At 41.5% G+C, this 59,758-nt stretch overlaps 1 protein-coding gene across 1 annotated transcript; it reads left to right on the top strand.

Annotated features, from left to right (window-relative positions):
* Window positions 1-11,155: 11,155 nt before the first annotated feature.
* Window positions 11,156-32,674, top strand: LOC120037104 (myelin-associated glycoprotein-like). Its single transcript, XM_038983279.1, has 5 exons — window positions 11,156-11,174; window positions 11,305-11,478; window positions 27,504-27,890; window positions 28,019-28,324; window positions 32,391-32,674. The coding sequence occupies exons 1-5, from the start codon at window positions 11,156-11,158 to the stop codon at window positions 32,672-32,674; spliced, it is 1,170 nt and encodes a 389-aa protein (XP_038839207.1).
* The last annotated feature ends 27,084 nt before the right edge of the window (window positions 32,675-59,758 follow it).

Genomic DNA, 59,758 nt, shown 5'->3' on the forward strand with positions numbered 1-59,758 from the left:
GTGATTTCGGTAGCAGGTTAGGAGCAGGGCTGGACTACAGAACGGCCCCAGATAGCATATGATAGAAAAAGATGTTGAATAGTAGGAAATTAGCTCTAAAACAACAACATTTTCTGTCAGCTTCATGACAACATGTAGAATAGCATTATAAAACTGTAAATATGTATCTCTGCACCATGACAAAATGGGTTGAAATGATCTCCACACCATGGTAAAATGGGTTGAAATGATCTCCACACCATGACAAAATGGGTTGAAATGCTCTCCACACCATGGCAAAATGGGTTGAAATGCTCTCCACACCATGGCAAAATGGGTTGAAATGCTCTCTGCACCATGGCAAAATGGGTTGAAATGCTCTTCACACCATGGCAAAATGGGTTGCAATGCCCTCTGCACCATGGCAAAATGGGTTGAAATGCCCTCCACACAATGGCAAAATGGGTTGAAATGCTCTCTGCACCATGGCAAAATGGGTTGAAATGCTCTCCACACCATGGCAAAATGGGTTGAAATACTCTCTGCACCATGGCAAAATGGGTTGAAATACTCTCTGCATGTCACGTTCCTGACCTGTTTTCTGTTGTTTTGTATGTGTTTAGTTGGTCAGGACGTGAGCTGGGTGGAAATTCTATGTTGTGTGTCTAGTTTGTCTGTTTCTATGTCAGCCTAGTGTGGGTTCTCAATCAGAGGCAGATGGTAATCGTTGTCTCTGATTGAGAATCATATATTGGAGGCTTGTTTTGTGTTGGGATTTTGTGGGTGTTTGTTTCCTGTCTCTGTGATTGTCTGCACCAGATAGGTCTGTGTCGGTTTTTGCACATTTGTTATTTTGTTTTGTTGTTTGTAGTGTTTCACTTGTTCTTTATTAAACATGTTTAACACTAGCCGCGCTGCACTTTGGTCCTCTCCTTCACCCCTGGAAGAAACCGTTACACTGCACCATGGTAAAATGGGTTGAAATGCCCTCTGTACCATGGCAAAATGGGTTGAAATGCTCTCCACACCATGGCAAAATGGGTTGAAATGCCCTCCACACAATGGCAAAATGGGTTGAAATACTCTCTGCACCATGATAAAATGGGTTGAAATGCTCTCTGCACCATGATAAAATGGGTTGAAATACTCTCTGCACATGGCAAAATGGGTTGAAATGCTCTCTGCACCATGGCAAAATGGGTTGAAATGCTCTCTGCACCATGATAAAATGGGTTGAAATGCAGGAAGTAGGAGGGGGGGGGGGGGGGGTGGGGTCGTAACCTATAGCCGTAATTCTCCTAACCTGCTGCATAAATTCTTCTAGCCTGATACGAAAAAGTCAATTCTGTATAGAAGTGGTGTGAAAATGTGTCATCCAGCCCACCAGGGTTTTCTTGGCAAATAGACTTTAAAGAGGAAGTTAAGCAAGAAAAAGAGGAAGTTGGTGTAGGAGAAGTTGAGTGGTGTGTGAGAATCAGTCAGATACAATTACACTTACTCTGTTTCATACCAACTCTGTTTTTCATGTTGAAAAAATGATTTGACAACCCCATGATTTGGCATGGGTCCCAAGATCCTCAAAAGGTTCAACAGCTGCACCATCGAGAGCATCTTGACCGGTTGCATCACCGCCTGGTATGGTAATTGCTCGGCATCTGACCGTAAGGCGCTACAGAGAGTAGTGCGTACGGCCCAGTACATCACTGGGGCCAAGCTTCATCCCATCCAGGACCTATATACTAGGCGGTGTCAGAGGAAAGCCCAAAAAATTGTCAGAGACTCCAGTCACCCAAGTCAAAGACTTTTCTCTCTGCTTCCGCACAGCAGGCAGTACCGGAGCGCCAAGTCTAGGACCAAAAGGCTTGTTAACAGCTTCTACCCCCAAGCCATAAGACTGCTGAACAATTAATCAAATGGCCAACGGACTATTTGCATTGACCCTCCCCACCTTCATTTGTTTTGTACACTGCTGCTACTCGCTGTTTATTATCTATGCTTAGTCACTTCACCCCTACCTACATGTACAAATTACCTCGACTAACCTGTACCCCGCACATTGACTTGGTACACCTTGTATATAGCCTTGTTATTGTTCATTTATTGTGTTTTTTTAAATAATGTTTTACCTTAGTTAATTTAATAAACATTTTCTTAACTCTTTCTTGAGTTGCACTGTTGGTTAAGGGCTTGTCAGTAAGCATTTCACGGTAAGGTCTACACTTGTTCTATTCAACGTTTATGATTTAACTCGATTTATAAAAACATCACACACACATTCCCATTGAAGCCTGGGAGACCATCTTTGGGGGAGGTCGGCTCCCACCTGCTGGGTAAAAAACACCTCAGCTCCTGGGTCTCCTTCTCTCCAGAGGGCCTTCAGGAAGGTTGAGGGTTTTGTCTAGAAGGGATACAGCTTTTGTCAAAATTGAGTTTTCTAGCTAGTTTAGGAGAATCTATGCAGCAGGTTAGGAGAATTAACATAGCAGGTTATGGAAATTAAATTAAAGTACGGAAAAGGGTTAGGATTAGCTAAAATGCTGTAATATTTATACTTTTAACATAATTTTGACAAAAGCTTAATCCCATCTAGACTTGACCACCGAAGAGGGCACCCATGTCCTCCTTGCCGCCCAGGACCTGTAGGTCGCTGGCTCCCTCCTGTGTCACCCGGGACATTCTTTTCACGGCACTTTTCACGTCACTTTAATAAGAAGTGATTCTGGAAGCAGGTTAGCAGCAGGGCTGGATTACTGAACGGCCCCAGATAGCATATGATAGCAAAATGTGTAGAACTGCAGGAAATTAGCTTTAAAACTGAAACCTTTTCTATCAGCCTCATGGCAAAATGTGAACACAAGCATGAGGTGCTATAAAACACCAAAAATATAAAAAATAGTTCTCTGCACCATGGCAGAACGTTTTGAAATACAGGAAAGTAAACTCAGGGTCCCAAATGCGGTCATCCAACCCTGGTTAGGAGAGCATTTTCCCTAAACCTAACTATTTTACCTGACCTTAACCTCAGGCTCTTAACATGCTATGATAATTCTCCTAACCTGCTACATAAATGCTCATAATCATCCTAAAGTCAATTCCGTATCAGAGTGGAGTGAAAAGAGTGTCTCTGTGGCATCCAGCCCACCAGGCAAATAGACTTCAAAGAGGAAGTTGGTGTAGGAGAAGTTGAGTGGTGTGTGAGAATCAGTCAGATACAATTACAGTTACTCTGTTTCATACCAAGTCTGTTTTTCTGTTGAAACATAATGTGACAACCATATGTTTTTTTTTCAAACTCGAATTTAACCAATTTAACTCTTGAATAAATGAATAGTGGATTTTGGTTCATGATTTAACTATATGTTTAAATCCCACACACAATCCCATTCAGGCTGGGAGATAGAGGAGAGGGAGATGGTTATAATGCAGAAAGTTTCATTTGTTTTATTTAACAATGTGTCGGGGGCGGACTTAGCGATTTGGGGGCCCGTTTCAAAATGCTGCTGACCTGTCCTACCCCGAGAAAGGGACATTAAATACTGAAGTATTGTTTGACATAATTTCTCATACACCTATTAGGAAGTACGTCACTGATGAGATGTGAGATATGCTACATGAATTTCAGCACTTTAGTTTGTCAGACCTCACTATGTGTGTGACAGTCTCTGCTGTAGACAGTTTACGTTACCGTCTAAGGCAAGTATCGACTTCTTCAGTATATTTTCTGTAACCTTGAATGTTCAAAATAAATGAAAGGAAATTCATTCTGAGTAATGAGATTCAATATGTTCTAAAGTACTGCTGTTTGTTCATGTATTATCTTCACAACTGAAGGACATAGTGTATTGATATGGAGAAGGTTCAATGCAATGTGTTGTGTGAGTTAAGCTACTCTACCAGTAAGTGTATGTTTGTACTGTTTCAGGTGATCAGTAGTGTGTGAGTTCTCACATGGCTTGTCCTGAGAACATGTTTTTTCTCATTGTCCTCTTTATGTCAGGTGAGTCTTCCACACAACAACAACTAGTTATGAATCAGACATAAAGAATAACCACATGTCATTATATTTTATGGGATGTGCTATATAACTGTGTTGAAAAGTGTACAGTTAATTCCTGATTAGTGTATTTGAATAGTCTGGATTTAAATTTTTTTGCATATTTTTGATACTGAATGTTATCAGATTTACATTCAAAACCGTATATTAGATGAATGGAACCTGTGTGAACAAATAACACAACAATGACGTACTTATTTAATTTATTACTTAAACAAAGTTATGCAACACCCAATGTCCCTGTGTGAAAAAGTATTTGCCCCCTTATACTCAATAACCTGTCTAGGACAGGGGTTCCTCTAGCGCCACTCCTCCCACATTCCACTGAAAAGGCAGAGCGCGAAATTCAAAAAATATATTTTTTAAATATTTAACTTTCACACATTAACAAGTCCAATACAGCTAATGAAAGATAAACATCTTGTGAATCCAGCCAACATGTCCGATTTTTTAAATGTTTTACAGCGAAAACACCACGTATATTTATGTTAGCTCACCACCAAATACAAATATAAAAGCACAGACATTTTTCAGAGACCAAATTGAAATACCTAAATACTCATCATAAAACATTTATGAAAAATACATGGTGTACAGTAAATTAAAGACAAACATCTTGTGAATCCAGCCAATATTTCCGATTCTTTAAGTGTTTTACAGCGAAAACACAATATAGCATTATATTAGCTTACTACAATAGCCAACCACACAACAAATTGATTCGTTAGGCACGTTAGCATAGCGAATAAGCCAGCAAAAGATATTTTTTTTCACTAACCTTCTCAAACTCCATCAGATGACAGTCCTATAACATCATATTACACAATACATATATGGTTTGTCCGAAAATGTGCATATTTAGAGCTGAAATCCATGGTTATACATTGGGAAAACGTAGCATCTTTTTCCCAGAAAGTCCGGATATTTTTATAACACTCACCTATTCTGACCAAATAACTATTCATAAACGTTACTAAAAAATATATGTTGTATAGTAAATGATAGATACACTAGTTCTTAATGCAATCGCCGTGTTAGAATTCTAAAAATAACTTCATTACGACATCCAGCTTACGTTATGGCGAGAGAGTGCCCAAAATCTGGGCGCAAACTAATAGTACACATGTACGACAGATATATGAAATAGCATCATAAAATGGGTCCTACTTTTGATGATCTTCCATCAGAATGTTGTACAAGGGGTCCTTTGTCGGGAACAATTTGTTTGGTTTTAGAATGTCCTCTTCTCCAGTCAATTAGCAAACCTAGCAAAGTGGCGCGAAGCTCTCCTTCGTAACAAACGCAGACAAAGCAACACGCCTAACGTCCCGAAAAAATTCAATAATCTAATAAAACTAAATTGAAAAAACATACTTTACGATAATTGTCACATTTATCAAATAAAATCAAAGCCGGAGATATTAGTCGTCTATAACGACAGCTTTTCAGAAGGCAATACCAGGTCCCTCTCGCGCGCTCCAGAAACAGGAAACTGGTGTCACGTCATGCCAAGAGCTTTCATTCGACCTCAGATCAAGTTATACACTCATTTCTTCTCTCACTGCCTGTTGACATCTAGTGGAAGGCGTATGAAGTGCATGTATACTAATACATATCAAGCACATTTATAGGCAGGCCCTAGAACAGAGCCTCGATTTGAGATTTTTCCTTTCTGACAAGAAGTTTGCTGCAAAATGAGTTCTGTTTTACTCACAGATATAATTCAACGGTTTTAGAAACTTGAGAGTGTTTTCTATCCAATAGTAATAATAATATGCATATTGTACGAGCAAGAATAGGCCGTTTAAATTGGGCACGACTTTTCCCCAAAGTGTAAATAGCGCCCTCTATCCTCAACAGGATAACTGGTTGTGTCTCCTTGCTGAAATGACTCCAACCAAACACTTCCTGTAGTTGTTGATCAGTCTCTCACGTTGCTGTGGAGGAATTTTGTTCCACTTTCCCATGCAGACCTGCTTTAACTCAGCGACATTTGTGGGTTTTCAAGCATGAACTGCTCGTTTCAAGTCCTGCCATAATATCTAATAAATTTTCATGTAGACTTGATTGTGTGTTTTGAAATGGTGGCACAACCAGTCATTGAGAGTAAGGGGGAAATTACTTTTTCACAAGGTGGAATTGGGTGTTGCATAACTTTGTTAATTAAATAAATTAATACCTATAAAAAAGTGTTATTTTGTAACTCATGTTCCCTTTATCTAATAGGTTTTGGTTGAAGATCTGATAACATTCAGTATTAAAAAAGCAAAAATAGAGAACCGGAAAGGGGGGAAATACTGTTTCATGTCACTGTATGTGCATGTGAAAACGACGTCAGTGTGCAGCTAACAGTATAGCTTCCACCACTGTCCCCATCCCCATACCGGGCTCAAACTAGTGGTCCTCTGCTCACTAACACACGTCACCTCACTCCTTGACAACACACCTACCAATTGAAAAATATCCTGACATAGAAATAAGTTCATATTATTATTATTAGGAGAGACTGTAACAGTGATGTGTTTAAAAAATGCTGGACCGCTGATGGTATGTAACGGCCAATGAGAGACTTTAAATCCACCGGTCTCTATATATGGTACTCCCCAGAAGAAGCAGTCCTCCATAAGAATTCATTGAATTTTACAGTGTTTAAATAAAATGTTTCATGGACAAAATTACACGTATTTAAGTATTTTGTTGTAGACAGGACAGAAAGTTAGTACTCTATAAAGAAAATACTTTCAATATCTTTACATGTTTATTTTTTATTTGTTATGTTCAGGTCATATAAAAAGCATGAGCTGAGCACACCCAGAGAAAATACTTATTGTAGAGTGCTGACTAACAGTGAATACACTGTAAGCTATAAAAACAAAGAGAGTTGCACACTCTATATATATAAACTCCCAGTCATTTATTGGGTAAAACACCAACGTTTCGGCATCACTGTGCCTTCTTCAGGGTAAAGTCATGAATGTTTGAACCAGGATATGTAGACAACAGTGCAATTAGTTCAACCAATGACAATCATGAGGGGTGTGTCATAATTATGAGGTTAATTAGAATGAATTGGGTGAAACTGTTAAAAGACTTTAGTTTACAGCATATTGAATATACTAGGCTATTGATATCATTAACATTAGCATAAGATTAGCATCAACATACAATATTGTTTAATTTAATTTCAAATATATTTAATTGTTTCCAATTTCATTAAATGTTATAAAATTGTAACCTTTTGGTACATCCTTAATGCATAATAAGCTTCATGAACAGGGGGAACATATTGGCTGTACGCTGATAAGCTGTAGAAAGAATATATTAATTTATAAGACTTCTTAATAAAACAGTAATTGTTCATAAGAAGGGCCTGAGACCAAAGTCAATATTCTGACCACTAGGGGTCAATGTTTTTCAATAGGAAATCCAGTAGGCCTCCCTCTGTAGTAGTAGGATCTCCATGTTACCTCCTCTCCTTGGTAGAACAACATGCTCAATACCTGTGTTTTTGAGGGAGGAGATGGGATCAACCTGTGTTGCTTCAACAAAGTGAGCTGCTACTGGATAGTCAGTGTACTTACAGCTATGCATTGTTTTAATAGTTTTATGTTTGCATACGTAGGCTTTCCAACATGAACATGTGATGAGATAGATTTCCCCATTTGTCTTGCAAGAGATGATACCCCTAACAGGGATTTTTCCACCTGTATGTGGGTCTCTGTAGAAGGATGTTTTTATAGTGCTATTGCACTGTGAGCATGAGCCACATTTGTAGTTCCCATTTGGAAGGTGTGTCAAGAGTGTCTGAGTGGGCTCAGGAGGCAGGTCAGATCTCACTAAGCTATCCGCAATATTGTGACCATGCTTATAGATCAACAGTGGGGGTTCCTTGAAGAGGTGTGCAATTTTTTCGTCTGATTGTAGAATATCCCAGTGCTTTTTCAGGATTGCTTTCATTTTCTCTGAACACTTGGTGTACTTAGTGCAAAATACTGTTGTGTTGTTTTTCTTCTTTGGTTTAGTTTTTAGCAAATCCTCTCTTGGTTTTTGAGATATTTTCATTGTTGCAGCATCAAGACTTTTTTTCCTGTAGCCTCTGATTTTTAATTTATTTTTAATTTTTCATTGCTGTCAAATTCTGACTGTTGGCAACAGATTAATTTAACCCTGAATAACTGGCAACATGGTAGACCATTTGATGGGAAGGGGATGCATACTATCCCACGTAGCAGGATCTTGAGGTCTGTTGGCTGTGTGTACAAGTCTGTATGTAAAACTTAATTCTCTTTGATGATCCATAAGTCCAGGTAGTTTATTATTCTCTCATCAGTCTACATTGTGAATTTGAGATATTCAGAGCTCTCATTTAGCAGAGTTTGGAATTAGTTAAGTTCCTGCTGACTTCCTTCCCAGAGCACAAAGACATCATCTATGTATCTCTTCCATGATAGGATTTTAGAGAGTAGGGGGGGGGTGTCTTGGTTCTGTATGTTTTAATTACCTTTATTTAACTACACAAGTCAGTTAAGAACATATTCTTATTTTCAGTGCCGGCCAAGAAACAGTGTGTTATCTGCCTCGTTCAGGGTTGGAACGACAGATTTGTATCTTGTCAGCTCGGGGATTCGAACTTGCAACCTTTCGGTTATGAGTCCAATACTCTAACCACAAGGCTACGCTGCCACCCTGCAGTACTTCCTCAAATTGTTCCACATACAGGTTCACATAGTTGAGGTCAAAGGGGGAGGCCATGGCTACACCCCGAATTTGAAGGAAAAAGTCTGACTCAAAGATGAATTAGTGGACAATAGCAGTTCAGTGAGACGCAAGATGCACACATTGGCTGGAGAAAGGGCAGGGTCTCTCTTTTGAAGGAAGTGTTGCAGGTCACAAAATATGTCTGTAATAGAATATACTTGTCAAAAACGAATGTAGACATTAATAAATGCATTTCTATGGCTTCCAACTTCTTCTTTTACAATGGAGGAGGAGATGGCTGTGCAGTTTCTTCCAAACAGCGGCCCCTGTCAGTCATCTAGGGTTAATACATATCATTGGACTGATCTGAAAATATCAGAACCTCCCTGATGTTGTTTTTATGTTGCAGGTGTTTTGGCCTGTTTTGGTCAACGAGATTTGATCACCACAATGCCAGATAGACTGGATGGACTGACTGGTTCCTGTATACAAATCCCATGTTCATTTGATATTCCTGGCCAAAATAAGTATACATTTAACAGTGCAATACTAACCTCTGGAGTCTGGACTAAAGAATCCCCATACTTTGATGTGTGTCCTGACAGGGTGATATTTAACAGTAGTGAGACGGTCAACAGATTTCAAGGGAAGATAACTGGAAACATGTCCCAGAAGAACTGCACCACAGTCTTCTTCAATGTAACCACCAGTTACACTAATAGATACTTCTTCAGGATTGAGAGTCAACCATTCCGTGCAACAGACATTGAAAAGTCTGTTGATATAGTTGTAGAGGTAAGAGACTATTTAACTTTTAACCAACTATTTTTCCAGTTTAGATTCCTTGCATCAAAGATAAGAGTAGAACAAGTGGATAATTTAACTATTAGTGTAAAATATATTTATCTACAATATATTACAGATTTGCCTTCCAGCCCCATCCTTACTGTCTCAGGTGAGGTGAAGGAAGGGACCTCTGTCAGTTTCAACTGCTCTGCTGTCGCTCCCTGTCCTGAACACCCCCCTGAGCTGACATGGACTCTCCCAACACAGTTCACAACTGAGAACCAACTGCAGGAGAATCCAGACCAAACCAAATCAGTTCTCTCCACGGTGACCTTCACGCCGTCATACCTTCATCATGAGAAAATCATCACTTGTACTGCAGTCTACCCAGTAGGGGCAAGCAACAAGACAGCTGAACATAACATGATGCTTAACGTTTCATGTAAGATTTAGTCACCGGTTCCTGAAGAATAGATCATTCTATCATGTTTCACTGATGATTGTAATAGAGTGGTTTTGATGAGACTATTCAATATACCATATCCAGATACATTCTAAATGAACCCCTCTCCCTCAGTCTCTCCTAAGGACACCTTCGGCCTCCATCAGTCCAGCTGATCCAGTATCAGTGGGCAGCTGTGTTAATCTGACCTGCATCAGTACAGCCAACCCTCTTGTGACAACCTTCACCTGGTTCAAGATCAGTGGGGGTAATTTAACACAGGTAGCATCTGGACTGAGTTACACCCTTAATGTGACTGCTGGTGATGGAGGACTGTACTTCTGTGAAGCAAGAAATAGTCAAGGCTGTGGCAAGTCAAAGGAAGTGCAGCTGGCTATTAAAGGTAAAACGGGCATGTCGGGCACAATCGTAGGTTAGATATACACTATATATTCAAAAGTATGTGGACACCCCTTCAAATGCGTGGATGCAGCTATTTAATGACATTGACATTAATGACCATGATTTTGGAATGAGATGTTCGATGAGCAGGTGACCACATAGTTTTGGTTGTGTAGTGTACATTGCATTTCACTCCACCCTTGTACTTTATTTGATGAATTTAAGGTCACTAATTAGTGTGGAACTAACCTGGAACTTTCTCATTCATGTGAGAAATTACCTAATATGTGCTGCATTTTCAGGGCAAGAAAAGACTGTTACCACAATGGTTTTTGGGATTGCAGCAGGAACTTTGGGGGTCCTTTTGCTTATCAGCCTGATCAGTGTTATTGGATGGTAAAAACTATTCCTGGAATCAATACAAAACTATTATTTCTGCTGTGTTTGTGCTTTTGCATATGAAAACCCTCACAGTGCATTCAGAAGGCCTTTCTAAATGTCTTCCAGGAGGAGAAACTTGAGGCTCCACGATGGACTTGAAAGGACGGACAATACACAGGGACAGGTGGCAATAAGGCTACACTTTCAAACCATCTACAAAGTGTATCTAAGGAAGTACTGAATTAATGCTGAAACTATCCAAAGCCATGAGGTTAACATAATTTTAGAGCAAGTTCAGGGGAGATGAACAAACCGAAAGCAATGCCACATCCTGTAAGAATATGGAATGATAACAGAATAGCTGTTGGACTTTGACAGTTTTTTCTTTAGATTGGAGCTCATTTGTTGACAAAATGAAATTCTTTACTCCAGGTCAGTCTAATTTACATTTTCGTTGACATCCACTCAGTATGTGTTGTGTAACCTGCTGACCTTAGAGTTTTACACATGGACTGAGCTTAGAGCTTTACACCTGTTCCTCTCTCTGGTTGTCTCTCCACAGAACTCCCCAGTAATACAGTTTGTGCTAACCAGGCCACAGCCGGAGAGGAACCAGAGGAACGTGCAGAAGACCAGCCTGAAGAGATCCACTACGGTGACATAGACTTCTCCAAACTACTACGACCAAAGACCACCCCAGCTGCAGCCCAGGACAGGGTCAGGGACAGGAGAGTGAGTACGCTGAAGTCAATGTGACCAGGAGAGGGGCCCAGGAACCACCTCTTAACAACCTAGATGGGCTTTATGCACAAGTGAATAAATAGAGGTGCATGTTAACTTTCCAATTGGTATTAAAGTGTTTTATGTACGTATTGTCATTGTGTATCTGTTTTCTATTGGTACTTTGTTACATTGATAATTGTGTGCTCTATGATTATCTGCATATTTGTAGAATTTGCTGGCATGAAAAGTCTTTAACTGTTACTATAGTGTTGATATGATGATGTAGGATACTCTTTATTTCGGACCATTTATTTTGAGTGTTGAGTTCACAGAGCATCTGTTTAATGGGCTCCAGTAGAGAGGAACTGCTGAGTTCACTAGCCAAACTGAAGGCAGTTTAAGTCCATATAAAGTCAATGATGACTGAGGAGAGAAGATACAGTTAGTTGGAGAGACAGTGGTCGATACCAAGACTAGGAAGTTGGTGAAGGAAGTCTACATTACGGCAGAATGGTGTTAACATCTAGTAGTCATTGTTCTCTTAATATTTTGTGCAGTTACCAGACTAACAATATAATCTACTTTCAGTTTATACAGTTGAAGTCGGAAGTTTACATACACTTAGGTTGGAGTCATTAAAACTCATTTTTTCAACCACTCCACTCCACACATCATTTCTTGTTAACAAACTATAGTTTTGGCAAGTCAGTTAGAACAGTTAGGACATCTTCTTTCTGCATGACACAAGTAATTTTTCCAACAAATTGTTTACAGACAGATTATTTCACTTATAATTCACTGTATCACAATTCCAGTGGGGCAGACGTTAACATACACTAAGTTGACTGTGCCTTCTAACAGCTTGGAAAATTCCAGAAAATTATGTCATGCCTTTAGAAGCTTCTGATTAACATCATTTGAGTCAAAATGAGGTGTACCTGTGGATGTATTTCAAGGCCTACCTTCAAACTCAGTGCCTCTTTGCTTGAAATTATGGGAAAGTCAAAATAAATGAGCAAGACCTCAGAAAACAAATATAGGACCTCCACAAGTCTGGTTAAATTTCCAAATGCCTGAAGGTACCACGTTCATCTGTACAAACAATAGTACGGAAGTATAAACACCATGGGACCATGTAGCCGCCATACCGCTCAGGAAGGAGACGCGTTCTATCTCCTAGAGATGAACGTACTTTGGTGCGAAAAGTGCAAATCAATCCCAGAACAACAGCAAAGGACCTTGTGAAGATGCTGGAGGAAACAGGTACAATAGGTATCTATATCCACAGTAAAACGAGTCCTATATTGACATCATCTGAAAGGTCGCTCAGCAAGGAAGAAGCCACTGCTCCAAAACCGCCATAATAAAGCCAGAACTACGGTTTGCAACTGCACATGGGGACAAAGATTGTACTTTTGGAGAAATGTCCTCTGGTCTAATGAAACAAAAATAGAAACTGTTTGGCCATAATGACCATCGTTATGTTTGGAGGAAAAAGGGGGACGCTTGCAAGCCGAAGAACACCATCCCAACCATGAAGCATGGGTTGGCAGCATCATGTTGTGGGGATGCTTTGCTGCAAGAGGGACTGGTCACTTCAAAAAATAGATGCCATCATGAGGGAGGAAATTATGTGGATATATTGAAGCAACATCTCAAGACATCAGTCAGGAAGTTAAAGCTTGGTCTGCAAATGGGTCTTCCAAATGGACAATGACCCCAAGCATACTTCCAAAGTTGTGGCAAAATGGCTTAAGGACACAAAGTCAAGGTATTGGAGTGGCCATCACAAAGCCCTGACCTCAATCCTATAGAACATTTGTGGGCAGAACTGAAAAAGTGTGTGCAAGCAAGGAGGCCTTCAAACCTGAATCAGTTACACCAGCTCTGTCAGGAGGAATGGGCCACAATTCACCCAACTTATTGTGGGAAGCTTGTGGAAGGCTACCCGAAACGTTTGACCCAAGTTAAACAATTTAAAGCTAATGCTAACAAATACTAATTGAGTGTATTGTAAACTTCAGACCACTTGGAATGTTGATGAAATAAATAAAAGCTGAAATAAATCATTCTCTTTACTATTATTCTGACATTTCACATTCTTAAAATAAAGTGGTGATCCTAACTAACCCAAGACTAGGGAATTTTTACTTGGATTAAATGGTCAGGAATTGTGAACAACTGAGTTTAAATTTATTTGAATAAGGTGTATATAAACTTCCGACTTCAACTGTATCTATTTAGAATTATCTTGTCAGTTTTTATATTGAGTGTTAAATGAACAAAACAATTGAGGCTGAATGTATTGGATGTTTATTAATTGCACTGTAATAAAACCTTTACATTCCAATTTCCATTACATCTTTTGGTCTTTTGTGTCCAACATTTTACATATCTCATGAAAATGGATTAAATTTAGATTTGTGTCACTGTCTACACACAATGTGGAATAATGTTTTTAGACATAAAATTGAAGAGATATTAATTGTCTCAAGTCAATATGTATTCAACACCTTTTCTATGGCAAGCTTAAATAAGTTCAGGAGTAAAGATTTGCTTAACTTGTCACATTTTTTATTTTTTATTTTTTTATTTCACCTTTATTTAACCAGGTAGGCTAGTTGAGAACAAGTTCTCATTTGCAACTGCGACCTGGCCAAGATAAAGCATAGCAGTGTGAACAGACAACAACACAGAGTTACACATGGAGTAAACAATAAACAAGTAAATAACATGGTAGAAAAAAAGAGAATCTATATACAATGTGTGCAAAAGGCATGAGGAGGTAGGCAATAAATCGAATAAATACAATTTAGCAGATTAACACTGGAGTGATAAATCATCAGATGATCATGTGCAAGTAGAGATACTGGTGTGCAAAAGAGCAGAAAAGTAAATAAAAAAGCAGTATGGGGGGTGAGGTAGGTAAATTGGGTGGGCTATATCCGATGGACTATGTACAGCTGCAGCGATCGGTTAGCTGCTCGGATAGCAGATGTTTAAAGTTGTTGAGGGAGATAAAAGTGAGTTGCATGGAAACCCTCTGTGTGCAATACTAGCATTTAACATGATTTTGAATGACTACCTCATCTCTGTACCCTACACATACAATTATCTGTAAGTTCCCTCGGTCAAGCAGCGAATTTCAAACAGATACAACCACAAAGACAGGGAGCTTTTCCAATGCCTCACAAAGAAGAGCACCTGTGGTAGATGGGTAAAAATAAAATACATTTGACATATCCCTTTGAGCATGGTGAAGTTATTAATTACACTTTGGACGGTTTATCAATACACCCAATCCCTACAAAGATACAGGCGTCCTTCCTAACTCAGTCGCCGGAGAGGAAAGCAAACGCTCAGGGATTTCACCCACAGGAGGTTAGTGATACCTTAATTGGGGAGAACGGGCTCCTGGTAATTAAACACAAAGCTATTTTGTAAGTGACATCGACATCCACTTTTTCTGGCCACTAAGCTCAGGGTACAAAATGCTGTCTTCGAACCCTAGTTAGGAGAGCATTTTCTTAACAAATACATCCAACAGGTTTTCCATGTGTTTGATTCCATTCCATTTGCTCCGTTCCAGACATTATTATGAGTTGTCTTCCCCTCAGCAGCCTCCACTGATTTCACCATAACGCCAATGGTGACTTTAAAACAGTTACATAGTTTAACAGCTGTGATAGGAGAAACTGAGGATAGATCAACAACATTGAGTTACCCCACAATACTAACCTAAATGACAGAGTGAAAAGAAGGAAACATGTACAGAATAAAAATATTCCAGAAAATGCATTCTGTTTGCAATAAGGCACTAAAGTAAAACTGCAAAACATTTGGCAATGAAATTCACTCTATGTCCAACACAACATATCACTGAGTACCACTCTTCATATTTTCAAGCATGGTGATGGCTGCAATATGTTATGGGTATGCTTGTCATCAAGTGTTTTAGGATGAAAATAAATGGAATAGAGCTAAGCACAGGCAAACTCTAGAGAAAACCTGGTTCAGTCTGATTTTCAAAAGACACTGGGACGCAAATTCACTTTTCAGCAGGACAATAACCTAAAACAAAAAGCCAAATATACACCAGTGTTGCTTACAATGACAATATTGAATGTTCCTAAATGTCCAAGTTACAATTTTGATCGGCTTGAAAATCTATGGCAAAAATTGAAAATGGCTGTCTAGCAATGATCAACAACCAATTTGATAGAGCTTGAAGAATTTTGAAAAGAATAATGTGCAAATAGTGTACATTCCAGGTGTGCAAAGCTCTTCTAGACTTACCCAGAAAGACTGATTCTAATGTAACTAGTTTACTTCCGTCCCTCTCCTCGCCCCTACCTGGGCTCGAACCAGGGACCCTCTGCACAAATCAACAACTGACACCCACGAAGCATCGTTACCCATCGCACCACAAAAGCCACGACCCTTGCAAGATTGAATCCTACTAATATTGAATCCCACTACACCAGCTCCGACGCTCGTCGGATGTGGCACGGCTTGCAAACTATTACGGACTACAAAGGGAAGCCCAGCGGCGAGCTCACACAAGCCTACCGGATGAGCTAAATTACTATGTGCGCTTCGAGGCAAGAACCACAGAAGCATGCATGAGAGCACCAGCTGTTCCGGATGATTGTGTGATCACGCTCGCCCATAGCCGATGTGACTAAGACCTTTAAACAGGTCAACATTCACAAAGCCGCAGGGCCAGATGAATTACCAGGATGTGTAGTCCGAGCATACACTGACCAAATGACAAGTGTCTTCACTGACATTGTCAACCTGTCCCTGGCCGAGTCTGTATTACCTACATGTTTCAAGCAGACCACCATAGTCCCTGTGCCCAAGAACACCAAGGTAATCTGCCAAAATGACTACCGACCCATAGTACTCATGTCTGTAGCCAGGCTGGTCATGGCTCACATCAACACCGTTATCCCAGAAACACTAGATCCACTCCAATTTGCATACTGCCTCAACAGATCCACAGATGATGCAATCTCTATTGCAATCAACAATGCCCTTTCCCACTTGGACAACAGGAACACTTACGTGAGAATGCTGTTCATTGACTACAGCTCAGCGTTCAACATCGTAGTGCCCTCAAAGCTAATCACTAAGCTAAGGACCCTGGGACTAAACACCTCCCTCTGCAACTGGATCCTGGACTTCCTGATGGGCCGCACTCCAGGTGGTAAGGGTAGGCAACAACACATCTGCCTCTCTGATACTCAACATGGGGTCCCTCAGGGGTGCGTGCCTAGTCCGCTCCTGTACTCCCTGTTCACCCATGACCGCGTGGTCAAGCACGACTCCAACACAATCATTAGCTTTGCAGACGACACAACAGGGCCTGATCACCAACAAAAATGAGACAGCCTATAGGAAGGAGGTCAGAAATCTGGCAGGGTGGTTCCAGGACAATAACCTTTCACTCTAAGTGATCAAGACAAAGGAGATGATCGTGGACTACAGGAAAAGGAGGGCCGAGCATGCCCCCATTCTCATCGATGGGGCTGAGGTGGGGCAGGTTGAGAGCTTCAAGCTCCTTGGTGTCCACATCACCAACAAACTATCATTGTCCAAACACACCAAGACAGTCGTGAAGAGGGCATGACAGCACCTATACATCCTTCAGGAGACTGAAAAGATTTGGCGTGGGTCCTCAGATCCTCAAAAAGTTATACAGCTGCACAATCGAGAGCATCCTGACTGGTTGCAACACCGCCTGATATGGCAACTGCTCGGCCTCCGACCGCAAGGCCCTACAGGGGGTAGTGCTTACGGCCCAAGCTTTCAGCCATTAAGGACCTCTATACCAGGGGGTGTCAGAGGAAGGCCCTAAATATTTTTTATTTATAATATTTGTTTCCTTTGTTTCCTATATTTTTTTCTTTTTTCTCCACAATTTCATGCTATCCAATTGGTAGTTACAATCTTGTCACATGACAAGGAGCTGTGCATCCTTCAAAACACAACCCAACCAATGGCCAACAATGCCCGCTTAACCTGGAAGCCAGCCACACCAATGTATCGAAGGAAACACCATACATCTGGCGACCGTGTCAGCATGTATGCACCCAGCCCACCACAGGAGTTGCTAGAGCGCGATGTGACAAGGACATCCCTGCCGGCCAAACCCTCCTCTAACCCGGACGATGCTGGGCCAATTGTGCGCCGCCCAATCGGTCTCCCAGTCACGACCAGGTGCGACAGAGCCTGGACTTGAACCAATAGCACAGCTAGCACTGTGATGCAGTGCCTTAGACCACTGTGCCACTCAGGAGAACACCAAAAGGCTTCTAAACAGCTTCTACCGCCATAAGACTGCTGAATAGCTGATCAATTGGCTAGCCGGACTACTTGCATTGACCCCCCCACCCCCTTTTTTTATTCTGTTGTTTATTATCTACGCATGGTCATTTTACCCCGACCTACATGTACATATTACCTCAATTACCTAGACTAACCTGTACCCCCCGCACATTGACTCGGTACAGGTACCCCTGTTTATAGCCACGTTATTGTTATTTAATTGTTGCTCTTTAATTTGTATACTTTTGTTCAAGCAGAAATTTGCTTCCTGCAACACAAACTCAAAAAAGTTATGGGACACTGTAAAGTCCATGGAGAATAAGAACATCTCCTCCCAGCTGCCCACTGCACTGAAGATAGGAAACCCTGTCACCACCGACAAATCCACTATAATTGAGAGTTTCAATAAGCATTTTTCTACGGCTGGCCATGCTTTCCACCTGGCTACCCCTACCCCGGTCAACAGCACTGCACCCCCCCACAGCTACTCGCCCAAGCCTTCCCCATTTCTCCTTCTCCCAAATCCAGTCAGCTGATGTTCTGAAAGAGCTGCAAAATCTGGACCACTACAAATCAGCCGGGCTAGATAATCTGGACCCTTTCTTTCAAAAAAATTCTGCTGAAATTGTTCCAACCCCTATTACTAGCCTGTTCAACCTCTCTTTCGTGTCGTCTGAGATTCCCAAAGATTGGAAAGCAGCTGCGGTCATCCCCCTCTTCAAAGGGGGGGACACTCTTGACCCAAACTGCTACAGACTTATATCTATCCTACCCTGCCTTTCTAAGGTCTTCGAAAGCCAAGTCAACAAACATTACCGACCATTTCGAATCCCACCATACCTTCTCCGCTATGCAATTTGCTTTCAGAGCTGGTCATGGGTGCACCTTAGCCACGCTCAAGGTCCTAAACGATATCTTAACCGCCATCGATAAGAAACAATACTGTGCAGCCGTATTCATTGACCTGGCCAAGGCTTTCGACTCTGTCAATCACCACATCCTCATCGGCAGACTCGACAGCCTTGGTTTCTCAAATGATTGCCTCGCCTGGTTCACCAACTACTTCTCTGATAGAGTTCAGTGTGTCAAATCGGAGGGTCTGTTGTCCGGGCCTCTGGCAGTCTCTATGGGGGTGCCACAGGGTTCAATTCTTGGACCGACTCTCTTCTCTGTATACATCAATGATGTCGCTCTTGCTGCTGGTGAGTCTCTGAACCACCTCTACGCAGACGACACCATTCTGTATACTTCTGGCCCTTCTTTAGACACTGTGTTAACAACCCTCCAGGCGAGCTTCAATGCCATACAACTCTCCTTCCGTGGCCTCCAATTGCTCTTAAATACAAGTAAAACTAAATGCATGCTCTTCAACCGATCGCTGCCTGCACCTGCCCACCTGTTCAACATCACTACTCTGGACGGCTCTGACTTAGATTATGTGGACAACTACAAATACCTAGGTGTCTGGTTAGACTGTAAACTCTCCTTCCAGACTCACATCAAACATCTCTAATCCAAAGTTAAATCTTGAATTGGCTTCCTATTCCGCAACAAAGCATCCTTCACTCATTCTGCCAAACATACCATTGTAAAACTGACCATCCTACCAATCCTCGACTTCGGTGATGTCATTTACAAAATAGCCTCCAATACCCTACTCAATAAATTGGATGCAGTCTATCACAGTGCCATCCGTTTTGTCACCAAAGCCCGTTATACTACCCACCACTGCGACCTGTACACTCTCGTTGGCTGGCCCTCGCTTCATACTCGTCGCCAAACCCACTGGCTCCAGGTCATCTACAAGACCCTGCTAGGTAAAGTCCCCCCTTATCTCAGCTCGCTGGTCACCATAGCAGCACCCACCTGTAACACGCGCTCCAGCAGGTATATCTCTTTGGCCGCCTCTCCTTCCAGTTCTCTACTGCCAATGACTGGAACGAACTACAAAAATCTCTGAAACTGGAAACACTTATCTCCCTCACTAGCTTTAAGTACCAGCTGTCAGAGCAGCTCATAGATTACTGCACCTGTACATAGCCCATCTATAATTTAGCCCAAACAACTACCTCCTTCCCTACTGTATTTATTTATTTATTTTGCTCCTTTGCACCCCATTATTTCTATCTCTACTTTGCACATTCTTCCACTGCAAATCAACCATTCAAGTGTTTTACTTGCTATATTGTATTTACTTCGCCACCATGGTTTTTTTTTTTTGCCTTCACCTCCCTTATCTCACCTCACTTGCTCACATTGTATAAAGACTTATTTTTCTACTGTATTATTGACTGTATGTTTGTTTTACTCCATGTGTAACTCTGTGTTGTTGTATGTGTCGAACTGCTTTGCTTTATCTTGGGCAGGTCGCAATTGTAAATGAGAACGTGTTCTCAACTTGCCTACCTGGTTAAATAAAGGTGAAATAAAAAAATTAATTGTTTTTTTTTGTAAATATTTGTATTAACTCGTATTTTTCTAGAAACAGCATTGTTGGTTAAGGGCTTGAAAGTAAGCATTTCACGGTAATGTCTACACCTGTTGTATTCAGCACGTGAAAAAATAACATTTGATTTGATTTGATTTGATGTTAAGTATTAAGTATCGCAGTATGCCGTGTGTACAGTGAGCTCCAAAAGTATTGGGACAGTGTCATTTATTTAACTTTTTCATCTCTGTACTCCATCACTTTGGATTTGAAATGATACAATGACTTTGAGGTTAAAGTGCAGACTATCAACTTTCATTTCAGGGTATTTTCATCCATATCGGGTGAACCGGTTAGATATTACAGCACCTTTTGTACATTGTCCCCCCATTTTAGGGGACCAACAGTATTTGGACAAATTCACTTATATGTGTATTAAAGTGCAAAAAGGTTTAGTATTTGGTCCAATATTCATAGCAATGGCTACATCAGGCTTGTGACTATTCTGTTTGTGTTTCAGATTATTTTGTGCCCAATGAATGGTAAATAATGTATTGTGTTATTTTGCAGTAACTTTTATTGTAATTAAGAATATAATATATTTCTAAATTCATTATTGTGGATTCTACCATGATTATGGTCCTGAATTGTGAAACATTATGAGTGAGAAATATCATATATCACCCCCAAAAATGCTAACTTCCTCTGTCATTGCCAAGGTGAGAGGTTAGCATGTCCTGGGGGGTGATATTTGTTTGTCTGTGAACAAAAGAGAAGAGAAGTCGTTGATAAGGTCAATCATGAATCAATCAGGTTTAATACAAGTTGCAACAGGGAGACAACATCCAGCATAGAAGCAGAGACAATGTCTGATTGGCCTCTTGGAGACAGGCCCTTTATTTCCTAATCAGACCAACAATTGTTCTGTAAACACCATCCTCTTGAAGACAGACCCTTTATATCCTAATCAGACCAACAAATGTTCTGTAAACACCATCCTCTTGAAGACAGATCCTTTATTTCCTAATCAGACCAACAAATGTTCTGTAAACACCATCCTCTTGAAGACAGATCCTTTATATCCTAATCAGAACAACAAATGTTCTGTAAACACCAGCCTAAGAGGCTTGTAGGAAGTCAAAACCAAAGGCAGTGGCTTTGTTAACTACTACAGAATCAGTATTTCACAGAATACAATAACAATCAGCGTGTCCTCGGTCCTTGTACCTCCAGTCTGGCGTCAATCACTATCAACAGTTATGAGTTTAATCCGTAACATACAGCATTGAGTCTAGTGACCATCAACCCAAGTGTTACAAACAGCACACTGGAAATCATGTTACAGAAAGGTCAAATATATAAATATGCTGAACATTATATGAATCATTCTAAACTGAATCTGAACTTAACTCATCTTAAATATCCCCATTACATGTCTATTTTTCATGTGTGTATTGTTGGGAGCTATTTTGTGTCTGTTTTTATTTTGAGTGTTGTTCAAGAGACACACATGAGGCTGCATTTGAGGTTGTTCATTAATTGCACTGTAATAAAAACCCACCTGCTGGGTAAAGTACGTCCTCAGCTCCTGGGTCTCCTTCTCCCAGAAGGCCTTGTGCAGGTCGAACAGGGTTTAGAATAGAAGGGATACAGCTTTTTGTCAAAATGAACTTTTCCTAGCAAATGTAGGAGAACTTGTGCAGCAGGTTGGGAGAATTAACGTAGCAGGTTAGGATAATTGAATAAGGTAAGAAAAAGGGTTAGGGTTAGCTAAAATAAAACAACATCAACTTAAGAACGTCAATTTGACAAAAGCTGTGTCCCATCTAGACATGACCGTCGAAGAAGTACACCTTGCCCTGCAGGTCGATGGCTCCCTCCTGTGGCTCCCAGCCCACCATGCTCCTCTTGGCAGATAGAAGTGACGTAATGAAAGAGGAAGTGGGTGCAAGAGAAATGGAGGAGTGTGTGATAATCCATAAATTACAATTACAGTCACTCTGTTTCTGACAAAGTCTGTTTTTCGTGTTGAAAGATAATGTGAGAACCGGGTATCTTTTACTGAACTCAAATTTAACTAAGCAAGTTGGATGAAAGCAAGTTGGATGGATTTTGGTTCATGATGTAGCTACATTTTTTAAAATCCTGGGAGATTGAGGAGAGGGAGATGGTTATATTGCTTAAGGTTTCTGTTGTTGTATCAAGGGTGGACTTGATTATTTGGGGGCCTGTAACACAATGCTGTTAAGGGGTCCCCTTCCCCATAAAAGGGTTATTTACCCCCCACCCCCACACATACATTAACTGCAATGAATATTATAATCCCACAATGAAAATATATTGTGTATACGTGTCCATTTCGGGCAGTAATGAAATGTATAGGCCACAAAAAGCTGTTGAGTCAGTGGCTGACCCACACAATGTGTTAAGAATCAGTCAGTGGGCAGCTGGGCTCCATTTCATTTGAAACTGGTGAAACATGACTAAGGCCACCTCTGCAATGTTTCAAGTGACTGAAACTAATTGTTCTGGAGTAGAAGGTTCATTAGAAAATGACAACGTTCTAAACACTTAAATTAGCATACCATGTTTTCACAACTGATGTTGACACCCAGCACATAGACTATTCAACATCCTGTTATATAAATGCACTTATTAGGAAGTATGTCACTGATGAGATGTGAGATGTGCCACATGATTTTCAGCACTTTAGTTTGTCAGAACAAACTATGGGTGTGTGACAGTGTCTCCCGTGGACCGTTTACATCATTGTAAGGCAAGTGACAACTACTTCACTATCTTATCTTCATATTTTAATGTTCACACTAAATGAAGGAAATTAATTACAAGTAATGAGATTCAAAATGTTCAATGTACGGCTGTTAGTTCATGTATTAGCTATACAACTTTAGTACCTACGTGATGTATGGACTAAAGCTTCAATGTGATACAGTACATGTCATGTGACTTACTATACCAGGAAGTGAATGTTTGTACTGTTTCAGGTGATCAGTAGTATGTCACTTACTATAACAGGAAGTGAATGTTTGTACTATTTCAGGTGATCAGTTGTGTGTCAGTTACTTTAACAGGAAGTGAATGTTTGTACTGTTTCAGGTGATCAGTAGTATGTCACTTACTATAACAGGAAGTGTATGTTTGTAATGTTTCAGGTGATCAGCTGTGTGTCAGTTACTATAACAGGAAGTGTATGTTTGTACTGTTTCAGGTGATCAGTTGTGTGTCAGTTACTATAACAGTAAGTGTATGTTTGTACTGTTTCAGGTGATCAGTAGTGTGTGAGTTCTCACATGGCTTGTCCTGAGAACATGTTTTTTCTCATTGTCCTCTTTATGTCAGGTGAGTCTTCCACACAACAACAACTAGTTATGAGTCAGACATAAAGGAATAACCACAAGTCATTATATTTTATGGGATGTGCTATATAACTGTGTTGAAAAGTTAATTCGTTAATTGTCTGGATTCAAACAGTCCTGTGAAAAAGTATTTTGCATATAGTTGATAATGAATGTTATCAGATATTCAATCAAAAGCTGATATTAGATCAATGGAACCTGAGTGAACAAATAACACAACAATGACATACTTATTTCATTTATTTCTTAAACAAAGTTATGTAACACCCAATGCCCCTGTGTGAAACAGTAATTGCCCCCTTACTCTCCATGACTCCAACCATACAATTCATGTAGTTGTTGATCAGCCTCCCACATTGCTGTGGAGGAATTTTTGTCCACTCTTCCTTGTAGAACTGATTTAACTCAACGACATTTGTGGTTTTCAATCATAAACTGCTCGTTTCAAGTCCTGCCACAATATCTCAATAGGGATTAGGTCTGGACTTTGACTAGGCCATTCAAAACCTTTACATTTGTTGCTTTTTATCAATTTTCATGCTGACTTGATTGTGTGTTTTGGAATGGTGGCACAACCAGTTATTGAGAGTAAAGGGAGAAATTACTTTTTCACACAGGGGAATTGGATGTTGCATAACTTTGTTAATTAAATAAATTAAACAACTTTAACTATTTGTTTGTTATTTGTAAACCCAAGTTCCCTTTATCTGATAGTAGGTTTTGGTTGAAGATCTGATAACATTCAGTAAATAAAGAAGCAAAAATAGAGAACCAGAAAGGAGGTAAATACTGTTTCATGTCACTGTACAGTATGTGAAACCGACGTCAGTGTGCAGCTAACAGTATAGCTTCCACCACTGTCCCCATCCCCATACCGGGCTCAAACTAGTGGTCCTCTGCTCACAAACACATGTCACCTCACTCCTTGACAACATACCGACCAATTGAAAAATCACCTGTATATAGAAATAAGTTCATATTATTATTATTGGGAGAGACTGTACCAGTGATGTGTATAAACCCTGGATCGCTGATGCTATGTAACGGCCAATGAGAGACTTTAAATCCACCGGTCTCTATATATGGTACTCCCCAGAAGAAGCAGTCCTCCATAAGAATTAATGGAATTCTACAGTATTTCAATAAAATATTTCAAGGACAAAATTACATGTATTTAAGTATTTTGTTGAAGATGGGACAGAAAAGTTAGTACTCTATAAATACAATACTTTAATATCTTTACATGTTTATCTTTTATTTGTTATGTTCAGGTCATATAAAAAGCATGAGCTGGAGCACACTCAGAGAAAATGACTTATTGTAGAGGTGCTGACTAACGGTGAATACACTGTAAGCTATAAAAACAAAGAGAGTTGCACACTCTATATATATAAACTCCCAGTAATGTATTGGGTAAAACACCAACGTTTCGGCATCACTGTGCCTTCTTCAGGGTAAAGCCATGAATGCTTAATCAGGTTATGTAGACAAACAGTGCAATTAGTGCAACCAATGACAATAGTGAGGGGTGTGTCATAATTATGAGATTAATTGGAATGAATTGAGTGAAACTGTTAAAAGACAATAGTTTACAGCATATTGAATATATTAGCCTATTGTTACATTAACATTAGCATAAGATTAGCATCAACATAAATGATTGTTTAATTTAATTTCACATATATTTAATTGTTTCCAATATCATTAAATGTTGTTGAAATGTAATCTTTTGGTTAATCCATAATGCATAATAAGCATCATCAACAGGGGGAACATATTGGTTGTACGCTGATAAACTGTAGAAAGAATATATTCATTTATAAGACTTCTTTATAAAAAATAATTGTTCATTAGAAGGGACTGAGACCAAATTCAATTTTAAGACAGTAGGGGACAATGTTTTTAAATACCTCCTCTCCTTGGTAGACCAACATGCTCAATGCGTGTGTATATGAGTGTGTATTTGAGGGAGCAGATGGGACGGTTAGCTTCAACAAAGTGAGCTGCTACTGGATAGTCAGTGTTCTTACACCTGATTGAGCTGCGGTGTTCAGCTCTGCATTGTTTTAATTGTCTTTTCGTTTGTCCTACGTTGGCTTTTCCACATGAACAGGTGATGAGATAGATCACTACCTTTGTCTTGAAAGAGATGATACCCCTAACAGGGATTTTTCCACCTTCATTAAATGTTGATAAAATGTAATATCTTGGTTCATCCATAATGCATAGTAAGCATCATCAACAGGGGGAACATATTGGTTGTACTCTGATAAGCTGTAGAAAGAATATATTCATTTATAAGACCTCTTTATAAAATAATTGTTCATAAAAAGGGCTTGAGACCAAAGTCAATATTCTGACCACTTGGGGTCAATGTTTTTCAATAGGAAATCCAGTAGTCCTCCCTCTGTCGTAGTAGGATCTCCATGTTACCTCCTCTCCTTGGTAGAGCAACAGGATCAATACCTGTGTATTTGAGGGAGGAGATGGGATCAACCTGTGTTGCTTCAACAAAGTGAGCTGCTACTGGATAGTTAGTGTTCTTACACCTGATTGAGCTGCGGTGTTCAGCTCTGCATTGTTTTAATTGTCTTTTCGTTTGTCCTACGTTGGCTTTTCCACATGAACATGTGATGAGATAGATCACTACCTTTATCTTGCAAGAGATGATACCCCTAACAGGGATTTTTCGACCAATATCTGGGTGTCTGTAGAAGGGTGTGTTTGTAGTGCTATTGCACTATGAGCATGATCCACATTTGTAGTTCCCATTTGGAATGGGTGTCAAGAGTGTCTGAGTGGGCTCAGGGGGCAGGTCAGATCTCACAAGCTATCCCCAATATTGCGCCCACACTTATAGACCACCAGTGGGGTTTCTATGAAGAGGTGTGATTTTTTTGTTGTCTGATTGCAGAATATGCCAGTGCCTTTTCAGGATTGCTTTCATTTTTTCTGAACACTTGGTGTACTTAGTGCAAAAGACTGTTGCGTTGTTTCACTTCTTTGGTTTAGTTTTTAGAAAAACCTCTTTTGGTTTTTGAGATATTTTCATCATTGCAGGATCAATACTTTTTTAGCATTGCTGTCAAAATCTGACTGTTGGCAACAGATTCATTTAACCCTGAATAACTGGCTATATGGGAGACCATTCCTGAGGGGAAGGGGATGCATACTATCCCCACGTAGCAGGCTTTTGAGGTCTGTTGGCTTTGTGTACAGGTCTGTATGTAATGCATCATTCCCTTTGATGATCCATAAGTCCAGGTAGTTTATTTTTCTCTCATCAGTCTGCATGGTGAATTTGAGATATTCAGAGCTCTCGATTAGCAGAGTTTGGAATTAATTTAGTTCCTGCTGACTTCCTTCCCAGAGCACAAAGACATCATCTATGTATCTCTTCCATGAGAGGATTTTAGAGAGTAGGGGGTGTGTCTCTATGTTTTGTAAATGAGTGCATCCTCAAATTGTTCCACATACAGGTTCACATAGTTGGGGTCAAAGGGGGAGCCCATGGCTACACCCTGAATTTGAAGGAAAAAGTCTGACTCAAAGATGAAATAGTTATTGGATAATACCAGTTCAGTGAGTTACAAGATGTGATCATTGGCTGGAGAAAGGGTAGGGTCTCTCTGTTGAAGGAAGTGTTGCAGTTTTACAAAATATAATTGAAAGTTTGTATTAAGGTGTCTGTAATAGAATATACTTGTCTAAAACGAATGGAGACATTAATAAATGCATTTCTATATCTTCCAACATCTGTTTTACAATGGAGGAGGAGTAACAAGATGGCTATGCAGTGGCTTCCAAACAGCGGCCCCTGTCAGTCATCTAGACTTGATACATATCACTGGTCTGTACGGAAAATATATCAGAACCTCCCTGATGTTGTCCTTTATGTTGCAGGTGTTTTGGCCTGTTTTGGTCAACGAGATTTGAACACCACAATGCCAGATAGACTGGATGTACTGACTGGCTCCTGTATGCAAATCCCATGTTCATTTGATATTCCTGACCAAAATAAGTATACATTTAACAGCACAATACCAACCTCTGGAGTGTGGATTAAAGAAAACCCATACTTTGGTGGGCGTCCGGACAGTGTGATATTTAACAGTAGTAAGATAGTCAACATATATCAAGGGAAGATAACTGGAAAGATGTCCCAGAAGAACTGCACCACAGTCTTCTTCAATGTAACCACCAGTTACACTAATAGATACTTCTTCAGGATTGAGAGTCAACCATTCCGTGCAACAGATCCTGATAAGTCTGTTGATATAGTTGTCAGAGGTAAGAGACAATTTAACTTTTAACCAACTATTTCTTCCAACTCATATTCCTTGCATCAAGGATAAGAGTAGAACAAGAGGATAATTTAACTATTAGTGTAAAATATCTTTATCTGCAATGTATTACAGATTTGCCTTCCAGTCCCATCCTTACTGTCTCAGGTGAGGTGAAGGAAGGGACCTCTGTCAGTTTTAACTGCTCTGCTGTCGCTCCCTGTCCTGAACACCCCCCTGAGCTGACATGGACTCTCCCAACACAGTTCACAACTGAGAATCAACTGCAGGAGAATCCAGACCAAACCAAATCAGTTCTCTCCACGGTGACCTTCACTCCATCATACCTTCATCGTGAGAAGAACATCACTTGTACTGCAGTCTACCCAGTAGGGGCAAGCAACAAGACAGCTGAACATAACATGATGCTTAATGTTTCATGTAAGATTTAATCACCGGTTCCTGTAGAATAGATACATTTACATTTAAGTCATTTAGCAGACGCTCTTATCCAGAGCGACTTACAAATTGGTGCATTCACCTTATGACATCCAGTGGAACAGCCACTTTACAATAGTGCATCTAAATCTTTTAAGGGGGGGGGGGGGGGGTCAGAAGGATTACTTTATCCTATCCTAGGTATTCCTTAAAGAGGTGGGGTTTCAGGTGTCTCCGGAAGGTGGTGATTGACTCCGCTGTCCTGGCGTCGTGAGGGAGTTTGTTCCACCATTGGGGTGCCAGAGCAGCGAACAGTTTTGACTGGGCTGAGCGGGAACTGTACTTCCTCAGTGGTAGGGAGGCGAGCAGGCCAGAGGTGGATGAACGCAGTGCCCTTGTTTGGGTGTAGGGCCTGATCAGAGCCTGAAGGTACTGAGGTGCCGTTCCCCTCACAGCTCCGTAGGCAAGCACCATGGTCTTGTAGCGGATGCGAGCTTCAACTGGAAGCCAGTGGAGAGAGCGGAGGAGCGGGGTGACGTGAGAGAACTTGGGAAGGTTGAACACCAGACGGTCTGCGGCGTTCTGGATGAGTTGTAGGGGTTTAATGGCACAGGCAGGGAGCCCAGCCAACAGCGAGTTGCAGTAATCCAGACGGGAGATGACAAGTGCCTGGATTAGGACCTGCGCCGCTTCCTGTGTGAGGCAGGGTCGTACTCTGCGGATGTTGTAGAGCATGAACCTACAGGAACGGGCCACCGCCTTGATGTTAGTTGAGAACGACAGGGTGTTGTCCAGGATCACGCCAAGGTTCTTAGCGCTCTGGGAGGAGGACACAATGGAGTTGTCAACCGTGATGGCGAGATCATGGAACGGGCAGTCCTTCCCCGGGAGGAAGAGCAGCTCCGTCTTGCCGAGGTTCAGCTTGAGGTGGTGATCCGTCATCCACACTGATATGTCTGCCAGACATGCAGAGATGCGATTCGCCACCTGGTCATCAGAAGGGGGAAAGGAGAAGATTAATTGTGTGTCGTCTGCGTAGCAATGATAGGAGAGACCATGTGAGGTTATGACAGAGCCAAGTGACTTGGTGTATAGCGAGAATAGGAGAGGGCCTAGAACAGAGCCCTGGGGGACACCAGTGGTGAGAGCACGTGGTGAGGAGACAGATTCTCGCCACGCCACCTGGTAGGAGCGACCTGTCAGGTAGGACGCAATCCAAGCGTGGGCCGCGCCGGAGATGCCCAACTCGGAGAGGGTGGAGAGGAGGATCTGATGGTTCACAGTATCGAAGGCAGCCGATAGGTCTAGAAGGATGAGAGCAGAGGAGAGAGAGTTAGCTTTAGCAGTGCGGAGCGCCTCCGTGATACAGAGAAGAGCAGTCTCAGTTGAATGACTAGTCTTGAAACCTGACTGATTTGGATCAAGAAGGTCATTCTGAGAGAGATAGCAGGAGAGCTGGCCAAGGACGGCACGTTCAAGAGTTTTGGAGAGAAAAGAAAGAAGGGATACTGGTCTGTAGTTGTTGACATCGGAGGGATCGAGTGTAGGTTTTTTCAGAAGGGGTGCAACTCTCGCTCTCTTGAAGACGGAAGGGACGTAGCCAGCGGTCAAGGATGAGTTGATGAGCGAGGTGAGGTAAGGGAGAAGGTCTCCGGAAATGGTCTGGAGAAGAGAGGAGGGGATAGGGTCAAGCGGGCAGGTTGTTGGGCGGCCGGCCGTCACAAGACGCAAGATTTCATCTGGAGAGAGAGGGGAGAAAGAGGTCAGAGCACAGGGTAGGGCAGTGTGAGCAGAACCAGCGGTGTCGTTTGACTTAGCAAACGAGGATCGGATGTCGTCGACCTTCTTTTCAAAATGGTTGACGAAGTCATCTGCAGAGAGGGAGGAGGGGGGGGGGGGGGGGGAGGATTCAGGAGGGAGGAGAAGGTGGCAAAGAGCTTCCTAGGGTTAGAGGCAGATGCTTGGAATTTAGAGTGGTAGAAAGTGGCTTTAGCAGCAGAGACAGAAGAGGAAAATGTAGAGAGGAGGGAGTGGAAGGATGCCAGGTCCGCAGGGAGGCGAGTTTTCCTCCATTTCCGCTCGGCTGCCCGGAGCCCTGTTCTGTGAGCTCGCAATGAGTCGTCGAGCCACGGAGCAGGAGGGGAGGACCGAGCCGGCCTGGAGGATAGGGGACATAGAGAGTCAAAGGATGCAGAAAGGGAGGAGAGGAGGGTTGAGGAGGCAGAATCAGGAGATAGGTTGGAGAAGGTTTGAGCAGAGGGAAGAGATGATAGGATGGAAGAGGAGAGAGTAGCGGGGGAGAGAGAGCGAAGGTTGGGACGGCGCGATACCATCCGAGTAGGGGCAGTGTGGGAAGTGTTGGATGAGAGCGAGAGGGAAAAGGATACAAGGTAGTGGTCGGAGACTTGGAGGGGAGTTGCAATGAGGTTAGTGGAAGAACAGCATCTAGTAAAGATGAGGTCAAGCGTATTGCCTGCCTTGTGAGTAGGGGGGGAAGGTGAGAGGGTGAGGTCAAAAGAGGAGAGGAGTGGAAAGAAGGAGGCAGAGAGGAATGAGTCAAAGGTAGACGTGGGGAGGTTAAAGTCACCCAGAACTGTGAGAGGTGAGCCGTCCTCAGGAAAGGAGCTTATCAAGGCATCAAGCTCATTGATGAACTCTCCGAGGGAACCTGGAGGGCGATAAATGATAAGGATGTTAAGCTTGAAAGGGCTGGTAACTGTGACAGCATGGAATTCAAAGGAGGCGATAGACAGATGGGTAAGGGGAGAAAGAGAGAATGACCACTTGGGAGAGATGAGGATCCCGGTGCCACCACCCCGCTGACCAGAAGCTCTCGGGGTGTGCGAGAACACGTGGGCAGACGAGGAGAGAGCAGTAGGAGTAGCAGTGTTATCTGTGGTGATCCATGTTTCCATCAGTGCCAAGAAGTCGAGGGACTGGAGGGAAGCATAGGCTGAGATGAACTCTGCCTTGTTGGCCGCAGATCGGCAGTTCCAGAGGCTACCGGAGACCTGGAACTCCACGTGGGTCGTGCGCGCTGGGACCACCAGGTTAGGGTGGCCGCGGCCATGCGGTGTGAAGCGTTTGTATGGTCTGTGCAGAGAGGAGAGAACAGGGATAGACAGACACATAGTTGACAGGCTACAGAAGAGGCTACGCTAATGCAAAGGAGATTGGAATGACAAGTGGACTACACGTCTCGAATGTTCAGAAAGTTAAGCTTAAGTTGCAAAAATCTTATTGACTAAAATGATTAAAATGATACAGTACTGCTGAAGTAGGCTAGCTAGCAGTGGCTGCGTTGTTGACTTTGTTTGAAAGTGTAGCTGGCTAGGTAACCTCGATAGCTGGCTAGGTAACCTCGGTAACTGGCTAGATAATTAGTCTAAACTACACAATTATCTTAGATACAAGGACAGCAAAGACAACTATGTAGCTAGCTAACACTACACTAATCAAATCGTTCCGTTGTAATGTAATAGTTTCTACAGTGCTGCTATTCGGTAGAAGTTGGCTAGCTAGCAGTGTTGACTAGGTAGGAGAACGGCAGCGCGGCGGACAAAAATAGCTGGCTAGCTAACCGATAATTACTCTAGACTACACAATTATCTTAGATACAAAGACAGCAAAGACAACTATGTAGCTAGCTAACACTACACTAATCAAGTCGTTCCGTTGTTCCGTTGAATGTAATAGTTTCTACAGTGCTGCTATTCGGTGGCTAGCTGGCTAGCTAGCAGTGTTGACTACGTTACGTTACGTTAGAAAGACGAAAATAGCTGGCTAGCTAACCTAGATAATTACTCTAAACTACACAATTATCTTTGATACAAAGACGGCTATGTAGCTAGCTAAGATCAAACAAATCAAACCGTTGTACTGTAATGAAATGAAATGAAATGTGATACTACCTGTGGAGCGAAGCGGAATGCGACCGGAATCGCGTGCGACCGGAATAGTAGGAGATCATTCTATCATGTTTTCACTGATGATTGTAATAGAGTGGTTTGGATGAGGCTATTCAATATACCATATCCAGATACATTCTAAATGAACCCCTCTCCCTCAGTCTCTCCTAAGGACACCTCGGCCTCCATCAGTCCAGCTGATCCAGTATCAGTGGGCAGCTGTGTTAATCTGACCTGCAGCAGTACAGCCAACCCTCCTGTGACAACCTTCACCTGGTTCAAGATCAGTGGGGGTAATTTAACACAGGTAGCATCTGGACTGAGTTACACCCTCAATGTGACTATTGGTGATGGAGGACTGTACTTCTGTGAAGCAAGAAATAGTCACGGCTGTGGCAAGTCAAAGGAAGTGCAGCTGGCTATTAAAGGTAAAACGGGAACGTAGGGCACAATCGTATGTTAGATACTCACTATATATTCAAAAGTATGTGGACACCCCTTCAAATGCGTGGATTCAGCTATTAAAGCCCCACATGTTGCTGACAGGTGTTTAAAATCGAGCACACAGCCATGCAATCTCCGTAGACAAACATTGGCAGGAGAATGGCAACATTCACTACCGAGTTCCAAACTGCCTTTGGAAGCAACTGCAGCACAATAACTTTGTTGAGGGCTTCATGAAATGGGTTTCCATGGCCGAGCAGCCGCACACAAGCCTAAGATCACTATGTGCAATGCCAAGAATCAGCTGCAGTGGTGTAAAGCTCACTGCCATTGGACTCTGGAGAAGTGGAAATCTGTTCTCTGGCGTGTTGAATATACGATTCACCATCTGGCAGTCCGGTGGACGAATCTGGGTTTTGACGGACTCCAGGAGAATACTACCTGCCCCAATGCATAGTGCCAACTGTAAAGTTTGGTGGATGAGGAATACTGGTCTGGGGCTGTTTTTCATGGTTTGGGCTAGGCCCCTTAGTTCCAGTGAAGAGAATTCTTAACGCTACAGCATTCAATGACATTCTATATTCTATATTAATGCCCATGATTTTGGAATGAGATGTTCGACGAGCAGATGTCCACATACTTTTGGTCGTGTAGTGTACTTTAGAGTTCTTTTTGTGAGAAATGACCATAATATGTTCTGTATTTTCAGAGCCAAAAACCTCAATGGTTGTTGGGGTTGCAGCAGGAACTCAGGGGGCCTTTTTGTTCATCAGCCTGATCAGTGTTTTTGTATGGTAAAAACTATTCCTGGCACCAACGCAAAACTAGTTTATTTCTGCTGTTTGTGCTTTTGCGTATGTAAACCCTCACAGTGTATTCAGAATACCTTTGTAATTGTCTTCCAGGAGGAGAAACTCTAGGCTCCACGATGGACTTGAAAGCACAGACAATCCACAGGGACAGGTGGGAATAAGGCTCAACTTTCAAAACCATCTACAAAGTGTATTTAAGGAAGTACTGAATTAATACAGAAACTATTTAAAGCCATGAGGTTAACATCATTTCAGAGGAAGTTTAGGGGGAGATGACCACACCGATAGCAATGCCACATCCTGTAAGAACATGGAATGATAACAGAATAGCTGTTGGACTTTGACAGTGTTTACTGGCAAAATGTAACTCTTTACACCTGTCAATTTTACTGACATTTTCATTGACATCCACTCAGTATGTGTTGTGTAACCTGCTGACCTTAGAGCTTTACACCTGTTCCTTTCTCTGTGTTCTCTCCACAGAACTCCCCGGTTGGGACAGTGTGTGCTAACCAGGCCACAGCCGGAGAGGAACCAGAGGAACCTGCAGAAGACCAGCCTGAAGAGATCCAATACGGTGACATAGACTTCTCCAAACTACGGCCCAAAGAGACCCCAGCTGCAGCCCAGGACAGGGTCCAGGGACAGGAGAGTGAGTACGCTGAAGTCAATGTGACCGGGAGAGGGGACAAGGTACAACACCGTAACAACCTAGATGGGCTTTATGCACAAGTGAATTAAAGAGGTGCATGTTAATTATTTTTCCAATGGGTATTAAGTGTTTTTATGTACAGTATTGTCATTGTGTATCAGTTTTCTATTTGTACTTTTGTTACATTTATAATTGTGTTCTCTTTGATTATCTGCATATTTGTAGAATTTGCTGGGATGAAAAGTGTTTAACTGTTACTATAGTGTTGATACGATGATGTAGGCTACTCTTTATTTTAGACCATTTATTTTTAGTGTTGAGTTCACAGAGCATCTGTTTAATGGGTTCCAGTATAGAGGAACTGCTGAGTTCAACTAGCTTACTGAAGGCAGTTTAAGTCCATATAAAGTCAATTATGACTGAGGAGAGAAGACACAGTTAGTTGGAGAGACAGTGGTCTGATACAAGACAGGAAGTTGGTGCAGTAAGTCTACATGACGGCAGAATGGTGTTAACATCTACTAGTCACTGTTTATCTTAATATTTTGTGCAGTTCCCAGAATAACAATATAATATATTTTCAGTTCATATCTATTTAGAAGTTGTTGTGTCAGTTTTTGTGTTGAGTGTTAAATCAAAGAAACAATTGAGACGGAATTTAAGGTTGTTTATTAATTGCCCTGTAATTAAAACCGTTACATTCAATTTCCATGAAATCTTTTGGTCTTTTTGGTCCAACATTTAACATATCTCATTAAAATGGATTAAATTGAGATTTTGTGTCACTGTTCTACACACAATGTGGAATTATGTTTTTAGACATAAAAATGAAAAGCTGAAAGTCAATATGTATTCAACACCTTTTCTATGGCAAGCCTAAATAAGTTCAGGAGTAAAGATTTCCTTAACTAGTCACATGAGCTGCATGGATTCACTTTCTGTGCAATACTAGTGTTAAACATGATTTTTAATGACTACCTCATCTCTGTACCCCACACATACAATTTTCTGTAAGGTCCCTCAGTCAAGCAGCAACTTTCAAACAGATATAAACAGCTTTTCCAATGACTCACAAAGAAGGGCACCTGTTGGTAGATGGGCAAAAAGAGCATGGCGAAGATATTAATTACAGTTTGGAGGGTTTTTCAATACACCCAATCACTACAAAGATACAGGCGTCCTTCCTAACTCAGTCGCCGGAGAGGAAGGAAACCGCACAGGGATTTCACCCACAGGAGGTTGGTGGCACCTTAATTGGGGAGAACGTACTCGAGGTAATGGCTGGAGCAGAACAGGTGGAATGGTATCAAATACATCCAACACATTTTCCATGTGTTTGATTCCATTCCATTTTCTCCGTTCCAGACATTATTATGAGTTGTCTTCCTCTCAGCAGCCTCCACTGATTTCAACATAAGGCCAGTGGTGACTTCAAAACCGTTACAGAGTTTAATGGCTGTGATTGGAGAAAATTGAGGATGGATCAACAACACGTTACTTACTCCATAATACGAACCAGAATGACAGACTGAAAAGAAGGAAACATGTACAGAATAAAAATATTCCAAAACATGCATTCTGTTTGCAATAAGGCACTAAAGTAAAACTGCAAAACATTTGGCCAAGATATTCACTCTGTGTCCAACACAACATATCACTGAGTACCACTCTAAATATTTTCAAGCATGGCGATGGCTGCAATATGTTATGGGTATGCTTGTCATCAAGTTTTTTAGGATAAAAATAAATGAAATAGAGCTAAGCAAAAGCAAAACTCTAGAGAAAAACCTGGTTTAGTCTTCTTTTAAAAAGACACTGGGACACAAATTCACCTTTCAGAAGGACAATAACCTAAAACAAAAAGCCAAATATACACCAGTTGCTTACTATGACAACATTGAATGTTCCTGAGTGGCCTAATTACAGTTTGATCGGCTGAAAATCTATGACAAGACTTGAAAATGGCTGTCTAGCAATGATCAACAACCAATTTGAAAGAGCTTGAAGAATTTTTTAAAGAATAATGTGGAAATATTGTTCATTTCAGATGTGTAAAGCTCTTATAGACTTACCAAGATAGACTCACAGATGTTTTTTTATTTATTTGTTATTTCACCTTAATTTAACCAGGTAGGCAAGTTGAGAGCAAGTTCTCATTTACAACTGCGACCTGGTCCAAGATAAAGCAAAGCAGTGCGACACAAACAACAACACAGAGTTACACATGGAATAAACAAACATACAGTCAATATTACAATAGAAAAAGTCTATATACAGTGTGTGCAAATGAGGTAGGATAAGACAGGTAATGCAATAAATAGGCCATAGTGGCGAAATAATTACAATATTGCAATTAAACACTGGGGTGATAGATGTGCAGAAGATGAGTGTGCAAGTAGAGATACTGGGGTGCAAAGGAGCTAAATAAATAACAGTATGGGGATGAGGTAATTGGATGGGCTATTTACAGATGGGCTATGTACAGGTGCAGTGATCTGTGAACTGCTCTGACAGCTGGTGCTTAAAGTTAGTGAGGGAGATATGATTCTCCAGCTTCAGTGATTTTTGCAGTTCGTTCCATTCATTGGCAGCAGAGAACTGGAAGGAGAGGCGGCCAAAGGAAGAATTGGCTTTGGGGGTGACCAGTGAGATATACCTGCTGGAGCGCGTGCTACGGGTGGGTGCTGCTATGGTGACCAGTAAGCTGAGATAAGGCGGGGCTTTACCTTGCAGAAACTTGTAAATGACCTGGAGCCAGTGGGTTTGGTGACGAGTATGAAGCGAGGGCCAGCCAACTGGAGCATACAGGTCGCAATGGTGAGTGGTATATGGAGCTTTGGTGACAAAATGGATGCCACTGTGATAGACTGCATCCAATTTGTGGAATAGAGTATGGAAGGTATTTTATAAATGACATCGACAAAGTCGAGGATCAGTAGGATGGTCAGTTTTACGAGGGTGTTAGGCAGCATGAGTGAAGGATGCTTTGTTGCGAAATAGGAAGCCAATTCTAGATTTAATTTTGGATTGGAGATGTTTAATGTGAGTCTTGAAGGAGAGTTTACAGTCTCACCAGACACCTAGGTATTTGTAGTTGTCCACATATTCTAGGTCAGAACCGTCCAGAGTAGTGATGCTGGTTAGAGTTGCCCTGCCCTATACAAAACACTCACAAAATTTGAGTTTGCTATTCACAAGAAGCATTGCCTGATGTGAACCGTACCTTGAAAAAAGAGATCACAGAAGACCTAAGATTAAGAATTGTTGACTTGCATAAATCTGGAAAGGGTTACAAAAGTATCTCTAAAAGCCTTGATGTTCCTTAGTCCACGGTAAGACAAATTGTCTATAAATGGAGAAAGTTCAGCAATGTTGCTACTCTCCCTAGGACTGGCCTTCCTGCAAAGATGACTGCAAGAGCACAGCGCAGAATGCTCAGTGAGGTTAAGAAGAATCCTAGTGTCAGCTAAAGACTTACAGCAATCTCTGGAACATGCTAACATCTCTGTTGACGAGTCAACGATATGTAAAACACTGAACAAAAATGGTGTTCATGGGAGGATACCACATAAGAAGCCACTGCTGTCCAAAAAGAAAACATTGCTGCATGTCTAAAGTTCGCAAAAGAGCACCTGGATGTTGCACAGCGCTACTGGCAAAATATTCTGTGGACAGATTAAACTAAAGTGGAGTTGTTTGGAAGGAACACACAACACTATGTGTGGAGAAAAAAAGGCACAGCACACAAACATAAAAGCCTCACCCCAACTGTAAATTATGGTGGATGGAGCATCATGGTTTGGGTCTGCTTTGCTTCCACAGGGCCTGGACAGCATGCTATCGTTGACGGAAAAATTAATTCCCAAGTTTATCAAGACTTTTTGCAGCAGAATGTAAGGCTATCTGTCCGCCAATTGAAGGTCAACAGAAGTTGGGTGATGCAACAGGACAACAACCCAAAACACAGAAGTAAATCAACAACAGAATGGCTTCAACAGAAGAAAATACTCCTTCTGGAGTGACCCAGACAGAGTCCTGACCTCAACCCGATTGTGATGCAGTGGCATGACCTCAAGAGAGCAGTTCACACCAGACATCACAAGAAACAGTTCAGTACTACAGAAAACGTTTGGTTGAGGTTATTGCTTCCAAAGGAGGGTAAACCAGTTATAAAATCCAAAGGTTCACAAACTTTTCCCACCCTGCACTGTGAATGTTTACTCGTGTTTTCAATAAAGACGTGAAAACGTATAATAGTTTGTGTGTTGTTAGTTTAAGCAGACTGTGTTTGTCTGTTGTTGTGACTTAGATGAAGATCAGATCAAATTGTATGACCAATTTAAGCAGGTAATTCCAAAGGGTTCATATACTTTTTCTTGCCACTGTAAGCTCAGGGTAACAAATGCTGTCTTCCAAGCCTAGTTAGGAAAGCATTTTCCTTAACCATATCCCTTTTAACTAACCTATTTTTATTTATTTTATTTAACCTTTATATAACTAGGCAAGTCAGTTAAGAACAAATTCTTATTTACAACGACGGTCTCCCCGGCCAAACCTGGACAACATTGGGTCAATTTTGCGCCTCCCTATGGGACTCCCAATCACAGTCAGATGTGATGCAGCCTGGATTCAAACCAGGTACTGTAGTGAATCCTCTAGCACTGAGATGCTGTGCCTTAGACCGCTGCGCCACTCGGGAGTCCTAAGCATTAACCTCAGTCTCCAAACATGCTACATTAAAAAGTCAATTCCGAATCCAAGTGGAGTGAAAAGAGTGTCTCTGTGGCTTCCAGCCTATCAGGATCCTCTTTGCAAATAGACTTCAAAGAGGAAGTTGGTGTAGGAGAAGTTGAGTGGTGTGTGAGAATCAGTCAGATACAATTACAGTTACTCTGTTTCATACCAAGTCTGTTTTTCATGTTGAAACATAATGTGACAACCATATGTTTTGTATCAAACTCAAATTTTAAAAATGTAACTCTTGAATAAATGAATAGTGGATTTTGGTTGATGATTTAACTATATGTTTAAATCCCACACACATTCCCATTCAGGCTGGGAGATAGAGGAGAGGGAGATGCTTATAATGCAGAAAGTTTAATTTGTTTAATTTATTGTGTTTATTGTGTTATTTTGCAGTAACTTTTATTGTAATTCAGAATAGAATATATTTCTAAATTCATTATTGTGGATTCTACCATGATTATGGTCCTGGATGAATTGTGAAACATTATGAGTGAGAAATATCATATATCACCCACCCCCCCCCCCCCCAAAATATGCTAACTTCCTCTGTCATTGCCAAGGTGAGAGGTTAGCATGTCCTGGGGGTGTGATATTTGTGCATCTGTGAACAAAAGAGAAGAGAAGTCGTTGGTAAGGTCAATCATGAACCAATCAGGTTTAATACAAGTTGCAACAGGGAGACAACATCCAGTATAGAAGCAGAGACAATGTCTGATTGGCCTCTTGGAGACAGACCCTTTATATCCTAATCAGACCAACAATTGTTCTGTAAACACCATCCTCTTGAAGACAGACCCTTTATATCCTAATCAGACCAACACATGTTCTGTAAACACCATCCTCTTGAAGACAGATCCTTTATATCCTAATCAGACCAACAAATGTTCTGTAAACACCAGCCTGAGAGGCTTTTAGGAAGTCAAAACAAAAGGCAGTGGCTTTGTTAACTACTACAGAATCAGTATTTCACAGAATACAATAACAATCAGCGTGTCCTCGGTCCTTGTACCTCCAGTCTGTCGTCAATCACTATCAACAGTTATGAATTTAATCCATAACATACAGCATTGAGTCTAGTGACCATCAACCCAAGTGTTACAAACAGCACACTGGAAATCATGTTACAGAAAGGTCAAATATATAAATATGCTGAACATTATATGAATCATTCTAAACTGAATCTGAACATAATTCATCTTAAATATCCCCATTACATGTCTATTTTTCATGTGTGTATTGTTGGGAGCTATTTTGTGTCCGTTTTTATTTTGAGTGTTGTTCAAGAGACACACATGAGCCTGCGTTTGAGGTTGTTCATTAATTGCACTGTAATAAAAACCCACCTGCTGGGTAAAGTATGTCCTCAGCTCCTGGGTCTCCTTCTCCCAGAAGGCCTTGTGCAGGTCGAACAGGGTTTAGAATAGAAGGGATACAGCTGTTTGTCAAAATGAACTTTTCCTAGCAAATGTAGGAGAACTCGTTCAACAGGTTGGGAGAATTAACGTAGCAGGTTAAGATAATTGATTAAGGTAAGAAAAAGGGTTAGGGTTAGCTAAAATAAAACAACATCAACTTAAGAACGTCAATTTGACAAAAGCTGTGTCCCATCTAGACATGACCGTCGAAGAAGTACACCTTGCCCTGCAGGTCGATGGCTCCCTCCTGTGGCTCCCAGCCCACCATGCTCTCCTTGGCAGATAGAAGTGACGTAATGAAAGAGGAAGTGGGTGCAGGAGAAATGGAGGAGTGTGTGATAATCCATAAATTACAATTACAGTCACTTTGTTTCTGACAAAGTCTGTTTTTCGTGTTGAAAGATAATGTGAGAACCGGGTATCTTTTACTGAACTCAAATTTAACTAAGCAAGTTGGATGGATTTTGGTTCATGATTTAGCTACATTTTTTAAAATCCTGGGAGATTGAGGAGAGGGAGATGGTTATATTGCTTAAAGTTTCTGTTGTTGTATCAAGGGTGGACTTGATTATTTGGGGGCCTGTAACACAATGCTGTTAAGGGGTCCCCTACCCAATAAAAGGGTTATTTACCCCCCACCCCCACACATACATTAACTACAATGAATATTATAATCCCACAATGAAAATATATTGTGTATACGTGTCCATTTCGGGCAGTAATGAAATGTATAGGCCACAAAAAGCTGTTGAGTCAGTGGCTGACCCACACAATGTGTTAAGAATCAGTCAGTGGGCAGCTGGGCTCCATTTCATTTGAAACTGGTGAAACATGACGAAGGCCACCTCTGCAATGTTTCAAGTGACTGAATCTAATTGTTCTGGAGTAGAAGGTTCATTAGAAAATGACAATATTCTAAACACTTAAATTAGCATACCATGTTTTCACAACTGATGTTGACACCCAGCACATAGACTATTCAACATCCTGTTATATAAATGCACTTATTAGGAAGTATGTCACTAATGAGATGTGAGATGTGTCACATGATTTTCAGCACTTTAGTTTGTCAGAACAAACTATGGGTATGTGACAGTGTCTCCCGTGGACCGTTTCCATCACTGTAAGGCAAGTGACAACTACTTCACTATCTTATCTTCATATTTTAATGTTCACACTAAATGAAGGAAATTAATTACAAGTAATGAGATGCAAAACGTTCAATGTACGGCTGTTAGTTCATGTATTAGCTTAACAACTTTAGTACCTACGTGATGTATGGACTAAAGCTTCAATGTGATACAGTACGTGTCATGTGACTTACCAGGAAGTGTATGTTTGTACTGTTTCAGGTGATCAGTAGTATGTCACTTACTATAACAGGAAGTGTATGTTTGTAATGTTTCAGGTGATCAGTTGTGTGTCAGTTACTATAACAGGAAGTGTATGTTTGTACTGTTTCAGGTGATCAGTAGTGTGTGAGTTCTCACATGGCTTGTTCTGAGAACATGTTTTTTCTCATTGTCCTCTTTATGTCAGGTGAGTCTTCCACACAACAACTAGTTATGAATCAGACATAAAGGAATAACCACAAGTCAAGATATTTCATGGGATGCGCTATATTCCAGCTGTTTAATTGTGTAGAAAAGTGTGAGGTTAATTCCTGATTAGTGCAGTTTAAAAGTCTAGATTCAAACAGTGCTGTGAAATGTTTTTGCCCGCTTTCAAATTTGTTCTACTTTTGCATATTTTTGCTAGTAAATGTTTGATATTATATCAGATATTCAATCAAAAGCTAATATTAGATAAATGGAACCTGAGTGAACAAATAACACAACAATGACATACTTATTTCATTTATTTCTTAATTATGCAACACCCAATGTCCCTGTGTGAAAAAGTAATTGCCCCCTAACTCTCAATGACTCGTTGTGCCAACTTTAGCTACATAGACTCCAACCATACACTTCCTGTTTTTGTTGATTAGTCTCTCACATCGCTGTGGAGGAATTTTGGCCCAATCTCCCATGCAGAACTGCTTTATCTCAGCAACAGTTGTGGGTTTTCAAGCATGAAATGTCACAATATCTCATTTGGGATTAGGTCTGGACTTTGGCTAGGCCATTCCAAAACTTGAAATTTGTTGCTTTGTTTTACATTTTCATGTAGATTATGTGTTTTGGAATGGTGGCACAACCAGTTATTGAGTGTAAGGGGGCAATTACTTTTTCACACAGGGGAATTGGGTGTTGCATAACTTTGTTAATTCAATAAATAAAATAACAATACTGTAACGGCTGTTGGAAGGAGAGGACCAAGGTGCAGCGTGGTACGTGTCCATATTTATTTAATGAACACAGAAATAACAAAAATAACAAAAATAACGACCGAAACAGTTCTGGCTGGTGCAGACACACAACAGAAAACAACTACCCACAAAACACAGGTGGGATGAGGGTACCTAAGTATGGTTCTCAATCAGAGACAACGATAGACAGCTGCCTCTGATGAGAACCACACTCGGCCAAACACTCGGCAAACACATAGAAATATAACACATAGAACAAAACATAGAATGCCCACCCCAACCCAACCAACTCACTGACCAAACCAAAATAGAGACATAACAAAGGAACTAAGGTCAGGGCGTGACAGTACCCCCCCCCCCCCCCCCCCCCCCCCAAAGGTGCGGACTCCGGCCGTAAAACCTGAACCTATAGGGGAGGGTCTGGGTGGGCATTTCACCGCGGTGGCGGCTCTGGTGCAGTACGTAGACCCCGCTCCACCTCTGGCTTGGCCCACTTAGGTGGCGCCTCTAGAGCGAGAACCCTCGCCACCGACCCCGGACTGGGGACCCCTCGCAGCGGGCCCCGGACAGGAGGGCAACTCTGGCAGCTCCGGACAGGAGGGCGAATCTGGCAGCTCCGGCAGCTCCGGACAGGAGGGCGACTCTGGCAGCTCCGGACAGGAGGGCGACTCTGGCAGCTCCGGACAGGAGGGGCGACTCTGGCAGCTCCGGACAGGAGGAGACTCTGGCAGCTCCGGACAGGAGGGCGACTCTGGCAGCTCCGGACAGGAGGGAGACTCTGGCAGCTCCGGACAGGAGGGAGACTCTGGCAGCTCCGGACAGGAGGGAGACTCTGGCAGCTCCGGACAGGAGGGAGACTCTGGCAGCTCCGGACATGGAGGGAGACTCCTGGCAGCTCCGTGACAGGAGGCCGTCTCTGGAGGCTTCGTGCCATGTCTCACCCCTGGAGGCTTCTTGCCATGGATCATCACTGGAGGCTTCGTGCCATGGATCATCACTGGAGCTTCGTGCCATGGATCATCACTGGAGGCTTCGTGCCATGGATCATCACTGGAGGCTTCGTGCCATGGATCATCACTGGAGGCTTCTTGCCATGGATCATCACTGGAGGCTTCGTGCCATGGATCATCACTGGAGGCTTCGTGCCATGGATCATCACTGGAGGCTTCTTGCCATGGATCATCACTGGAGGCTTCTTGCCAATGGATCATCACTGGAGGCTTCTTGCCATGGATCCTCACTGGAGGCTTCTTGCCATGGATCATCACTGGAATGGAGAGACACACAGGAGGCCTGGCTCTGGGAGAAGGCACAGGACTCACCAGGCTGGGGAGACATGCAGGAGGGTTAGGGCTTAGCATAGGCACAGGACTCACCAGGCTGGGGAGACATGCAGGAGGCCTCTTCCTTGGCCGAGGCACTGGATACACTGGGCCGTGGAGGCGCACTGGCGGTCTCGAGCGCAGATCTGGCCCCGCCCGTTCTGGCTGGATGCCAGCTTCCACCCGGCAAATGCGGGACGCTGGCACCGAGCACACCGGGCTGTGGATGCTCGGCCGAGACACCGTGCGCATCACCCCATAGCACGGGGCCTGACCAGTCACGTGCTCGCCCCGGTAAGAACGGGAAGTGGGCTCAGGTCTCCAACCTCCAACCTGAGCCCTCCCCCCACAAAAAATAGTGGGCTGCCTCTCGGGCTTCCTTGCCAGCCTGTGTTCCCTCTGTACCGCTGGTTCCCTTCTCCTGCTGCCTCTGCTCTCCTGGCTGCCTCACCCTCTTCCCATGGGAGGCGATCCCTTCCAGCCAGGATCTCCTCCCATGTGTAGGATCCCTTCCCGTCCAGAATGTCCTCCAGTCCATTCCTACTTTTTTTTCCACGCTGCTTGGTCCGTTGGTGGTGGGTAGTTCTGTAACGGCTGTTGGAAGAAGAAGGTGAGGACCAAGATGCAGCGTGATACGTGTTCATATTATTTATTCGAAACTGAACACTAAATACAAAATAACAAAAGGAATAACCGAAACAGTTTTGACAGGTGATACAAACACTACACAGAACATAACTACCCACAAACACAGGTGAGAACCATAGTTAGGTAGCTTGTTCCCACCTGTGTTTGCAAACCATGGCTACGTTCCAAGCAATGGGAACCTCCCCAGAAAGGAGAGACAGGTTAAAAAGGTCGGAGATAGGCTTGGCGATGATAGGGGCAGCAACCTTAAAGAAGAAAGGGTGTAAATTATGAGGGTAATTAGAATGAAATGAGTGAAACTGTTAAAAGACAATAGTTAATTGTTCATAAGAAGGGCCTGAGATCAAAGTCAATATTCAGACCACTAGGGGTCAATGTTTTAAAAAAGCATATATACAGTAGGCTTCCCTCTGTAGTAGTAGGACCTCCATGTTACCTCCACTCCTTGGTAGACCAACATGCTCAATGCGTGTGTAAATGAGTGTGTTTTTGAGGGAGGAGATGGGATGGTTAGCTTCAACAAAGTGAGCTGCTACTAGATAATCAGTGTTCTTACACCTGATTGAGCTGTGGTGTTCAGCTCTGCATTGTTTTAATTGTCTTTTCGTTTGTCCAACGTTGGCTTTCCCACATGAACATGTGATGAGATAGATCACTACCTTTATCTTGCAAGAGATGATACCCCTAACAGGGATTTTTCCACCTGTATGTGGGTGTCTATAGAAGGATGTTTTTGTAAAGCTATTGCACTGTGAGCATGAGCCACATTTGTAGTTCCCATTTGGAATGGGTGTCAAGAGTGTCTGAGTGGGCTCAGGGGGCAGGTCAGATCTCACTAAGCTATCCGCAATATTGCGACCACACTTATAGACCACCAGTGGGGGTTCCTTGAAGAGGTGTGCAATTTTGTTGTCTGATTGCAGAATATGCCAGTGCTTCTTCAGGATTGCTTTCATTTTCTCTGAACACTTGGTGTACTTAGTGCAAAAAACTGTTGCGTTGTTTTTCTTCTTTGGTTTAGTTTTTGCAAATCCTCTCTTGGTTTTTGAGATATTTTCATCATTGCAGCATCAAGCGTTTTTTCATTGTAGCCTTGAATTTTGAATGTATTTTTCGTTTTCTTAGCATTGCTGTCAAAGTCTGACTGTTGGCAACAGATTCATTTAACCCTGCATAACTGGCTATATGGTAGACCATTCCTGAGGGGAAGGGGATGCATACTATCCCCACGTAGCAGGGTATTGAGGTCTGTTGGCTTTGTATACAAGTCTGTATGTAATGCATCTTTCTCTTTGATGATCCAAAAGTCCAGGTAGTTCAATTTTCTCTCATCAGTCTGCATGGTGAATTTGAGATATTCAAAGCTCTCGTTTAGCAGAGTTTGGAATTAATTTAGTTCCTGCTGACTTCCTTCCCAGAGCACAAAGACATCATCTATGTTTATATTCCATGAGAGAATTTTAGAAAGTAGGGGGTGTGTCTCTATGTTTTGTAAATGAGTGCTTCCTCAAATTGTTCAACATACAGGTTCACATAGTTGGGGGCAAAGGGGGAGCCCATGGCTACACAATTTGAAGGAAAAACTCTGACTCAATGATAAATTAGTTATTGGATAATACCAGTTCAGTGAGATGCAAGATGCAATCATTGGCTGGAGAAAGGGTAGGGTCTCTCTGTTGAATGAAGTGTTGCAGTTTTACAAAATATAATTTAAAAGTTTGCATTAAGGTGTCTGTAATAGAATATACTTGTCAAAATGGATGTAGACATTAATACATGCATTTCTATAGCTTTTACAATGGAGGAGGACTAGCTAGATGGCTGTGCAATGGCTTCCACAGCGGCCCCTGTCAGTCATCTAGGTTTAAAACATATCATTGGACTGAACCGAAAATATATCAGAACCTCCCTGATGTTGACTTTCATGTTGCAGGTGTTTTGGCCTGCTTTGGTCATCGAGGTTTGATCGCCACAATGCCAAATAAACTGGATGTACTGACTGGCTCCTGTATGCAAATCCCATGTTCATTTGACATTCCTCACCAAAATAAGTATACATTTAACAGCACAATACATACCTCTGGAGTGTGGATGAAAGAAATCCCATACTTTGATCTGCATCCGGACAGTGTGATATTTAACAGTAGTGAGACGGTCAACAGATATCAAGGGAAGATAACTGGAAACATGTCCCAGAAGAACTGTACCACAGTCTTCCTCAATGTAACCACCAGTTACACTAATAGATACTTCTTCAGGATTGAGAGTCAACCATTCCGTGCAACAGACATTGGAAAGTCTGTTGATATAGTTGTTAGAGGTAAGAGACAATTCAACTTTTAACCAACAATTTTTTCCAGTTTATATTCCTTGCATCAAACATAAGAGTAGAACAAGTGGACAGTTTAACTATTTGTGTAAAATATCTTTATCTACAATGTATTACAGATTTTCCTTCCAGTCCCATCCTTACTGTCTCAGGTGAGGTGAAGGAAGGGACCCCTGTCAGTTTTAACTGCTCTGCTGTCGCTCCCTGTCCTGAACACCCCCCTGAGCTGACATGGACTCTCCCAACACAGTTCACAACTGAGAACCAACTGCAGGAGAATCCAGACCAAACCAAATCAGTTCTCTCCACGGTGACCTTCACTCCATCATACCTTCATCATGAGAAGAACATCACTTGTACTGCAGTCTACCCAGTAGGGGCAAGCAACAAGACAGCTGAACATAACATGATGCTTAACGTTTCATGTAAGATTTAGTCACCGGTTCCTGAAGAATAGATCATTCTATCATGTTTTCACTGATGATTGTAATAGTGGTTTTGATGAGACTATTCAATATACCATATCAGATACATTCTAAATGAACCCCTCTCCTTCAGTCTCTCCTAAGGACACCTCGGCCTCCATCAGTCCAGCTGATCCAGTATTAGTGGGCAGCTGTGTTAATCTGACCTGCAGCAGTACAGCCAACCCTCCTGTGACATCCTTCACCTGGTTCCAGATCTGTGGGGGTAAACCAGCACAGGTAGCATCTGGACAGAGTTACACCCTCAATGTGACTATTCGTGATGGAGAACTATACTACTGTGAAGCAAGAAATAGTCACGGCTATGGGAAGTCAAAGGAAGTGCAGCTGGCTATTAAAGGTAGACGCATTGGCACATTCAAAATGGCACAACATTAAGAATATTATAGATATAGATAGATATACAGTAGAAGAGATATACTTGTTTTGTGGAACAGACCAGATAAAGCATGCCTGCTAAATGTATCTAGGTATGATACATCTGTAGGATCTTAATTTGATCACTATTTTGTTGCAGAGAAGTTTATTGCATTGTGGGAAATGCAGATAAGCTTTGATTTACATAAATTCACCAAGAATATGCACTAAAACGTGGTTATATTAACAGTATTGCACTTTTCATGTAGCCTTATTTTGTCCAGCTAATAGCCTCACCTTCAATGGAACAACATTACGGAGGAAACATTCAAATCCTTTTGCTGCAGGATTATTTCGCTGCAACAATACTGGCTAAATTAAGATCTTACATCTGTACATCTACAGTATATGTGTAATTTGTAATGTTAGACAATGTGCAAAATGTTTCCTCTTTTAGGAACAGATGATCATAATATGTGCTTTGTTTACAGGGCAAGAAGAGCCTGTTAACCCAAAGGTTTATGAGATTGTAGGAAAAACCTTGGGGTTGCTTTTCCTTTTCAGCCTGATCGTATTCTTTGCATGGTAAAAAGATATTCCCAGCCTCAATTTTAACATATTTATCATGCTGATTGTGCTTTTGTATATGAAAACCTAAATTATGTCAAAAGACCTTTATTCTTGTCTTCCAGGAGGAGGAGAACATCTAGACTCCCCAGTGGGTTTGACATGACAGACCGTTCACAGGGACTGGTGGGAATGTTAGAATAAACTTTTAAAACCCATCTAGAATGTGTGTTTAAGGAAGAATTGAATGAATACTGTGTTGTGTAACCAACTGTAACTATGAAGTCATTATTCTTCTGAAGTGTCGGTCCTGACAACTGTTCCTTTCTCTGTGTTCTCTCCACAGAACTCCCCGGCTGGGACAGTGTGCTCTAACCAGGCCACGGTCGGTAGAGGGAACCAGTAAACACCACTTAACCTAGATGGTCTTTAAGCACAAGTCAATAAAATAGGTGCATTTTAAGTATTTAGCCAATGGGTATTAAGTGTTTTTGTGTACAGTATTGTCATTGTGTATTCGTTTTATAATGATACTTTTGTTACATTTATAATTGTGTTCTCTTTGAATATCTGAATATTTGTAGAATTTGCTGGGGGAAAAGTGTTTAACTGTTAATGTAGTGGTGATACGATGATGTAGGCTACTCTTTATTTTAGACCATTTATTTTTAGTGTTGAGTTCACAGAGCATCTGTTTAATGGGTTCCAGTATAGAGGACCTGCTGAGTTCAACTAGCCTACTGAAGGCAGTTTAAGACCATATAAAGTCAATGATGACTGAGGAGAGAAGACACAGTTAGAGAGACAGTAGTCTGATACAAGACAGGAAGTTGGTAAAGTAAGTCTACATGATGTCAGAATGGTGTTAACATCTACTAGTCACTGTTTCTCTGCATCTTTTGTGCAGTTACCAGAATAATAATATCATCTATTTTCAGTTTATATCTATTTAGAAGTTATTGTGTCAGTTTTTATGTTGAATGTTAAATCAAAGAAACAATTGAGACGGAATATAAGGTTGTTTATTAATGTAACATTTTACATTCCTCATTAAAATTGATTAAATTGAGATTTTGTGTTACTGGCCTACACACAATTCCTCATAATGTGAATTATGTTTTTAGACAAGAACAAGAAGTCTAAAAATAAAGAAGTATTTAACCCCTGTCTTATGGTAAGCCTAAATCATTTCAGGAGTAAAGATTTTCTTAACATGTCACATAAGAAGTTGCATGGACTCACTGTGTGCAATACTAGTGTTTAACATGATTTTTGAATGACTACCTCATCGCTGTACCCTACACATACAATTATCTGTAAGGTCCCTCAGTCAAGCAGCGAATTTCAAACACAGATTAAACCACAAAGACCAGAGAGCTTTTCCAATACCTCTCAAAGAAGGGCACCCGTTGGTAGATGGGTAAAGCAAATTATAATCTGACAATTAATTTCCCTTTGAGCATGGTGAAGTTATTAATTACACTGTGGATGGTTTGTCAATTCACCCATTCACTACAAAACCGCTCAGGGATTTCACCTACAGGAGGTTGGTAGCACCTTAATTGGGGAGAACGGACTCGAGGTAATGGCTGGAGCAGAACAGGTGGAATGGTACCAAATACATCCAACACATTTTCCATGTGTTTGATTCCATTTTCTCCGTTCCAGACAATTATGAGTTGTCTTCTCTCAGCAGCCTCCACTGATTTCACCATAACGCCAGTGGTGACATTAAAACAGTTGCAGTGTTTAACAGCTGTGATTGGAGAAAACTGAGGATCTATCAACAACAGTGTAGTTACTCCACAACACAAACCTAAATGACAAAGTGAGAAGAAGGAAACATGTACAGAATAAACATATTCCAAAACATGCATTCTGTTTGCAATAAGGCACTAAAGTAATAGTGCTAAAAAATGAGCAAAGAAATTAACTTTATGTCCTGAATACAAAGTGTTATGTTTGGAGCAAATCCAACACATCACATCACTGAGTACCACTCTTCATATTTTCAAGCATGGTGATGGCTGCAACGTGTTATGGGCATGCTATTTAATCCATTTTTAATTCAAGCTGTAAAACAACAGAATGTGGAATAAGTCAAGGGGTACTTTCTGAAGACACTGAGTATACCAAACATTAGGAACACCTTCCTAATTTTGAGTTGAAACCCCTTTTGTCTTCAGAACAGCCTCAGTTCATCGAGGCATGGACTCTTCAAGGTGTCGAAAGCATTCCACAGCGATGTTGGCCCATGTTGACTCCAATGTTTCCTACAGTTGTGTCAAGTTGGATGGATTTCCTTTGGGGGTTGGACCATTCTTGATACACACCGGAAACTGTTTAGAGTGAAAAAACCCAGCAGTATTGCAGTTCTTGAAACCAGTGCGCCTGGCACCTACTACCACACCTCATTCAAAGGCACTTACATTTATTGTCTTACCCAAACACCCACTAAATGGTTCACATACAATCAATCAATCAATCAATTTTATTTTATATAGCCCTTCGTACATCAGCTAATATCTCGAAGTGCTGTACAGAAACCCAGCCTAAAACCCCAAACAGCTAGTAATGCAGGTGTAAAAGCACGGTGGCTAGGAAAAACTCCCTAGAAAGGCCAAAACCTAGGAAGAAACCTAGAGAGGAACCAGGCTATGAGGGGTGGCCAGTCCTCTTCTGGCTGTGCCGGGTGGAGATTATAACAGAACTATGCCAAGATGTTCAAAAATGTTCATAAGTGACAAGCATGGTCAAATAATAATCATGAATAATTTTCAGTTGGCTTTTCATAGCTGATCATTAAGAGTTGAAAAACAACAGGTCTGGGACAGGTGGCGGTTCCATAACCGCAGGCAGAACAGCTGAAACTGGAATAGCAGCAAGGCCAGGCGGACTGGGGACAGCAAGGAGTCACCACGGGCGGCAGTCCCGACGCATGGTCCTAGGGCCCAGGTCCTCCGAGAGAAAGAAAGAGAGAAGGAGAAAATTAGAGAGAGCCAAGATTTTCAAAATGTTCATAAATGACAAGCATGGTCAAATAATAATCAGGAATAAATCTCAGTTGGCTTTTCATAGCCGATCATTAAGAGTTGAAAACAGCAGGTCTGGGACAGGTAGGGGTTCCATAACCGCAGGCAGAACAGTTGAAACTGGAATAGCAGCAAGGCCAGGCGGACTGGGGACAGCAAGGAGTCACCACGGCCGGTAGTCCCGACGTATGGTCCTAGGGCTCAGGTCCTCCGAGAGAAAGAAAGAGAGAAGGAGAAAATTAGAGAGAGCCAAGATTTTCAAAATGTTCATAAATGACAAGCATGGTCAAATAATAATCAGGAATAAATCTCAGTTGGCTTTTCATAGCCGATCATTAAGAGTTGAAATACACTTCTCAATTGTCTCAAGGCTTAAAAATCCTTCATTAACCTGTCACCTCCCCTTCGTCTACACTGATTGAAGTGGATTTAACAAGTGACTTCAATAAGGGATCATAGCTTTAACCTGGATTCACCTGGTCAGTCTATGTCATGGAAAGAGCAGTAAGATTGGTTCTGTTTTATCACCTACTACCTACTCATATATCCATTGATAGTGAGTGGTAGCCTGATCTGCATGCAGGCACATCGTTTCATTGTATTTTCATACATTTTATCCACATATAGGCAAAGCAGTTTCCACAAAACTGAAATGAGCTTGTTCGTCCTTTTTTTGTCAGTCCCACCATATCCCCATCCCCACCATATTGCAGCATCAGCGTAGTGTAATGTCCAATAGTCAATACTTTCTCCTGATCCTGTCCTCCAGAGCCTTCAGCTCTCCCTCCACCTGTTGGGGGAAGTCGGCTCCCACCTGCTGGGTAAAGTGAACCCTCAGCTCCTGGGTCTCCTTCTCCCAGAAGGCCTTGGGCAGGTCGAAGAGTGTTTTGTCTAGAAGGGATACAGCTTTTATCCAAATGTAGTTTTCTAGCAAGTTTAGGAGAATTTAGGCAGCAGGTTAGGATAATTAACGTAGCAGGTTATGATAATTAGATCAAGGAACGGAAAAGTGTTAGAATTAGCTCAAACGCTAAAATAATTTGATGTCAATTTTACAAAAGCTTTATCCCATCTAGACTTGACCGTCGTAAAGGGAGCCCATGTCCAACTTGCCTCCCAGTCCCTGTAGGTCGCTGTTTCCCTCCTGTGGCACCCGGTACACTCTTTTCACGCCACTTCAATAAGAAGTGATTTCGGTAGCAGGTTAGGAGCAGGGCTGGACTACAGAACGGTCCCAGATAGCATATGATAGAAAAATGTGTTGAATAGTAGGAAATTAGCTCTAAAACAACAACATTTTCTGTCAGCTTCATGACAACATGTAGAATAGCATTATAAAACTGTAAATATGTATCTCTGCACCATGACAAAATGGGTTGAAATGCTCTCCACACCATGGCAAAATGGGTTGAAATGCTCTCCACACCATGGCAAAATGGGTTGAAATGCTCTCTGTACCATGGCAAAATGGGTTGAAATGCTCTCCACACCATGGCAAAATGGGTTGAAATGCCCTCCACACAATGGCAAAATGGGTTGAAATGCTCTCCACACCATGGCAAAATGGGTTGAAATGCCTTCCACACAATGGCAAAATGGGTTGAAATACTCTCTGCACCATGGCAAAATGGGTTGAAATGCCCTCCACACAATGGCAAAATGGGTTGAAATGCTCTCTGCACCATGGCAAAATGGGTTGAAATGCTCTCTGCACCATGATAAAATGGGTTGAAATGCTCTCTGCACCATGATAAAATGGGTTGAAATGCAGGAAGTAGGAGGGGGGGTGTGGGGTCGTAACCTATAGCCGTAATTCTCCTAACCTGCTGCATAAATTCTTCTAGCCTGATACGAAAAAGTCAATTCTGTATAGAAGTGGTGTGAAAATGTGTCATCCAGCCCACCAGGGTTTTCTTGGCAAATAGACTTTAAAGAGGAAGTTAAGCAAGAAAAAGAGGAAGTTGGTGTAGGAGAAGTTGAGTGGTGTGTGTGAGAATCAGTCAGATACAATTACACTTACTCTGTTTCATACCAAGTCTGTTTTTCATGTTGAAAAAATGATTTGACAACCCCATGATTTGGCATGGGTCCCAAGATCCTCAAAAGGTTCAACAGCTGCACCATCGAGAGCATCTTGACCGGTTGCATCACCGCCTGGTATGGTAATTGCTCGGCATCTGACCGTAAGGCGCTACAGAGAGTAGTGCGTACGGCCCAGTACATCACTGGGGCCAAGCTTCCTGCCATCCAGGACCTATATACTAGGCGGTGTCAGAGGAAAGCCCAAAAAATTGTCAGAGACTCCAGTCACCCAAGTCAAAGACTTTTCTCTCTGCTTCCGCACAGCAGGCAGTACCGGAGCGCCAAGTCTAGGACCAAAAGGCTTGTTAACAGCTTCTACCCCCAAGCCATAAGACTGCTGAACAATTAATCAAATGGCCAACGGACTATTTGCATTGACCCTCCCCACCTTCATTTGTTTTGTACACTGCTGCTACTCGCTGTTTATTATCTATGCTTAGTCACTTCACCCCTACCTACATGTACAAATTACCTCGACTAACCTGTACCCCCGCACATTGACTTGGTACACCTTGTATATATCCTTGTTATTGTTCATTTATTGTGTTTTTTTATATAATGTTTTACCTTAGTTAATTTAATAAACATTTTCTTAACTCTTTCTTGAGTTGCACTGTTGGTTAAGGGCTTGTCAGTAAGCATTTCACGGTAAGGTCTACACTTGTTCTATTCAACGTTTATGATTTAACTCGATTTATAAAAACATCACACACACATTCCCATTGAAGCCTGGGAGACCATCTGTTGGGGGAGGTCGGCTCACACCTGCTGGGTAAAATACCCTCAGCTCCTGGGTCTCCTTCTTCCAGAGGGCCTTCAGGAAGGTTGAGGGTTTTGTCTAGAAGGGATACAGCTTTTGTCAAAATTGAGTTTTCTAGCTAGTTTAGGAGAATCTATGCAGCAGGTTAGGAGAATTAACATAGCAGGTTATGGAAATTAAATTAAAGTACGGAAAAGGGTTAGGATTAGCTAAAATGCTTATACAAAAAACTTAATCCCATCTAGACTTGACCACCGAAGAGGGCACCCATGTCCTCCTTGCCGCCCAGGACCTAGGTCGCTGCTCCCTCCTGTGTCACCCGGGACATTCTTTTCACGGCACTTTTCACGGCACTTTAATAAGAAGTGATTTTGGAAGCAGGTTAGCAGCAGGGCTGGATTACTGAACGGCCCCAGATAGCATATGATAGCAAAATGTGTAGAACTGCAGGAAATTAGCTTTAAAACTACAACCTTTATATCAGCCTCATGGCAAAATGTGAACACAAGCATGATGTGCTATAAAACAGCAAAAATATAAAAAATAGTTCTCTGCACCATGGCAGAACGTTTTGAAATACAGGAAAGTAAACTCAGGGTCCCAAATGCGGTCATCCAACCCTGATTAGGAGAGCATTTTCCCTAAACCTATCTATTTTACCTGACCTTAACCTCAGGCTCTTAACATGCTATGATAATTCTCCTAACCTGCTACATAAATGCTCATAATCATCCTAAAGTCAATTCCGTGTCAGAGTGGAGTGAAAAGAGTGTCTCTGTGGCTTCCAGCCCACCAGGCTCCTCTTGGCAAATAGACTTCAAAGAGGAAGTTGGTGTAGGAGAAGTTGAGTGGTGTGAGAATCAGTCAGATACAGTTATAGTTACTCTGTTTCTAATCAAGTCTGTTTTTCATGTTGAAACATAATGTGACAACCATATGGTTTTTTTTCAAACTCGAATTTAACCAATTTAACTCTTGAATAAATGAATAGTGGATTTTGGTTCATGATTTAACTATATGTTTAAGTGCCACAGATATTCCCATTCAGGCTGGGAGATAGAGGAGAGGGAGATGGTTATAATGCCGAAAGTTTCATTTGTATAATTTAACAATGTGTCGGGGGCGGACTTAGCGATTTGGGGCCCGTTTCAAAATGCTGCTGACCTGTCCTACCCCGAGAAAGGGACATTAAATACTGAAGTATTGTTTGAGCATAATTTCTCATACACCTATTAGGAAGTACGTCACTGATGAGATGTGAGCTATGCCACATGAATTTCATCACTTTAGTTTGTCAGACCTCACTATGTGTGTGACAGTTTCTGCTGTAGACAGTGTACGTTACCGTCTAAGGCAAGTATCAACTTCTTCAATATATTTTCTCTTAATTTGAATGTTCGAAATAAATGAAAGGAAATTAATTATGAGTAATGAGATTCAAAATGTTCTAAAGTACTGCTGTTTGTTCATGTATTATCTTCACAACTGAAGGACATAATGTATTTGATATGGAGATGGTTCAATGCAATGTGTTGTGTGAGTTAAGCTACTCTACCAGTAAGTGTATGTTTGTACTGTTTCAGGTGATCAGTAGTGTGTGAGTTCTCACATGGCTTGTCCTGAGAACATGTTTTTTCTCATTGTCCTCTTTATGTCAGGTGAGTCTTCCACACAACAACAACTAGTTATGAATCAGACATAAAGGAATAACCACAAGTCATTATATTTTATGGGATGTGCTATATAACTGTGTTGAAAAGTGTACAGTTAATTTTTGATTAGTGCATTTTAATAGTCTGGATTCAAACAGTCTTGTGAAAAAGTATTTCTGATATTTTTGATACTGAATGTTATCAGATATTCAATCAAAAGCTGATATCGGATAAATGGAACCTGAGTGAACAAATAACACAACAATTACATACTTATTTCATTTATTACTTAAACAAAGTTATGCAACACCCACATGTTCATTGAAATAAGTCTATATTATTATTATTAGTAGAGACTGTACCGTTGATGTGTATAAACCCTGGATCGCTGATGCTATGTAACGGCCAATGAGAGACTTTAAATCCACCGGTCTCTATATATGGTCTCCCCAGAAGAAGCAGTCCTCCATAAGAATTAATGGAATTCTACAGCATTTCAATAAAATGTTTCAAGGACAAAATTACATGTATTTAAGTATTTTGTTGTAGAGGGGGACAGTAAAGTTAGTACTCTATAAATAAAATACTTTAATATCTTTACATGTTTATTATTTTATTTGTTATGTTCAGGTCATATAAAAAGCATGAGCTGGAGCACACTCAGAGAAAATGACTTATTGTAGAGGTGCTGACTAACGGTGAATACACTGTAAGCTATAAAAACAAAGAGAGTTGCACACTCTATATATATAAACTCCCAGTCATTTATTGGGTAAAACACCAACGTTTCGGCATCCCTGTGCCTTCTTCAGGGTAAAGCCATGAATGCTTGAACCAGGTTATGCAGACAAACAGTGAAATTAGTGCAACCAATGACAATAGTGAGGGGTGTGTCATAATTACGAGTTTAATTTGAATGAATTGAGTGAAACTATTAATAGACAATACTTTACAGCATATTGAATATATTAGGCTATTGTTATCATTAACATTAGCATACGATTAGCATCAACATACATTATTGTTTAATTTAATTTCACATATATTTATTGTTTCCAATTTCATAAAATGGTGTTACAAGTAATCTTTTGGTTCATCCATAATGCATAATAAGTATCATCAACAGGGGGAAGATATTGGCTGTACGCTGATAAGTTGTAGAAAGAATATATTCATTTATAAGACTTCTTCATAAAAGTAATTGTTCACAAGAAGGGCCTGAGATCAAAGTCAATATTCTGACCACTAGGGGTCAATGTTTTTCAATAGGAAATCCAGTAGTCCTCCCTCTGTAGTAGTAGGATCTCCATATTACCTCCTCTCCTTGGTAGAGCAACAGGATCAATACCTGTGTATTTGAGGGAGGAGATGGGATCAACCTGTGTTGCTTCAACAAAGTGAGCTGCTACTAGATAATCAGTGTTCCTACAGCTATGCATTGTTTAAATTATTTTTTCATTTGTAATAAGTAGGCTTTTCCACATGAACATGTGATGAGATAGATTACTCCCTTTGTCTTGCAAGAGATGATACCCCTAACAGGGATTTTACCACCTGTATGAGGGTATCTGAAGAAGGATGTTTTTGTAGTGCTATTGCACTGTGCGCTAGAGCCACATTTGTAGTTCCCATTTGGAATGGGTGTCAAGAGTGTCTGAGTGGGCTCAGGGGGCAGGTCAGATCTCACTAAGCTATCTCCAATATTGCGACCATGCTTATAGACCACCAGTGGGGGTTCCTTGAAGAGGTGTGTAATTGTTTTGTCTGATTTCTGAATATGCCAGTGCTTCTTCAGGATTGCTTTCATTTTCTCTGAACACTTGGTGTACTTAGTGCAAAAGACTTGTTTAATCCTGCATAACTGTCTATATGGTAGACCATTCCTGAGGGGAAGGGGATGCATACTATCCCCACGTAGCAGGGTATTGAGGTCTGTTGGCTTTGTATACAAGTCTGTATGTAATGCATCATTCTCTTTGATGATCCATAAGTCCAGGTAGTTTATTTTTCTCTAATCAGTCTGCATGGTGAATTTGAGATATTTAGCGCTCTCGTTTAGCAGAGTTTGGAAATTATTTAGTTCCTGCTGACTTCCTTCCCAGAGCACAAAGACATCATCTATGTATCTCTTCCATGAGAGGATTTTAGAGAGTAGAGAGTGTCACTCTTTAGAGAGTGTCTCTGTTTGTAAATGAGTGGTTCCTCAAATTGTTCCACATACAGGTTCACATAGTTGGGGTCAAAGGGGGAGCCCATGGCTACACACCGAATTTGAAGGAAAATCTCTGACTCAAAGATTAAGTAGTTAATAATTCCAGTTCAGTGAGACACAAGATGCGATCATTGGCTGGAGAAAGGGTTGAAGGAAGTGTTGCAGTTTTACAAAATATAATTTAAAAGTTTGCATTAAGGTGTCTGTAATAGAATATACTTGTCAAAATGTATGTAGACATTAATAAATGCATTTCTATATCTTCCAAAATCTGTTTTACAATGGAGGAGGAGTAACAAGATGTCTGTGCAGTGGCTTCCAAACAGCGGCACCTGGCAGTCGTCTAGGGTTAATACATATCATTGGACTGTACCGAATATCAGAACCTCCCTGATGTTGTATTTTATGTTGCAGGTGTTTTGGCCTGTTTTGGTCAACGAGATTTGATAACCACAATGACAGATAGACTGGATGTACTGACTGGCTCCTGTGTGCAAATCCCATGTTCATTTGATATTCCGGAACAACATAAGGATAAATTTAACAGTGCAGAACTAACCTCTGGAGTGTGGATTAAAGAATACAAATACTTTGATGTGCGTCCGGACAGTGTGATATTTAACAGTAGTGAGACGGTCAACACATATCAAGGGAAGATAACTGGAAACATGTCCCAGAAGAACTGCACCACAGTCTTCTTCAATGTAACCACCAGTTACACTAATAGATACTTCTTCAGGATTGAGAGTCAACCATTCTGTGTAACAGACACTGGAAAGTCTGTTAATATAGTTGTTAGGGGTAAGAGACAATTTAACTGTTTACCAACTATTTTTCTCAGTTTAGATTCCTTGCATCAAAGATAAGAGTAGAACAAGTGGATAGTTTAACTGTTAGTGTAAAATATATTTATCTACAATGTATTACAGATTTGCCTTCCAGTCCCATCCTTACTGTCTCAGGTGAGGTGAAGGAAGGGACCCCTGTCAGTTTGAACTGCTCTGCTATCGCTCCCTGTCCTGAACACCCCCCTGAGCTGACATGGACTCTCCCAACACAGTTCACAACTGAGATCCAACTGTAGGAGAATTCAGACCAAACCAAATCAGTTCTCTCCACGGTGACCTTCACTCCGTCATACCTTCATCATGAGAAGAACATCACTTGTACTGCAGTCTACCCAGTAGGGGCAAGCAACAAGACAGCTGAACATAACATGATGCTTAATGTTTCATGTAAGATTTAGTCACCGGTTCCTGTAGAATAGATCATTCTATCATGTTTTCACTGATGATTGTAATAGAGCGGTTTTGATGAGACTATTCAATATACCATATCCAGATACATTGTAAATGAACCCCTCTCACCTCGGCCTCCATCAGTCCAGCTGATCCAGTATTAGTGGGCAGCTGTGTTAATCTGACCTGCAGCAGTATAGCCAACCCTCCTGTGACAAACTTCACCTGGTTCAAGATCAGTGGGGGTAAACCAGCACAGGTAGCATCTGGACTGCGTTACACCCTCAATGTGATTGCTGTTGATGGAGGACTGTACTTCTGTGAAGCAAGAAATAGTCACGGCTGTTGGAAGTCGAATGACGTGCAGCTGGCTATTAAAGGTAAAACGGGCACGTCGGGCACAATCATAGGTTAGATATACACTATATATTTCAAAAGTATGTGGACACCCCTTCAAACGCGTGGATT

This window comes from Salvelinus namaycush, unplaced genomic scaffold (assembly GCF_016432855.1).
Source record: "Salvelinus namaycush isolate Seneca unplaced genomic scaffold, SaNama_1.0 Scaffold1567, whole genome shotgun sequence".
NCBI lineage: Eukaryota > Metazoa > Chordata > Actinopteri > Salmoniformes > Salmonidae > Salvelinus > Salvelinus namaycush.

Excerpts from the sequence above, each read along its gene's own strand:
- LOC120037104 (XM_038983279.1), top strand. Across the intron at positions 11,479-27,503 it reads GGTCAGGGACAGGAGAGTGA|GTGTTTTGGCCTGTTTTGGT; the intron begins GTACGCTGAAGT and ends TTTATGTTGCAG. Across the intron at positions 27,891-28,018 it reads TGTTGATATAGTTGTCAGAG|ATTTGCCTTCCAGTCCCATC; the intron begins GTAAGAGACAAT and ends AATGTATTACAG.